Here is a 72089-nt window from a genome sequence, read left to right on the forward strand (position 1 = left end):
ATAACTGCATTTTTTTCCCCAGACTTGCTTGCCCATTTAAACATGAGAAGCTCTATAGGGCACCATATTGTGTGTGTAGTGATATCCAGGAATAGCAGTAACCACTTCAGGTCAAGTGTATGAAACCATATCCACAATTCACATCATGTTCTGCCCTAGCTAACTTACTATCTCACCCATTAGTGGAAATGATACTGTTTCTAAGCCCTGTGCTTGCTCTAGCAGTGCTAGTGCTAGCAAATCTACACTTTAATGATTCAAAATCTTTCCCAAAACAGTTTTTTCTTATACTCCCTGCTCTGCTGCCAACAGCCTGTATATTCTTCTTACTGGTTTTGTCTTGATTTCAGTAGCAGTGGGATGAGTCCAGAGGGATGTCACTAAGTTGATCAGAAGGCTGGAACATCTCTCCTGTGAAGGCAGAGAGGGCTGTGGCTGTTCAGCCTGCAGAAGAGAAGGCTTCAGAGAAGTTGTAGGTGCCCTATGCTTGGAAGTGTTCAAGGCCACGTTGGATGAGGCTCTGAGCAACCTGGTGTAGTGGAAGGTTCCATGCCTATGACAGAGCTCTTGGAATTAGATGATCCTAAAGGTCTGTTCAAGTCTCAATCACTTTATGATTCTACATCTATTTGACCAAACTATCTGCCCATCAGCTTTATTTAATTTCTTCTGTGTTTTTTAGCTTAGGCATCATTATGCATGTGGTGTTAATGTTTGTTGTGATATCCTGCCCTTTCCTGGTACTTCAGCTCCATTAGGAATTCCAAAGGGAAAGGATTGCCCTGACTGCACACAACCATGGCAGCAGAACAGCCCCACAGCTCCCAGTGCTCACAACGCCCACAGTGAATCTGTGCAGACCCAGGCTGGTGCTGCCTTGTAGGTAGAGTATATCTGGAAATCTATTTCCAAGACTATGTCTCCCCACTCCCTTTTTTGTAGGAAAATTTATGAAGAAACTAGAATCACATCTTCCACAAAGAAAAGCTGTTCTTAATTAGGGACTGGGGCAACGAAAGTGACATTTGGACTCAGTAGCTCTCAGTCAATGTAGGTTTTTTCCAATAATTTTTATTCATTATAATGGTTTATAACCATTCTTATGAAATCTTAGTGGATTCAGAAAAAAAAAAAAAAAAGCAAATATTTTCAACCAGAGGAAAGGAAAGGAAAAAAATAATAATGTTCATGTTTCTTACTTAATATTCTTGTTTCTAGGATGTCCATGCAGCATGATGTGCCCTTCACCAGTTACTGAAATCCCTGAATTTGTCTGAAATCATGCTCCCACTGCTAGGAAGCCTATTTTGAGGACGGTAATCTCCTTGTGATGCTCTACTTTGTTACAGGGCTTCAAATAATCACCGATTCTCTCCCCTGGCAGTGAGGATAGGCTTCATGGCATTATAGGATCTAGGCTCAAAACCCTGTCTGAATCAGAAGCAGATTGAATTGGAGTGCATATTTATTTGTTTTTTTTTTCTCTGAGAAGGCTGTTTTCAGCACCAGACTAGGGGTTCACGGTCTTTTGTAAATCCTAAGATTTGTTCCTTTCAATGACTGGAACTGCTTCTAATGAAGAAGACTGATAGCAAGCCTTTTCAACTCTGCTTAGCAGCAGAATAGAAGTGAGTTACACTTAAAATTTGCCAGAAACAAGGTGTCTAAATTCCCTTCCTCTCAATTGCTGACCAATTTGGGAACAGAAAGTTTGAAAATTTTGAAAGGTTGAAAATTTTCTCTAAAACTCTCACTGGTTTGGATCTTTTAAAAAGTTAATTATTTATGTGTTTACTTTTGTTTAGTGCAAGTTCTTTAACATTAAATTTAAAATATCACACATGAATATATTTTTCATTTTTATATGAAGAAGAAGACTAAAATAATTGATTTCTCCTCAAATAAATATAAATAATTTTACATTGGACTGACCATCAAATAAACAAACAATCAGAAAAGGAAATTATCTGTTCTCAAGCTGAAATTTCCATGCTTTCCTATTTTTCTCCATTGTTCTTTGTTTACATCTGCATTCTGTCTGGGATCAGTGTAGCATAATTAGTAGGTATTGAGGAACATTGAGAATTATTTCAGCTGCAGTATTATCCATGCTTCTGATTTTCCTCAAAACATTAAGATTTATGCCCGTATTTTCCTACTTTTGAAAACCCTGCACTACAGCACCCATTTTTTTTTTTATTCAGGAAAAAAGTTGCTCCCAGAGTTATTCAAGGCTTTCTGTGATGTCTGCTTTCCACATGTTTAGACATCCTCTGCTTACCTCCCAACACTCAGGTGGTTTTATTTCCTGCTGGTTTAATACTATCTCCATAGTGGGATTTTTCCCAGTGTTAGCACTGTAAGGCATGGAGGGGGATAAGTCCTGTTGCTGGTGGCTGCTTGTGGCCTGGGTCATCTGGCCTTGGGGAGGGAATTACAGCCAGGGTCTCTTATGTCTGAGGAGCTGAAGCAAATAACCAGCAGCTCAGCTCATGAAGGCGCTGAATTATGTGGTAGGAATCAATGCAAAAATGGGTTCAACAACTCATTGAAGTCTATTTCACCACAAACATACAGAGCAGAAAACAATCCAGAGTGATGAAGCAGTTGGAGCAAACTGTCAAACTTAAAAGTATTTGTACAGGTATTTGGAACCCTACCATGAAGATTGGGCAGTTTGCTGCTATGGCATAAACCCAGAGGGACTTCAGAGAGAAGAAACAGCGGAAAGCTGTGAATGCAGAAATGGAAACGCTTTTATCCCCTCTAACTGCCTCTTCTAATTGCACTGGCTGAATTAACACTCACAAAGTTTTCTAATAATGTGTAAGGATTTGTCTCTTGTTTACCTTCTCACAGGTAAACAGTAGGCTGTCAATAGGATTGGTTTGAAACATTTTTTTTTTCTATACTGATCACTGAGATTGGGTCTAAACAGTCATCAGGCAACATTTCTAGATCTTCAGAAACTGTTTAAAACATACCAGTTTAGGAAGAGCCCAGCAGTCATATGTATTGCTGAAAGCTCATGTAAACATTTAACTTGTTTAAAACAACCCAGGAAACTAAAAAGAGTGCCTCTCCTTTGAAAGCTGCTATTGTTTACAGAGAGAATATACTAAGTATTTCTACAGTTTGCATTAAGTTTTCATTATTTCAGAAACTATTTTCAGAGGAATTCATGTGCCTTATTTAAAAGAAAATAAACTTCGATCAAGCATATCTTGTCATTAGTGGACAATTTGAAATGTTTTAGATAAACTTTTCTGTGTTGATCTGCTAGAAGACACATTTTATATGGAATATTTGTGTCCCATTGAAGTGCAAACATTTAATATTTCTAAATTTTCCTCCTGTGTGTGTGTGTAGTGATATATATAAAAATTTTAAGATTCTTTTCAAATTTAACAAAATACCTGAGGTACTGGGAATTACTGGAGCTATTGACTCCAGTTAACTTCCTTGTTGGGAATATAAATTCCTATTCCTTCAAGACCCTTAGCCCTCAGACTGATAACTTTTGATATCTAACTTGTCTAAAGATGAGCTGAATATTCTGAAGCCTTGTCCCTTTTACAACTGAAATGCTGAAATTAAATTAGATAGTTTGTACAGCCCTGGACCAGGATTAGGTGAGACTTCCTCCTCTGCATCACAAAATCACAGAGTTATTTTGTCAGGTATAGAACCAGGAGGAGATAAAAACTGTGATGAAGAGGAAGTGATGTGAAACGAACAAATAAGAAATCAGTTAACAGATCACAGTCAAAATAGCTGCGAATGGCATTCTTTATTTAGAAATGTATATTAATGCCCTATAGGTGGCCTTTTTCCACTTGTAAAAAAGTGCCCTTTCACAGTATTGTAATTGTAGAAAAACTGCCTTTTTAGGGGGAAATCTTAGACATCTCAAATATATGTGCAAGAGCCTTAGTTGTTACCACTTTTACTCAGTACTTCCAGATATAGGAAAAGGCTCTTGTGGTCCATGTCTGAAAAAGTAACAAAACATCTTTATCCTTCATTTTTTATGTAACCAATATAACCACACCTTGATAAGGAAGAAGAAAAAAAGAAGTCAAATACTAGAAGAGAGAAAATAAAAGACATGAAAAGGATTACTAGGAAGGGAAGAGGAAAAACTTGTGATGAGAGGATAAAAGAGGAAGAAGCAAGGACATTTGGAAAAGAAGGAAGCTTGAGAGCATTACTGGGCATCCCTTTCCATGAGAGTAAAAGAATGGGCAAGCAGACACAGGATACTCATGTACTTTTAGGGAGAAAAACTGGGAGTTGGAAATCTTGGAAAACATCAGTCTACAAAGGTGTTTATTGTCTGAGATTTATAATCCTTCAGCCTGGTCTAGAGTTTGGGAACTGACATGACTGCAACAACTAAGAGTAAGCGCTCAATATTTGTAATGCTGACTAAAGCACTGATAAACACACGGTCCAAACACAAAGGAAGTGTGCAGATGTGTGAATAACGCCCATGAGCTTTCTTCAGATCATCCATTCCTGTATTCTGTGTATTTCATGCTCTTTTTCATGCCTTTTAGAATGAATTCCAAAAGGAATAAGGTAATAGGCCACAACCATCAATTTCATTAGTTGGAAACCACATGAAGAGGTAATATCAGTAATGACAGAGGCAAATTAGCTTTGGCAGCTTCTCAGGTTTAGTCTTCATCCTGTAAAACATATGCTTCTCCATTTTTTATCAGCTTATATACTTAGTTTTATCAGCTGACATATCAGACACTGGCAGATGTAAGATCCAAGGTCTATGAATTCTCAGAGGCATGTTTACTTGTTGGGCTTTACAGAAGTGCTATGGTCCCCTAAATACTTTCAGATGCTGAATCATAGCTCAGATGTAGTACAAGATCAAAAGCAAAGTTTTGCTTCTTGCTGGCCTCCATTTCACATCATGAAATGTCCTATTTTTGTCTAGGAATACTGGAAACAAATTGTCCATGCTGAAGCAGAAAAGTCAATATTTGATGGTTATAGAAAAAATGTTTAAAGAAATTCAAAGAACTGTCCAAACACTGCTTAATATAAAATCTTTGGTCATCTAAATGGGATGGCTTTGTAAAATCATCTTACTCCTGATGAGAAAACCACTAAATACTTAATGTTGATTGATATGGACCAAATTTAAATTTAAATTGATATTTCAGGATATCAGAAATCCAACTTGATTTTTTTTTTCACTGAAGAACTGGTTACCAGTCAAGATAAACACTTTTCAGTTGTTTTTTTTTTTAAAGGCAAATAAATGTCTGATCTTATGTCCTCTGGGGTCCAGGAATGCAAAAGTGAATTTCTTACAATACAGATAGATTGGGTTACATTGTTCCCAAATGGATTCTGGTTAACAATTTGACAGTGAGAACAGCAGCACTGTTTTGAAATAGCCACGACAGCAATAGCAACCAAATTCAGCTGTTCCTTCATTCGGGACAATTAAGTCAGTGCAGCAACCATTCCCAGACAGGGAGAGTGATCTTATGGGTTTTTATTAAAAAAAACTAAGGGAGACAGAAGGGCTAAAAGGTAAACTGCAAATTTCCCTAAGCTCTTTTTTACCTCAATCATATATAGGACATTAAAAAAAAGATATCAATTTTGAAAGTGAATTTCAAAGGAAAGGGAAAGCTGAGAAGAAAATACTCAACCACTCTCCTACCAAATCCCTGTACTCACAGAATTGCTTTTTTGGCTCAACCTTAACACAACATATTTTTATTTCAATACAAAATCTAATTAGGGAATAAAATGTTGGTTTGGATCATACATTCCCTCTCCACAGTGACTCATCCTCTTGCTAGAATTCCACAGTGGCAAGGTTGTTCTTTGTGTCAATAGCTCCCAATTGAGTGATACATATGCTCATTTCAGGATGATTTTTTCCAACTAAATATGTGCAGCACACAAAAGAAACATACTACAAGCACATAAAAGACACAGGATAGAGGAAGAGGCACAAGAGTGAATAAAAGATACCACGAAATGAAGACTTATATGCAACTGGTTTCAGTTAGAGGAAAATGAAGCTTTTAACCATAATCAATGCTTCAAGCTAGTCTGGAAATAATCCAAGAGAAATGAAATGAGAATGAGGTACATTAAAGCTTCTGGGTTTGCAAAAGTAACAGCTGTGTCTAGAGAAGCTGGACAAGAGGGCTTCTTATTAAAATATGTCTGTTTTAATAGTATTCCTAATTCAAGCATACATCTCAATCCATTAAAACAAAGAAAACAGGGTAGGGACACAGGACAAACACCATATGATCTTCAATAAACAGCCTTATAATCAAACAACGTGTAATTATTTCAGGAATTGAGTGCCAAAAATATGTTGCGATTCCATGAAATGTACCCTTAAGGATTTGTGAAAAAGAATAGATATTCTAGGATCTGTGCCCATTTATCCCTTTTTGTTCCACATGAAAGAAATTATATTAAATCAACTGAATATCTGGAAAGAATTAAATCATCATCTCTCATTGGCAAACCTAAAGGAAAAATTCAGAAGAAAGCACAGTTTTATATAATGAAAGTTCTCATGTTTCATGGAGTAAAAGGGAAAAAACTAACTGCCAAAGGGAAAGTTTTTGTTGCCTTTGGTTATTCTTCTCAGACTATATGTTATGGAATTCTCCTCTGCTCCCTTTATTATCTTTATTCAATGATATAAAATTCCAGACATAATGAAATGAAACCATTTCAAATGCTCTTGCATTAAGTCCTTCAGGAACAAAATTTCTCTGCAGCAGCCGATACAGTGACAGTCACTGGCACTACAGAGTAGCAACCAAAGCGGAGTGGTCCCCTCAGCAGGATTCTTTTTAATGATAGACATGTCTGACTTACTAAATCCCCTTGAATTCTATTTAAAGTAGCACATGGGCCAAAATCTGCCTTTGTTAATGGGGTTTCAGAGGTGTAAATGAAAGCAATGACTTCTGCCAGCAGACTAAGCTCGCCACAGGCTCCAAGTGATTTACCTCAGAGATGGCTTTACTTCAGTAATGTGTTTTACAAGTCACACTGCACTGTTCTTTAATTAGTTTTGGCCTATCATGCTTATGTATTAGCTATCATTAAACCACCATAAAATGTTCAGGCCTCAACTTTCATTAATCTGCACTCTGACAGGAAAATCTGATGTTTCTCACCAGCTGCAGCTGTGTCCCTAGGAATTTACTACGGCAAAGAAAGTCTATGAGTACTAGAAATTACAAATGAGATGAACACTTTCATCTTTGCATACATAAAATTTCCTTCCAGGAAATGATTATGTGAAAAGGTGATGGTTCTGCATTTTATTTATTGGTTTAAGAGCAGCATCAGTAACTGGGTATCCTTTTACTTCTCAGTTCATTCTTCAGTAACTCTTAGTCCTTCCCTCAATCTCTTCCACTCTTTGCTGGTCTCCCTTTGTTCATTTTCCTTGGACGAGTTTATTGATTCACACTACTTGATCTTTAACCTCTGTGGTAGAGATTCATTCCCCAGTGTCCCGCTGACAACTATATTAAAGAAACTGGAATTTTAGATGGGACAATTGGAGCTTACTCTTCTTCTTCACAATTTTCCACAATGTCTTCTATGTGTCTTCCTTACTGATACTAATATCACACCCACTCTTCTTTTGGATACCACAATTCTATGGTGTGAATATTTGCACTACATGCTATGCTGTTTCATAAACCCGTTGTTCCTCTGCATGATTCTTGTCAATGTTTTTATAAAGCTCCGTTATTAAAATACCTTCCTTCTGATCTCCAGTACAGCAATTCTTTTTTTCTTCCTTCTCTCTCCATACATGGCCATTTAGATACACTTCGTACATTGTGAACACCAAGTTTCAAATACTCCTCCATGCCTGCCATTTTGACTATGACAGGTTATGGCTGAATATTTCCACTTACTCCTTTTCCCCAAATGCTAAAAGAACCCCTTCTGATCTTCATGTACAACTTTTTCATTTGGAGCAAAAATCTCCATTACTTGTTATCACATAATCTAATTAACACATTTTTGCGATTTTACACTAAAATGACCAAAGGCTTTTAGCCATCATAGGACAATTGACCAAAGGCTTTTAGCCATCATAGGACAATTCCTCTACTGCTTTACAGTTAGGAAACTTTAAAGTTTCCACCTGAATTTTTATATGGCTGACAGAACGCCTTTTGCCATGGTGCCAGCAGATAATTTTTTCCCTAGTTACTTGCAGTGGACCAACTGACTACCAAAGAATCAGCAAAATAACTGCGGGCATCTGGGCAAGCAACACTATAATCACTGCACTGCTCATCAAAGGACAGAAACAAAAAGAAAGCACCATTTATACAATGAAATTTAACACTGTTTCCCATGTGCCTGGATGTAGAATTTTTCTCTGCACAGAGTTGGAGTTATTCCCTTAGTCTAGAACTGGATGAATCCGGATAACTCTGGGTTTACAGACTTCAGGAAACTTACACAAGCTGAAACTTCCCCATGAATGATTCCTTCACACACTCATCTGCCCAGCTTTGTGTGAAAAAAGGTATTGAGCGTGCTGGATAAAGGGCCTTTCATCACCCTGTTCTGGTCCTTTTCCTGTTAACAGCAACAGAGACATGACTGAGTTTGCAGAGCAGACACCACGTGGTAATGTCATGCAGATGGTGAGCTGACTAAATACTGATTTTAGGCAATGAGGGTCAATGACACATTGTGCAGGCAATGAAACACAACAAACAAACCTCCTAAAAGACAATGCCACTAATCAAAAGTTTAAAGAGCATTTGATCACACTATCTTGAGATCTTTTGAAGCTACCAGGATCCGTGTGTGTGTGTGTATGTGTATAAATTAGAAAAACACTTTTGGAAAATGCCACCTATATTCCAAATAGAGCTGAAATGCAATTTTTAATACTTCAGTTCAACCACAAACGGAGTATTAACTTCAGTATTTTTATTGGATATCTTCATTTTAAAAACATGACTGTCTGACCTGTAAAATAGCAGAGAAATTCACATGCTGCTCATTAACAAATTATAATTTCCTTCATTGTTATGCTCATAGCAACCTGCACTTTTGCTGGACTGCTATCTGCATTATTTTCTCCAAACTTTTTAAAGATGTTTTCCAAACATTTAATTTGTGTAAATGATGGTTTGATTAAAAACATCTTTAAGTCTCATTCATAGCCACATTATTTTATTGGTAATAAATAAGTCCGTTGTCATTCTAAGAACTAAAGTTAATTAATAGTTTTCCTTAAAGCTTATGAAAAAAACGAGATTTTCACATTCTTTGTACATTAGTGTCTCAAAGGACATGTTCCCACATCTACTCAGAAAAGAAACAGTTTAAAGCAGAAATTCAAACCAAATAAACAGAACTATTGGCTGAAGGGTGGTGTGTCTCTTATTTACAGTGCTGGAGGTCCTGCAGTCAGGCTGTGGTTAGCCCTGGCCCACACCAGCTGCGTCTTTCTCACTCTGTGCAACTGGCTCCTTCACTTCTTCCCCCTGTTTTCTGACCACAGCACCCACCTCCCATGCACCTACTGCGTGCCACCACTCCTTATGTGCCTCCAGCCTGAAATTCTGTGTTATAGTCACGGCTAGATCATGTAACAGGACCCACACTCAATCACTGATTCCATAACAGATTAAGAGAATTAACATATTTCAAATATACTAGATCAGACCAACATGAATTAGGGTCAGTAGAGCTTCCCCTGAGATCCAAGTCCCCAGAGCCACTACCTTGGGTCCTGCTAGAAGAAGCAATCAAAAGGAGATAATGCATATATGGCATTGAAGGGTGCAATGGATATTTTGAGAACCTGAAAACTGCATGTATGACACACTGGTGACTAAGCAAAGTTTTAACATGACTGGTTTATACACTGCACTAATAATTTCCAGATTGTATTCTACAGTCTGAAGGAATCATAACTTTTTGGGATCACTGTGTTGGAGAATTACTTGCTGGTAAGTTGTTCTAAGATTTAAGATGCTACAAGTTATTATTATGCATGCATATTGTAAGAAATTCAGTAACAGCAGAGAACTCCTTTATGTTACTAATGTTGAAGGCAGTCAAATGCAAATTATCATGCCAACTTCTTTATAAATATTTTTTAACATTTTGGAAACACACATAGAGGATATAAACCACTGCAATCTATGTAATATAAAATGCAAACCCATGAGTACACATAAAATTTCATAATCAAACTTCATAGGAAATTGGGAAATGTTTATGCTAATGAGAAAATCAACTTTAATTTATTACATCAATTTCAATTTTTCTCAGGATATTGAGGACACTATGCTACATAAAATCTTTTCTATTCTCTATCCATGAAATAAGTGAAGTACAGTAGTGTTCACAGTTTTGTTTGAATAAATGGCTGTGTGAACATATAACACAAAGCTTGTGCTCTATGAATTCCAAATTCTTGTCTTACTGAACTTTGTTTCGGGTTTATTTTTCAATCCCAAGTAAAATATCTTGGGATTGTCTTCTAGAGATAAATATGATAACCCAGCTCTGAACTGTACTTGTTTAGTTAAGCAAAAACACACTGAAATTTTCCATCTCTGGGGCCAGGAACTGCATTTTCCTGAAAGGGTCTAACACCACCAGTCCACAGGCTGGGCTGGAACAGCAGACAATAGCTCTGTAGGCTAATAAAAACCATTTTGCAACACCACATGCTTGCATACTCAGCATTACTATCTTATATTCAGCTATGATTAAAGAAAGAACAGCAATTTCTTTTCCTGCTCCTTCTCAAAACTGATGTAAATTATACCTCTTAAACAGCAAATTGTAAATTTGGTTTTAGAAGAATGACAGTCTGTCTAATGTGAGTGGAATAGAATCCAAATATGTGAGCCTGAAACTCTGACTCCTGCCTTTGGCCTCACTGGGAATTCCTGAAACTTCCTTCGTGAAGGAGCTCTGGTATAACCTGCAAAGATCTGCATGCATGCACGTACTCAACAGGCCAGCCCAGGTGTGTTGTAATCAAAGTCATTTCAAAAGTATGAAAGGAGTAGTAACAAGGTAGAAAAAATTGACGCATTTAGACTTTCCCAGCAAAATCCTCAGAAAAAAATCATCTTTCCTTCTCTCATATGCATATTTGCATGGAATGGGGAAAATTTTTAGCTTAGGCATCAACATCAATTTAGATTACATTTCAGTATTACCTCCCAGCTGTTTCAAAACTAAAATTACTAAATACCCTTCAAAAAATATATTCTCTTGATGCTTTTAAATCAAATAAAAAGAAGTGCAAGAACATAATTTATTATAAACTGTATTTCAGACCTGTTTTAGCAGAGTTTGAATAATTGGACCTCTCTGATTTCCAAGGTGCTTTTCCAGGTTAACAATATAGTTTATTCATATACAATATATACTGGCAATCTGACAAGTTTTTCATCTGCTTTAAAATTCATATCATCCAGAAAGAGTGAATAGCATGCTATGCTTGATTTAACTTGTGGGTTTATTATATAAACAAATGTTAGAGATGTAACATTAGCAATGTATTTAAGGAGGATCTCTGAATTTTATATCAAGCCTGGCTTAAGGCAATTGAAAGAAATAAGTTTTGGATCTTGCTCACAGTTTGCAACAAAGTTTAGTAATTTCAGAAGCAGATATTGAAGTTTCAAAACCACCCTTTATGAAAGTAAAGTAAGAGACATCCATTCCTGTTGTTATAACCATAGATTGTTTGATTCTACTGCAAATGTGCAAGGTGTCTGTTGAAAAAAATGCTTTTTGTTAACAACTAAGAAGTTCCAAGCATATTGAATGCAATGATATATCAGAGACTATATAGATATGGTCTTTCCATATGCAAGGAAATAATACTCTGAATGCTCATTTAGAAAGTAATTAGTCTGGTGTACCGGACTGCATGAAAATATTCTGAGATTTTATGGCTAGTAAGCAATATTAGATGGATCTAGCATACAGGTGACAAATTTAAAATTGTCACGTTATTTTTTTCTGAAAGATTTAAAAACCCTGACCAAACAAAAAAACCAACTGAAAAACCCCCAAATCCAAAACCAAACAGCTGGATGGGCAGTGCAAAAAAGCAGCAAAATATATTTGAAGGACAGGGAAAAAGTCATATGCTCTCTGCCTTCATCAGCCATGGAAGCAAGAGGTGACAATTAAAGTAAACACAGAGGAAGAGAATAACAGACTTTAAGAGTATGTGAATTGAAAAGGAATCTGCCATCAAGAACAAAAATCAGGCAAACATGAGAAATAAGACACTTGAGTAGATCTGTATGTAAAGGGTAGTTTTTTCTATGACTCATTAAAAAGCTTCTTTTTATTGCTTGCATTCACTGTTTATGCAGAAATAATTAAATCTAAACAAGACTTTGCTAGCAAAAACAGTTGTAGCTATCTCACATTTTCTGTTTAACTCTCTTTTCCCTGCTGTTTATGCTAATTTGCACAGGGGGTGGAACAGTTGGAGCACTCTAAATCCTTCTTTTGTACTTCTTTTAACTTTGATGAGCAAAATGGAAATGCTAATCCCTTCTGCAGACACATGATTTCCTTCCTTTCTCCTGCTCTCTGAGATATTTGTTTTTCTGTTATCCAGCCTTTGTTCCCTAGTCCCAGCGAGCTTCATAGGATGCTCTCCTTTTCCCAGGGCCCTAGGGTGAACGAAATTCCACAACCAGCAATTCATGAAATGCAACTGGTACTGAGACAGGCAAGGGATCTATCAAAGCAGATTCCTACCTCTCCATTCTCTTTCTATGCCTACAGAACAAACTAACAAACAAACAAGAGTCAAGAGTGTTCAGTACTGCAGAAGGAATCAGTCTAAAATACTGGCCTGAATTTTAGCCCTGGAAATGATCGTAGTGTCTTCAATGATTCCAGAATTTCACATCGTGCTTTTCCTTTGTTCAGTATAATTCTGACCACATATTTAAGATTGGAAAATGAATGATAGTGATGCAGGAAAAAATAAAGTCATTAAAAAAAGGTGAGAAAAGCTTTTATTTGGACATGAAGCAGGCACACTGGTACATCATGTAACGTCTGTGAAAATGTTGGAGGATTTTCATATTAAATGACTGGGAGAAGTAGGATGTCAAAGATGTTTGATCCAGTACTCTTTGATATGCACTGAAGTAAAATTCTTCATTCAGTGGGCCTAATCTGGAATACTAAATACTTTTATTTAGAAAGCCAAAACAAATCAATTTGAATTAGGTAAAGGTATATATATGTAGGTAAAAGGATATTGTTTGAAAAGTCATATTTTAAATCCTTTTTTTTTTTAATTCACAATAATACATGTCTTTCCAAATAATTTAAAGTGTCTAGATGGAGTTACACCTACTTTGCAGTTACTTGTCTACAGTAAACTCAAAGAAAACTGACATTCATTTGCTTCCTCATACTAACATTAGCAAGCTCATGAGTCATAGTATAGGTTGAGAAATGCACATTCATGGACCTTCCACTTCTGACCCAAACACAATTGTTTCTGTCACACAATACGAGTGACCCAATTTTGTTTGTCTGACAGATGCTTTTCTGGTCCCAGAATATGAAAAATTTGGAGGAAACTGAATGTGTTGTTTTAAGAGACTGCATAACCCAGCAGTTGAACTTACTGTCACCATTACAGGAACGCTCATGTATTACCTCCCCCCTTATGTAGGACTGGTCCCTGGCCCAGGAGAAGGTGATCCTCTATTTTGTTACTATTGGTCTAGATGAGAATACATCAACATGTTAGCATAGTTTGCTTTATTACTCTTACACTATAGCCTCGGACCAGGAGAATCTTTTAGCCAGGTGCCAAGGTGAAACAACAAAATGAATAAGTTATTTTGGGATTCTCCTGTCACTCTTTTAAATGCTAGACATACCTTTCTTCTTTTGGTAAAAATCAGTATTAAAATTTTCCAGAGCTGACACTGTAGATTGAAGACCTCTGCTTCTGTTCAGACTGGCAGGCCAAGAAGCTGACAAGAGGGAAATTTGCTACAATAATACCCAAGCTCCTTCTGAGATTCAGACAGGATTTTTCATTTTATGGCAAAGATAACATTTTTTCCACACATTTTTTCTTATCATAAGTTCCTGGGGATGAATCTGTCAGGACTGAAAGAAAAGAAAGCAAAGAAAAAATTATAACGAGTGAATGTTGACAGTCTGAATCAAAGGCTTAGTGCTTTATAATCAAAGCTTTGGAAAAACAAGAATAGGACGACCCTGAGGCTTTGGCACTGAGTTCAAGAACACCCTTAGGAGTCATTGCACCTCCAAGAACTGGGAGAACTGAAATGGAAACAAAGGCCTCTCAAAAAAGCAGGGGAATAAATAAATTCATTTCCTACTGCCAGAAATTATGCAGTGGGAATACATTCTTCCTAGGAATGTGTTAGGCAATGGTCACAGCTGGGTATGCTTCCAGTTTAAGCAGTGCCCCAAAAACCACTGAATGGGATGGAACTCTCTATTAACTTCAGTGAGTTTTTAATCAAGCCCAACTAAGTCAAAGAGCAAGATTTAAAGACAACCAAGGAAGTTCACAAGACAGTAACTTAGACTGTACAAGGCCAGAGGATCTGGAAAAAACCCAAACGTCAGTGAAGGGACTAATTAGAGGACATGAAAAGCTCACTCCCAAGTCTCGAGAATTTCATTATCTTCTGTGATAACAGGACTCAGAAAATGCAAGCAATGATCTGAATCAGTTTCTAACTCATGTGCAAATTTACTGTGAGCTTTATAAAAAGCTTGGGTTTTTGCTCAGTGATGCCACAAGACCTCTAAGTAGTCTTTTTTTTCTTTTATCTTTTTTTTTTGTTGGGTGTCTTGGCTTTCTAGCTGGACTAGAATTGCTGGCATCAGGACTTCTGTCATCCAAGCTCAAACAAATTGCCAAACATTAATTTTGGCATCAACTAAGGCATGTCCCCTACAGATACAGAACTCAATCTCCACATTCTTGTTCTTTAAAGCATAAACCAAAACAAACAAAACTGTTTTCTTATTTGTGTGCTTAGCAAACTATCATTCTCATAAGCTTGTAAAATTCTTTATATAAAATATACTCTTTTTCAGATAAGTTTCCCTAGCTCCAACAAAAACAGACATCCAATATTTGTAAGTTAACATTTTCAACTAATTTTACTTGCTTAGTGTTTCTGGAAAACAAGGTCAGCAAAGCATATTGTATTCTGACAAGAGTACAGTATACCATTAAAATCAAAGTTAAGATCCAGACACAAAGTGGTTTGAACTTCATTGGCATTATAAAACCAAAAAAGAAAACTTACAGATACAAAGGTTTCAGGCCCTGGGTCTCAGTATGCCTAAATCTACTTAGTTGTGTAAGAATGAAGATAAATATTAATAATTATATTAATAACTTTTTACAGATAAGAATTTTCCTTCAATAAAAAATAAAACATTGGGATCTTTTGCACAAGTGAAAGCAATGACTATTGGACCTGCCTAGAGAGAATATGTTTTGTAAATGAAAGAGACACATCGGAAATGAGGATTTAGCGGAACAAATCTTAAATTACCAAGCACAGCAGAAAATACTACACTGAAAAATGAAATAATGTTAACTACTTGCAAATGGAGCAGCATAAAAATTATCAGTAGCACTAAGAAGGTGAATGACGAATTTTTGCTGCAGCAGGTACAGATGTTTGCTTTGTTGTCAGGAAGGAGCAGACACAGGTATGTATTGCAAGCAACTAGATCACTAAATTAAGGAGTAAACTGAGGCTACTGATCTGAAGAAAGAGAAGAGCAGCAGGACACAATAGTGTGGTGTTTTCACTCTAGTTACTGCCCTCATTCTTCATGGAAGAAGATGGTTTTGCAATGGGAAAGACAGTGAAAAAGAAATTAAAAATACCTGATTTAATGATTCAAGACCTCTATTTTCATAGAAACTATGCTAAATTCATAGTTATTCATGCTAAACCTTCCTAAGAAAGAAGTCTGTCATCCAAGACTGGTCATATTCTAAAAGCCACTGCAGACTTGACTCAATTGCCAAAATAGCACATGATACCTTGAGCTATTTTGTCCCACAACACCCTAACCTCTACTATCTGCTAACAGAGCTATTGCTCTTCTACCCTTTGACCTATTGGCCAAACATTTTGGATTCTTGCCACAAGGCACGTGGCTTAAAATTCTTGATGTCCTGTCAGTGGATCATGCAAATTTTGTCCGCTAGGATGGCCTTAATGGAAAAAAAAAATGGCTGTGGAAGTTACATAAAGCAAAGGAAATAAATTTTCCTTAGCACATTGGAGCCTAATACATGAATCCTACATCCCTCCAGGGATACAGGAGAGGTTCTGTTGCTAATATTGGATGTTGACAGTAGTAGAAGGTATATTTCATTGAGGAGTTGGAAAAATTATGAAAATATTCAGAGGAATAGGTGGATGTTGTACAAATACTGATAATACAAAAGTAAAGAATTAAGCAGGAACTGATAATAGAGAAAGCACAATCAATTAAGGAAAGACACAGCTTGACATGCTAATATAGTAAAACATTTTTCCTGGTGTAAGAGAGCACATTATACTGGAGTATATGCCCATTATGTGCAGCCTATGATAGGGATTTATATCAATTAAGAAAGTGGCATTTCCTCTTGGAAGGAAAACACTTGAAGTAGTATATTTTATGAGCATTGCTCCATAAGTACTTACAGAAAAGTAAAGGAGGTGGGGGGAAAGTACCTCTGAATACATACCAGAAAATACCTGCAGTAGATGGAAATTTGTTAAATATTATCACATATAATAAGTCACAAAATAGAGATGTTACATATAGAGAAAATGTTAATATATAACTCAATTTGCTGAAGACTTGATTTTGGACAAAGACAAATTTGTATTTGTAGGTTATCAGGTAATACAAAAGAAGTTGTTTCCAGAACACAACTTATTACTATATTGGTAGGAGCACCAAGAAATTTGAGGGGAAGGGGTAAAAAAACTGTCATGTGAAATAAATGCCATTTCCTTACAACAAATCTTTGTTTGACCTTCCAAAAATTCAGTTCAGCAAAATCATATATTAAAGGTGTTTGAAGTCTGAGAAACTCCCTGGGCTGAGGTCTTCAGCTGAGGGTAGAAGCTGTACTACCTCCCACAGCTGCAGAATGCCACTGCCATTGGTCAGGGTCTAATAGCACTGGCTCTGCATTCTGAGTAGCTCCATCCTATTTGAGACAGTAGAAGCTAAAGGTAAGTTTTGGCACTTCTCTCTTAGTTGAATTTTTATCGCTGGAAATACTAGTATTTGTTTTATTTTATCATGCTTAATACTGATTCAAAGCTCGCAGATTGTGGAGACTATTTATTTTTCCCTGGATATGTCTTAGTTCCTTCCTGTGAGAGGTGTACATAATCTTCATCAAAATATTTGATCTTACAGCTACTGCAGATGCCAATATTTCTACAGTGCATTCCAATATATTACATGAAAGGGAAATAGAGACATGCAAACCCTGCAAATTAGTGCAGATACTATAGCCATAGGTAAACTTTTTTTTTCCCACAGATATTTGCTGGGTTTGTATATATGCAAAATTTAATACTTATCAAGCCTTATACTCTTTAAAAATCTTTTATTTTTAGGAGTTGTGGTATGCAAACAATTATGCATAGCGAACAATTTTTTATTTAAGAATTGTTTATTCAGAGGAAAAATTACACCGTATATGTTAGTACTACATTTTGGGTTGATAGATAACACCCTCTATAGCTGAATCATCTGAGATAAATGACATAAAAAAGAGAAGCAAGACCAAAACCAATTCTGCCAAAAATAAGCAGCAGAAAACAAAGACCGACAAAAACCCGCTAATTCTAGCATACTCACTTATTTAAGAGATTGATTGCATTTTTATTTTAGTTTACTTTAATTTTTTTGATAAAGCATAATACCTTTAGTAATATTGGAAGCTAATACTAAAGGTAAAATTAATCTAAGCTTTCTCAAAGAGAAGACCCAGTGACTCAGGCTTCTTCCAGCAGCAGCTTTCCGAATAAAGAAAATGAGAGAAAAATGAACGCCTTGTGTTACTGACCATCCCCAGAGGAATTTCATATCCTCATGCCTAAACTAACTTTATAAAGACCTCTTTTCATGAAGCTAAAATTCAGCTTGTTGCCCAGTACATACATTAAAAAAAGACATCTCATGTATTTCTTGTACTTTATTAGAAGTAGCTACAATTTTGAAATTAAATATTTAAGACTGCATATCACGGCATCACATAAGGAATACTGTTTATTAGACTTATGCATTGCTCATTATCACTGTGCTTTTGGTGAAATTAATGTGAGCTGTAGATAAACAAAGATGTAAGTAAAGAACGCTGAATAGAGCCTTGTATCAGGCATCTTATATGATAATAGTGAATGCATCATTTACAAGGAAAAGGGAATGCATAAACACTACTTCTTTAGCCTAGCATGAATTTTCTACCATTTTACTGAATTCTGGAACTTTAAATAGGTGATAATTCAATTTTATAGAACTTTAAATAGGTGATAATTCAGTTTTACAATTCTATTTTCCAAGGAGAACAGGTGAATACACCATATCACAATTTCTCACTACTTCAAAAATGGTTTTGATTGAATAACAAAGAAATTCAGAGTATTGGTGTTACTGTCCTTGGGGCAACATATTATTTTTTATTTTGCTCCCAAGACCTTTTCAAAAGTATGGTCCAGATGTGCCACACCAAGTAAAATTATGTTCTGACAAAACAACTAACAGGTGAAAAGTGTTTTGATTATGCTTATCCAGAAATGACCCATCCATGAGTCTTTTCTAACAGGTTGGTGGTTTTGTTTGTTTGTTTGATTCTGTTTAGTGTTTTTTTATGAAGGGAGATATAATATTACATTGTTATACATTCCAAAAGATTATTTATTGTGATAGAGACAAGTAATAGAATAATTTACCTTTTCTCTAGTTTCTCAAAAGTTCATATCTAATTGCAATGAAAATAGGTGAAGTTAGATGAAAGGGTAAAAATATCATGCAGATGTTTATTTTTACACCAATAAAATTCCATAGGTCTTTTCTAAATCATATGAATAAGAATATGGCCAGACCAGTACGAAGGATTCTCAGCTAAAGAGACTCTTCATGAAGAAAACCAGATTAAACTACTGAGTCACCATAAATAAATGTTAATTATTCATCAGAAATATTGTGGGGTTTATATATAAGTACTGTATTTGTGACATGGTACTCAACACCAGAGTACCTATCATCTGTCCAATTTCTTCTCTTTCAGAAAAGAAAACAAAATGCAGACCTTTGTAAATGTTTTTCTGGGACTTTTTATCTTTGAGTCTGTTGTAGCTGCCCCTATCAGTGATACCATAATTTATGATTCTGAGTTCTATGACATACCACTTGGAGAGCTGCCTCATCCATTTGCCTATGATGAAAACAAGCAGTCTGACCAAGTAGAGGTAATTAGAACTTAATTTATTCTGTCTTTCCAAAGTGCAGAAATGCAGTAGTTACTGATCAGTTTTTCTTTGCCATGAAAATACTTATCTGACAAATATACTCATGTGGTTTCTATTCACTTCTTCCCTAACCTACAAACACAGCCAAAATATATTCTAATTGTTCTGGGGTTTTTTTGTGGTAATCTTTAAGAGTAGGTGAAAGGTATCATGCTTTCCTCAGGTCTCCATGCAATTCCACAAATTCTGTTAGAGATCTTCATTGTAATTTAACTGTCTGGGTGATGCATGGAGGCAGTGGAGACAGGATTTCCAGCATTTCCCATTAAATGAGGTTGTAAAATGCTGTTTCCTTAGGTTTATGTTCACTACAAGTGTGTCAGGCTAAAAGTGTTAATGTTTTCTCTTGCTGCTAGGAAAGTGGCAGAAGGAAGAAAAAAGAAAGGAAAAGAATTTGAATTTAAACGCAGGAAAGTAAAATAAATTACTGAAAAAAACCTGTTGAAATTCTGATACAGTATGAGATGGTAAGATATGTCACCTGTAGAAGCAAGGGACTCCACTTCTTGATTTAAAAGTTTCCTTCCTCTTCTACAATCCTCTATTTCTTTACAATTACTAAAAGGCTACGTTAATTTTTTTTTTCTCACCCTGCTGATTAGACATTGGCACAACTTCCCTGAAAGTAATATAAGCACTCTGTGATTCAGGATTGTGTGTGATAGAAGTGAAGTAAAAAAAGGAACATTTAAATAGCATGGTATTTTTATTTTTATACATAATGTTTTAGTGCTTATTCACATAACAATATGCATAATTCATGAAAATACAATCCTTTGAAAGATTCATGATTACAGCAGGAGGAACAGGAGCTCTTCTTTCATCAATGTGAAATAGAAATTGGAAAAAAGCTTTGAAATCAAAAGACAGAGACAATTTAAGAATAACTACATTCCAAAACAGGAGAACTGAAGAGATAAAGTTAGCACTAAGATCAGAACCTTATAATTTTTAGGAAATAAATTTTCAGTCTAAGAGGAATTGAGAATAACATTGCTGCAATGAATTTACCTTACCTTTGGCCTGTTTCCTTTGTGCCACTCTTGTGCTCTACTTGATTTTGTTTGAGCTCACTTTCCTGATAAAGTCACTGTGCTGTCTTTCACATTGATTAATAAACCACACTTTATGACTCTCTTTGCTCTTAGAAATGAAACCTTTATCATTCCTACAGAAATTACTTCCTTCCCAGAAATGGGAGAAGTTATTTTGAACGTGCCTCATCATTGAGTTTCTCATTCAAACAACAGATTTCTTAGTAATGCATTTAATGTAGGTGGGGTTCTCCTGTGCTGTGCTCTCTCTGCAAGGTCCTATAGCACCAAAACATAGGGTGGCCCTTTCCAAGTTTCTGAGTGAAGGATAAAGCAAGGCTTTGCTGTTCTTTTCCAGCCAAAAGGAAATTCAGGATGACTGATGTTGCACCCAACATGAAAAGATATGAGATCCCAACATGGATTGCTTTTTTTTAAAAGGCATGGAATAGGCAGAGTCAGGGTAAACTAGTAAGCTTCTCTTCCAGAGCAGGATTATCTTCCATTACTGAGCTCTTCAGACAGTCTTTTTAAAATTCATCAGGTAAAGTTCATCCAACACAGCAGTTGAACAGAGTTTTGTTTTGCATATGGATGAACCTCACTGTGAGAGCCTTTTTTTCATAGATGTTTAGCCAAATTTATTTTTTTGGTTACATTCCTAACACCATGTACCACCCAAGAGAATCCTAAGCATTCATAGTTCCCCATATCCCAGGAGATACGAGTGGTCAGTGCTGTGGAAATCAAGCAAATTTTATAGACATGTCAGTGTCCTATTTGATAGGGCATGTCAGTCTTGCAAGTTATATTTTAATCACTGATATTACTGATGTCACCCAAGTTTTAAGCAGAATATGTTTGATTTCTTGATTGTGGTTATGACTTTACCGCTTAAAATCTTGTTATCATAATGATGTGAACAACACAAGTGGATCTATGTGTAAAATATTTATTCAAGGTCACAGGTTAGTTTTTATTATGCATAGTTTGCATGATGAGCAATACCACAGAGGCCCAGACAACCAGCAGGCCTTCAACAGATCTAGCCTGTGTGCAGTAACTCTTTAAGACTTGAATTTCCATTTAGAGTTCTGAATCATATATTCAGGCTATTGAAGCAGTGGAGAAAAAACTCAAATAGCATTTTCTGTTGTTGCTGTCTTCAATTTAAGATTTGAAAATTCAGTTATGTGCAGATAGAAGCCATTCTGTTTAATACATTTTTAGACTCATTGGCAAAATTGCAAACTTTAGTAAGGTTGTGTATCCAACTGATTAGTAGAAGATCCAGGAAACTGACAAATTCTAGTACCTCAGATGCATTCAGATGCTATTCCTGATAATTTCAATGTGAATTGAAGTAAAAATTAACCTGTGCACCTCAAGGAGTTAAGCTAAAGCACCTGTGTCAACATGTCCTTTTCCAGACCATTAGGTACTGTAATCACACATTCAATGTGTAATCACCAAAGTGTGGAAAGACCTGAAGAAAATTAGAAAGAGATTCTTTCCACTCATTCTCTCTTAAAAATTAGGCTTGGCATCCCAATACCATGCTCCAAGACAAGTATGAATCATTCTCTTTGGATATCTGTTGAGGTGGGTTGATCTTAGCTGGCTACCAAGGTGACCATCAAAATGCTTTCTCACTCTCCCTTCTCAGACAGACAGGGAAAGAAAGTAAGGTTAAAAACTTGGGAGTTGACATATATGCAGTTTAATGAAGAAAAACGTAGTTTGCATGCAGAAGCAAAGGGAAACAAAAGATTTATCCTCTACTTCCCGTCAGCAGGTGATGGCCAAACACTTCCAGGAAGTAGGACTTGAGTACGTGTAGCAGGTGCTCCTGATGACAAACACCTGAATAATAAAGCCCACCCCCCCCCCCCTACCCTCATTGCTTCCTTTCTCTCAGCTCTTATTGCTGACCAGATACCATATTGAATATTGCTTTGCTCAGCTTGGATCAGCTGTCCTGTTTCCATCCCCTCCTGAGATCTTGACCACCCCTGCCCTACTGGTGAGAGAGGAAAGTTGGAGAGACAGCCTTGGTGCTGTGCCAGCCCTGCTCATCAGTCACTGAGCACTGGTGCATTATCAACACCTTTTCAGCCGGAAACACAAAGCACAGCACTGAGGAATGCCATGGGGAAAGTTCATTCCACCCCATACACCTATCTTCCTCAAATAACTTTTGATGAACCCTGGACATGTGTTTCAGGCTTAGTATGAGAATTTATAATCTTAATACAGTTAAGTAAGGTGACTGAGTCCAAGTTCATGACTTTGCTAATTCTCATACCCTGGAAGTATGGGTTCTTGTGTAGAGTGTATGTATATACACATACACTTCATTGGATTGGAAACATTTTTCTGAAAACATTTCTAGATAATGGCCTTGATGTTCTTCACTTGAAGTCTATTTTTGTTATAGATTCTGGAATAATCTTAAGGCTGGGAAAAGTTAGTAATGTATACATGGAATACTTTTTTAAATGCAAATATTTGCATGGGGAAAGTAGTTGTAGCTGTGAATTACTTGCGAGTATTGTATTGAATCCTCAATCAAAGCTATGGATTGTCATGTGTTAGGTGACATTACAGATTATAAAATCTATGGTTTCCAAGATCCCAGGTTAGTGAGACACAGAAGACCTAGCTAATGCTTTGCATCCAAATGGAAATTAATACTGGAAAACCTTAAAGTAATATATCACTCAGAAATAAAATGTGCATAGAGACATTAAGATAGCAGTATCAACTTTTTCACAGATAATGGCTAAAAAAAGGCTGAGTAAAAGAAAAGCCTATTATCAAGGAAAGAATTCCAAGGTCCTCAAGGAGAAAGCTACAGCAAAGAAATGTCACTGGAAGTGTACAAGCTTTGTGTTGGATTTATCTTCTGAAACAGACAGTAACAGTATAAACATGAGCTGATGTATCTCCCCTTTTCTTTACAGTTCATTAGTATTTTGAATTAATATTTATATAATGATAGAGTCCAGAGGCCGCAGTCAAAACTATCTCTCCTAACTGCTCTGAAAGCATATACAAAGAGAGATTTCCTCCTTTAAAATGAATAGAATCAACCAGACTCTCAAAGGAATTATTGTATGAGCTTCTTACTTTTTCCCTCTTTGAAACTAAAACTTTGTTTGGAAAATGTGTGAGAGAAACAAATTGTGGAGAGAGATTCTTATGTACATCAGCTACTAATGCCTAATAAAATGAATTATTATTATTTTATTACAGCATCTGTTAAATATAACCAGTCAATTTTTCTTTAGGTAGGAAAAACTAAGAGAAATAAGAAGCAAAAATACAGGAGCATCAGAAAAATATTTTCATTGCTAAGATAGGCTATCAGTGAGGCTGAAAAGCAAAGGAGCACTTAATTAAGAATGGTTTGCCTAGCACTGAAGGAGCAGAAAAGTAAGACAGTTAAATACAGGTTGGTCTGGGTCTGTTTACACAAAATATGTGAGCTGTAAAATATGATCCACAAAATATTCAGAAAGAAATGCAGTGAAAGTCTAATATTTGATGCATTCTGATTAGCATTACTTGATAGTTGAATTTGAATCAACTAATAATAGGGCATTTTGGTGCCTGCACATAGTTCAGAACTTGAGTTCCACACACACATTTGCTCATGTCTGTGTGCATACACACAAACCATCTCTCCTGTTGGCATAACACACATGAAGAGGAGCCATGCTTGAGCAAGAACTCACTCTTGCCATTCTGCAGGGTTGACAGAGGCTTACACTGCTGTTCCTGTCTTTGTGGTTGGTATCTGATTAAATAGGAGACTTCAAAGTGCATATACAATGACTTTTCAGAATACCATGTAAATTTAAAAAAAAAACCCTATTAATTGGTACAAGTAATGTGCAAGTCAGATGGCCAAATAGCTGACCAGAAAATCGAACTTATTTGAAGCTTTATCCCCAAATTGAAATTTTTCTAGTTTTTCAGAAAGGTTTCAACTACAGATCTTGTTATTCAATTGTCTGCAGTGACTAACAATTCCATTTCTTTTTTAGAACAATAGGAGAAAAGAAGTCTTTTAATGTAAATTTCAAGAACAAGTTTAGGTCACTTTTGGATGGGAAAGCAAACCTCCCTGCCTGCGGCAAGGGGGTTGGAAATAGATGATTTTGATGGTCCATCCAACCAAAACCATTCTGTGATTCTATGAATAACTTCTACCATAATTAGACATTTTCTTGTAAGCCTTTGGTAGTTTCAAAACAGCTATGGGAGAAACCAGTTCCTTTTGATGGGTCAGAGTGTGGAACAACTGTCCCTTCAAGGTTAAAATGCCTTTTTTTAAGTTTTGCATTTTTATTTGTGTATTAAATCTATATTTTGCAGTAAAAGAAACACTGAAACACAACACACTTCAGAATTCTTCTGTGGATTTAAACTTATCACATGTAATACATCAGCTTTGATCCTAAAATATGTAGACATAAAATAGACACATAAAAAAGACACATAAAATAAACTCCTGAGCCCCTCCTAGCCTTTTGTTTGTCTCACCTTTTTACTGTCAGTGGTGAGATATAGACATCTAAAGAGCCCACCCTAAAAGGAATTTCTGTAGCCAATATCTGGAGCTGCTTTTCAGAAGTTTTGTCTCATTCACACTGACTGTGAAGTGATGCTAATATAACTAAATGCCCAGCCTATGGATGACAAGTAGCAGGTTGGATTTTACCAATTGCATTTTATCACTTACTGATATGTTCTAATTTCTGCATTCTTGACTTTTGTAACTTCCTGGTCTGAATGGGCCTCTGAATTGGCCAGGCTCACTAAGATCTTTCATTGGAAATTGGAGTCACACTGCATAAATATAGGATAGTGAAAAAAGTAGGTACTCCATGCAATCTTAGGAAAGGTATCACTGTCATTTGCCATGCTCTGGGACTAATCTGCACTGATATTCTCTAAATCTTTTGATTGATGCCGAAGACAGAGTAGGGTAACTATTAAACACATAGATGGCTAATGATAAGTGATGTGATGCCCCTTCAGTTTTTTCTTATGCTGTGCATAAAAACTGTCTTGGAAGGCAGATTATTATTTGAAGACTTGTAGATATTGACAAGGAGAAACATACTTTATTGTATTTCTCTACAATGTTCTTCCTGCTTTGTGATTTTTCACAAAGAATATTTCTTAAAGTACCAGATGAAATACAAGTCCACTCCCTGCCTAACTACAGGCTCCCACCTCCCTCCAAAAAACCCTATGGAAAATAATGACATTAAGTGATATACAATCATTTATGTTTCAATTTTTTTTTAATTAAGTCCAGTTGCCAAAAATAAACAAACATCTGGAAAATGAGGGATTATTCTGTACAGCATACAGTCCAAGAAACATCTTTGTCTTGTTAAAATCTCGCATGATTTATCAAACTTGTAAAAGATACAAAGCTGCATGGATCATATGACCAATAATGGGAAACAGACTTTTACCTTTAGGTCACTGGTTCAAGTCCAAGTTATGTACAGCAAGAAAATGCTGCTCATGCTCCGGGTCTGGTATGTAAAACACATATATCAATGAACTCCTACTCTGTTGCAAGTATAAAAATTGCAACATCATTAAGTTAACATCAATAATTTTTATTTTCTTATGACACTCACAACTGCAGAACACTGGACAGATAAAGCTAACTATTTGGAGCAGTTTCCCTAAACCCCAGACATAGTGCATTTGCAGGGAGACTTTCAACTGTGTATCTTCAAATCTAGGTAACATCCTACAGTAAGAAAGAGATAATAGTGTAGACATGGAAGTACTAGAGGTTAACACCTCCACTTTGCTACCCAACAGCTGCAGTGATTAATCAACTAAGAACCCTCAGAAAGCATAAAGTAAATAACAAATCCCAAGATAGTAAGCTCCATAAAGCATGTCCCATATATGCAGAGAGATGGCAGTCAGTGTAGATGACCCAAACCCCATAACGAGTGAAAGGAAAATTATCTTTGGTCTGAAGCCTATTTAAAAAGACTATCTTGAAAATACTCTTCTACAGAATATTACTTTCAGTAGAAGAAAAGTTGTATATAAAGACATTTACAGATCTTAAATCTCTGGATTTAATTCCGAAGTTCAGAAGAGGGATCCTTATCTGATTTCCACAAATCTGCTGAAGAAGTAGACAGCATGTGCAAGAACTTTAGTGCAGCACTAACCTGGGTCAATAAAAGTCTGGAATGTATCTCTCCCTCTAGGCTTCCTCCGTTCAGAGAACATCTGTCCCATTTCCTTTGTTCCCAAAATCTTCTTTTGATTTGTCCCCAAGTCCATTCCTGGTTAAGCTGTCTACTGTCAGTGCTGCAGATTGTGTATTTGTCTGCACAGAAGGACAAGGTACATCCTTACTCTTACTTACATCAACTCAAGTTACTCAGTTCAGCTGAAGGTCATCTTGATCATTTGATTACCTTGCATTTTGTGAAATTTGCAACTGTTTGGGGCATTTTTATCCATAAACTCTAATTAGTAATAGCATCTGTGGCTTAGTAGAATACAAAAAAAGAATATATAGAAAACCTAAAATATTCTTAGTCAAAATCTGAGCCTGTGTGGTTCAGAGTGCTTACTGGTTTTTTATTGCTTTCGTGTTCTCTGTCTTCAGTGAAACTAATTGATGTAAAATATTTGAACCTATTGCCATTATATAACCCAAATGAAATTATTTATGTCCAAAAATATAGATTTTAGGTAGTTATTTAGATGTTGTAAGGCAATCCAGGATCATATTGCTTAATACTGCCTGTAATTATATATATCCATGCTGCAAGACAGTCTATTATGAGATGTAAAGGTTTGGTTTTTTTTTATGAAATGTTCACAGTTCATAGAATCATAGAATTGTTTGTGTTGGAAGGGACCAAGATCTTCAACTTCCAACCTCCCTGCCATGGACAGGGACACTTTGAACTAGCCCAGGTTGCTCAAAGCCCCATCCAACCTTGCCTTGAGCAAGGGACTCCATAACTCCTCTGAGCAACCATTTCCAGTGCCTCACCACCCTCACAGTAAAGAATTTAATAATATATAAAAGTTTCAGCTTCAAGCCATTCCCCCTTGTCCTATCACTACATGTCCTTCTAAAAGGTCTCTCTCCAGCTTTCTTGTAGGTCCCCTTTAGGCACTGAAAAGCTACTTTTCTCTGGGCTGGACAACCTCAACTCTCTCAGTCTGTCTTCATCTTCTTGGCTCTCCTCTGGACTTGCTCCACACAAGCCCGTGTCCTCCTTGTGCTGGAGACTCCAGTGCCGGATCCAGTACAGCAGGTGGGGTCCCACAAGTACAGAGTAGAAGGGCAGAATCACATCCCCTGAGCTGCTGGTTACATATTATATATGTATACATACATATACACATATAAAGAGATTCAAATAGGGATCAAATACAGCAAAGATTTGCCTGTGCTTGGAATCCAGATGTTAGGTGTTTTAGTTCCTTTAACTTCTATAGTCTACATACAAAACCAAATTTTAAAAATTCTAACTATTTGGCCAGTCAATTAGTTTTTACCTGTGTTTTACAATTATAATTTATGAACACTACTGTGATGGATTTCAACAACTGGTTCTTCATGAAGACAGCAAAGAAAGCAGTAGCTGTGGGATGGTGTCAAAAAAGGAGATGCTTGGTCAGGTTAAAGACTCAGGACTCAGTGGTTTTGTGGTGGTGTTGTGCTAGAAAGCTGCAGTGGATGAAAACTGAAGGAGAATTTTGGGCTTTGGTGCCTTTGCACTTGGAATAATGATACTGTAACAAAATTTCTGTATTTGGCTGTGTCTTAGAAAAAGATAAGGAGTGCTAAATGCAGCACAGGGGTGCAGCACCTGCAGGGTTAAATGTATTACCTATTGCAGCCTGAATTACTGCTAATAAAGTCCAGGGCAAGGAAGCAAAAAGGGTCTTTGCATGGTATCCACAGATGCTTTATTCAGCCACCTGGTAAGATGTTCAGGTCCCAGGCACACACAGGGAGGGTCCAGGTTTCTCTCTATCCCAGGGGCAGGGGGTGAACCTGGTCTCTGGCAGTACAAAGAGGAGGGCAAATCAGGGAATAGGGAGGGAGTGGCTCAGGGACATAGAAACAGGGGTAGGAGCCAATGGGGTCTGAACAGCTTTTTTGGGGAAGATTCTTCTGAACCCCTAAACTAGGGGATGCCCCCCAGGGTCTCCACAATTACCTACATTTTTAACAGCACCTCTGATGTGCAAAACCCTATAATATACTAATTAATTGTTTTAGATTTAAAGAATAGAGTGCACTTTCAAAAGGGGCTCTGCCTCAGCTGAACAATATTATTACACATGGGGAAATGAAGATAAACTGGGAAGGTAACTTACAAAGATAATACAGCTGTCTGGGTGATTACAGAAAACAACTCTCCCTCTTTGATAACATAGACCCCCTCTGCAACAAGCCTGACAAGTCTGCAATACTCTTTTTATGAGAGGTGATGTGAAACAAGAAAATTGCTATATCTTAATTTTTATCCTGAATTGTCATATAAGAAAATCAACAGAATGCCTTTTTAGAAGTAGAGTTAACCTGACAGAATTAAATGCTTTGATTAGTTATGTTGATTGAAGGACAAAATAAGAGGTTTTCTAGTTCTATGCAAGGATCTTCCAAACTTTATAAGTGTTTTAAAACCAAGGATTTATCCCACATATCAAATTTTTCATACTACATAATACAAACTACTAATGAATGACGTTAACCAGAGTCTTTAACATATTAGAAAGTTATGTGAAGTTGAAGTTCATAATTATTTAGTAATATTTTTAAATCATGTTCAGAATTATTAAGTAATATTTTAAAACCATGTTAGTGTTCTAAGCAGAGCCTGCACACCTGTACTGGATTTCGATTTATGATGGTACAATTTACAATTTTATGGCAAATGACTTGCATCTTTTTGATATTTCATAGCAAATTTTCATTTTTTACATACATTTTATCAATTTTTATCACAAATCTAATTTATCTTTAAATAAATATGGAAAAATAATTTTTCTAGTATATATTCTTAGTAATGAAGTATATGCATGTGTGCATACAGTAAAAAACCCAAAACACAGACAAAAAGTGAACAAATATGTTGGATTTTCATGAATTGTTTATAAATTATCAGAATTCATTATAGCTCCGGATAAAATGCAGCTCCAGCACTAAATCTCAGAAAATTTGTGACCTCTAGTGGAAGAATATGAATAACTGCAAGACCAACAGCTTCCAAAGGAAGTAAACAGTAACAATTCCTTTTAATTTTTCCTAGACAGATATTGGGACAAAACTACTGTCTGCAATTCAAGAGAGTTATTCTTCTGCACCATTGACAGAAGAAACTGAGGATGAAGCATCTACACCAAAATTAATTGATGGGTCTTCAGCGCAGGGGTCAGGTGTTCTTGGACCCCAGACTCAAGATGGTTAGTAGGAAAGAGAAATGTTTTTGTGTATAGTGTTGATTTTGAGCAAGCCCATTTTATTTTCTTTTTTACTGAAAATGAAGTACATCATTTCTGTATGTCTCTTACTGAAGAAAGAATCTTATCTTGAATCCTCCTCCAAAGTCAGATAGGTGCCTAGTGTCTAAAAGGTCTCCATGCTACTTCACTATGAAAACAACTGTGCCACTTGTTCCAGAACATTTGCAACTTGAAAATTTGCTGATGGTTGGCAGTGCTACCAGTACTTGTCATTCTGTCTTAAATTTCAATATCATTATCAACTGTCTTTATTTATGGTGATTTGCTGCATGTTTTTTATAAATGTGTTAATACAAAGTACAATTAAATTGTTGAAGAATTTTTGACCATGAAAGTTATAAACTGAAAAACTTAAGGAAAGGGAGCTACTTAGAACTTTTTAGTGGAGACATTTTTCAGTTCTTCTGAATATCAATAGTGAAATAAGAACTTTATAAATCTTGCAGGGGAATTAAAATTGCAAAACGCAATCTGTCCCTCTCCCACACGAATTTTGCACTGCTAATTTTTGGCATTCGTCAGAAGCTCCTCTAAATTATAGTAGGCAAAGTCTACTAGAGTTATCAATTTCTGTGAGGGATCTTTGTGTTTTATGGTGATCAACATACAGTAACAGGAAAATCCTACTTTCTACTATACTCAACACTACAGCTGCGTTACATAGAAGAAAAACGAAATTTAAAAAAAAAAAACCCAAATATAAAACCCAGAGTTCCTGCTTCCAAAATTGTGTATTCAGTGAAGTTAATAATTCATAGTCTTATTTTGGTACATACTACAAGTGAGCTCGACCAGGCAAAAACAAACCAAAATGAAATGAGAACTTCCAAGGAGAGTCTAGGAAAAAAAAAAAGGCCCACACTTTTCTTTTTTCAAATTTGAAAATTAGAAGATTTTACATTACATCCTGATAATATTCTAAAAATTCTATATGATGAATTCTGTGTCTGTCAACATTTTTGAGTACTGAATGCAAATCAAGTAGTGCATCAATTAAAGAAATGCTCAACACAGTAATGTATCAAATCATATTTCTCTTTTGTCTTTATTTTAGCAACATATTTTCCTGTCAGATGTTGCTGCTATTGACCTGGTGCTGAATAAAAGACTACAAGGCTCAGTAACATTAAGCCAAACTCATTTTTTCTTGATATCTTTTTGTATTCTTCCCCTACCTCTGTTTTTTATTCAGTGTCCACCAGACATAGGTGAAAAATACCACTCCTCCAAGATCAAAAATAGGACAGGGTGAAACCCTTTACCCATACTATGGTACTATGTTGCAATATTATGAAAAAATGTCAGCCATCATTAACTCAATATTCATTTAGGGCCAGATTTGCCAGAATAGTCCAAGATGTGAATATTTTTTTCCCTGTATCAGACCTACTCTCTGCAGCCAATTTCATCTGTCCTGTGGAGAAAGCTAGGGAAAGCATGAAAAGATCCTTATCTCTAGGGAAATTGTATTCCTGGATGTCCAAGTAGCGATTATTACACAAAAATAAAAGAGTACTCTGCCTATTGATTCTTTAATCTTGCCTTAAAAGACACCTCAATAATCTACAGGTAATTGGGGCAGATTAAGAAGGCGCATCTCTCATGTAGCCACATCTGACCTGGAGAAGAAACTAATCTGCAAGGAAAACATTTTCATATTCCTGCATTATCCTACTATTCTATAAATAACAAGAGCAAACCACCCCATCTGCTACAAGGAGGAGGAAAACATGAAACAGAAAAGTATTTCTATGGGATTAAAAGTTGATAAACAGATATGCTGATTTATACTCATAATGTATACTCATACTCAAAAAAGATGTATCAAAAAGTCAGTGTCACAAGTGTTACAATCCAGTTATTAAAATTGTTAGAGGGATGCCTCTGCCTGAATAAAGGTGTAAATGAGACCATATGCCACAGTCAATAGGACGAATTTTATATATTAGTAAATGTAAGGGGGGGAGAGAGAGAGGTAGAAAGAAATATAAAAAGGGAGGGGGAGGAGAGAAAGAGAGTGTCAAAGAGACAGATTAGGTAGAAAAGATCATTCATCAGCTATTATTCCTCCATCTAGACAGAAGTATACACCTGCTAGCTTAAGGGGAAATCAACTTCCGGCTGGTTACTGTCACCAAATAGTCTATTATAGTCTGAGAAACAATTTATTAGAACAGGTTAATTGCTCTTCTAGGCACAGGGCAAAAAATAAATTAATTTTAAAAATAATTTAATCACTTTAGTGTTGCAATTATATGATTGCCTAATCAAAGCAGAATGGGAAGCAAACTTTACCATAGACAAAGACTGATGATTAGGTGCTTATGTGAGCATTTCATTGTAATAATTTATGTATGACTTTTATTCATGTCCTTTCTAACAAAGTGTTTTCTTTTAAATTCCTTGACAGGTCTTCCCACTTGCCTTTTGTGTACATGCCTAGGGACCACAGTCTACTGTGATGATCGTGAGCTTCATGCCGTTCCACCATTGCCTAAGAAAACCACCTATTTCTACTCACGCTATAACAGAATCAAGAAGATCAGCAGAAATGACTTTGCAAACTTAAGTATGGATAGAAGCATTATTGAAATTTTTATAAGGTTCCCAAAACACACAGAAATCTTTAAACTTTGAAGTCTTTCACTGAAAGATGTATAAAGAATGATATGGGCAGGGTTTTCTTTAAATTTCAGGAAATACATTCTTATAAATCTGTTGTATCCTCTTTCTCTGCCAGACCATTTGAAGAGGATTGATTTGACTGCAAACTTCATATCAGATATCCACAAAGATGCCTTCCGAAGATTGCCCCAACTTCAGGAGCTGGTGCTCCGTGACAATAGGATAAGGCAACTGCCTGAGTTACCATCTACCTTAACATTCATTGATGTTAGTAAGAACAGGCTTGGTCGCAGAGGGATACCAAATGAGGCATTTAAAGTAAGTTTGGGTGTGATGGGAAAATATTTTCTTCCTCTCTCCAGAGGATGTGGAGAGTGAAGTGCAGCCTATTTTTCACAAGAGAGATGCTCCAGTCTTCCAGTCATCTTTGTAGCCCTCAAATGGACCTGCTCAAGGAGCTCCGTGTTTCTTTCTTGTCCTGAGGAGCCCAGAAGGGGACACAGCACCCCAGATGTCCCTCACCAGGGCTGAGCAGAGGGGCAGGATCACCTCCCTTGCCCTGCTGGAATGCTCTTCCTAATGTACCCCAGGTCTCCATTGGCCTTCTTGGCCATAAGGGCACTGGTGGCTCATGGACAGCTTGTTGTCCACCAGGACCCCCAGGACCTTCTCTGTAGAGCTGCTTTCCAGCAGATCGCCCCCCAGTCTGTACTGCTGGTTATTATTTACCAGGTGCAGGACACCGCATTTGCCTTTGCTGAATTTCAGATGGTTCTTCTCATCTTATCTCTAGCCTATTTGGGTCCTTCTGGAGAGCTGAACATCCTTCTGAGGTATCAGCCACTGCTCCCAGCTTTGTGTCATCAGTGAACTTGCTGAGGAGGCATCTGTCCCTCCACCCAAGTCATTGATTAACATGTTAAACAATACTGGGCCCAGCACTGAACCTTGAGGGACAGCATTAGTGGCAGACATCCCACTGGACTGTGCCATTGATTATTATGTCCTCCTGAGATCTGCCATTCACTCAGTTCTCAATCCACCTCACTCTCTACTCTTCCAGTCCACACTTCCTGAGTTTGCTAAGAGTATAGTAGGAGACAAAGTGTTGAAAGCCTTGCTGAAGTCAGATAGAAAATATTCAGTGTTTACCCCTCATCCATTCTGGTAGTTTCATTTTAGAAAGCAATCAGGTTGGTCAAGCATGTTTTACCTTTAGTGAATCCATGCCGGCTACTCCTGATTACCTTCTTATCATCCCTGGGGATCAAGATGGATTCTGGAATGAGGCACTCCATAACCTTTCTAGGGATGGAGGTGAAGCTGACTGAATGGTTGTTCCCTAGATCCACCTTGCTCTTTTTAGGGGTAGATAGGGGTGACACAGGCTTACCTCCAGTCCTCAGGCACTTCTCCTGATCCCTGAGGCCTTTCAAAGACCACTGTGAGCAACCTCTATGGTGTCTGCCAGATTTCTCAGCACTCATTCCTCCAACAAGTCAAGGGAGAAAATTATTTACCTTTTGAAAAGAATGAGAAATGTATTTTTAATTCCAGCATTTATTATATAATTATAATTTGCTTCAAAACAATACACTTCTGCAAAATTGAGTAGTCTTGTCACAAAAGAAAGGTAACAACATCATCATTGAAATTATATCTTTAATAATTCTGTAGATTTTTGAAAAACATTTTCCCCTTCATTTTAATCTGAACACCTATCCCTTATCAGCAACATTCTCAGCCTATGCAAATCAGAGTCCATTACTGTCTTTGAATTTCTGTCTTTTCACCATATCATGCTGAAATTAAATGTTCTGCTATCTGGTGGCATTCATTGCACTGATAGATTTCCAACTTACTTGGCAGAGATTTTCAAATATATCTCTCATTTCCCCCGCTTTCTTCCATATTCCTCTAGAATCTGGATGAACTGCAGCATCTTTATATCACTGACAATAACTTGGATCACATTCCCTTGCCGCTCCCTGAAAGCCTCCAAGCTCTTCATCTTCAGGTAGGCTACAAAAGAAATGGCTCTTTATGTCATGCTCAAAGCACATGCACAACTCAGAAGGGCAAATATTTGTCTTGTAGTGTTTCTTCTTTTTATCAAAAAGTGTTCTTACTTGACTAAACAAGCTATGGGAAACATAAAATTAACTAGTGATTACAAGTCTTTTAGAGAAGTAAAATTTAGCTCTGCTAAGCCTTAATTTTCAGAATTTTTAATAAAATATTTTTTCAAAAATCAAATTCTAGAGTTACTATGACCTAAGAGTTTCTTTCTGAATACTTCCTTTTAACCGTTTCCAGCTCTGCTTCTTTCCCGTTATCTCATCTTGTATCAATTTACAGTTTTGTTTATCAGACATTTTTACTAATTACATCATACAGAAAAAATCTTTCAGTAAGCAATGTAATGTGCCTCACATCATTTAACCTCGATCTTTCAGTAAGTAAATTTATTAAAACTCTCTGCCTGCTAGCTGACTTCCTTTTCACCTGTTTGTGCCTGTAAATTAAATATTCAGTGCTATGTGCTACAGAAAAAAACTTAGTGAGCAGGACTTTGTCCACACCAACTTTTCACTAGCAAAGGAATGGAGAAGAGAACAATTTTCAGCCCTCCTTTTAGGTAATGAGCTTTTTAGTCCCAGTTTCCTGACAATGCTGCATTCCAGCAATTCATGGTTGAGAATGGTTCGCTTCAAGAATGGAAGCTCAGTGAATATAAGGCATGTAAGAGCAATTTAAATCAAAGGAATAAAACCAAATGCATTCAATTTTGCCAGTACATATACAGGTGTGAGTTAAACTAATGTGAGAGGGACGGGGGGAAAGAAATTGTCACAGGTCAAATTACAGAGTTGTACCTTTGCAGGTTAAGGCACATTAAGATGTCAGGATGATAATTATGTTTCTGTGATTTTTGAACTGGCCTATCGTGGATCAAATTTGTCTTAATACGGCTCTTCACTATAATCTGGAAATGAAAATGCTCTATAATTCTACCAGGCTCCTCCTTCAAAGCCTGTCTCTGCTACAAGGTTTGAGTTACTTAGTTCTGAAGTTTTGCACTGGCCAAGAAATTTTCCCCTGCTTGGGAGATTTCTCTGTTGATGACTTGCTGCCACAATCTGGGCCCTTGAGTTCAAGCAAGTATCTCTCTACACACTGAAAACACATCCATAAATGGTGTTTCAGAATAAAAAAATACTTTCAGGTAACTATTCTGATAGTTTCTTTGCTGTTTGCTTGTTTTCTTTTAGAACAACAACATTCAAGAGATGCATGAAGATACTTTCTGCAAAAGGAGCGATTTTACTTACGTGCGTAGGGCTCTTGAAGACATCAGGCTGGATGGCAATCCCATCAACCTGAGCAAAACACCTTATGCTTACATGTGTCTACCCCGCTTGCCAGTTGGTAACCTCATCTAAGCTACATCAACCTAGATGAATTTTTACAAACATCATTTATTTGGGAAATATTTCTGTTAATATTGGAATTTATTACTGAGATGCTGAGAAGATTATGAAATGCTAAAAGAAAAATCCATTATCTACCCAACTGCAAGTTATTTAGCAATATCAAGAAAAATACTTTACTACAAAAACAATGCAAATACAAAATTTTTTGCTGAATTGTTCAGATCCAATGTATGAATTCTAAATTTAAATAATTTTTACATATTAAAGTCTAACTATTATATGGTAAACAAAAATAAAATTGTGTACGCAATTGATTATTTACTGGGTTTTATTTTAATTAAATATTATTCTCTCAGAGACACATCTAATTTTCTACTTCTTTCATTAAAGATCCCTTTATTTTGGAAAAGTATTAGCCATATTCCAAAAAACATGTTTTCTTCAGAAAACAGAATCTTTCCTTCAGATTACCCTTCCATAATCTATCTATATTTTTGCAGCAATAATTTATCTTTGTAATGCTTTTGAGATTGTTGGTAAATCCTGTTAACTTAGGCTTCTTGGAGTGCCGCAGCTATTTCTGCTGCTGGCTTCTGGAGCTGGGAAACATACAGGCTTACCTCAGCAGCACAATCCACTGACCAGTACAAATACTCCTTCAGCCACAGACTCAGCCTGGGAGACCCACGAGAATCTCAACCATGTAATTACTTTAAGTTACAGGGAGTTGATGTTAAATGTCTATTTTCCAGTGAATATCTCACCTGAAAGTAAATACATGAAGATATGTTCTGCAGAAACGCTGAAGCTATCAGGGTTCAACAGGGAGGCATGTAACGGCATGAAATCAAACTCAGAACTGTGAGGATTAAGCCACATGTTTAAAAGACTTTCTCTTGATAGAATGAAACCAAAGTGGCAATGTAGTTCGAAGAAAGTTGTATATGCTTAGTCAATATGGCTCTCCAGTAAGCACCTTTGATAGCTCAGTCAAAATTGATCACAGATAAGGGAGTCTTATTAGCTAAATGGGCTGCTAGAGAAATCTTTGATTAGAGGAGATCCCCAAAATGACCAGGAGATAAAGAATGACTGTAGAACCTGCTATAATTAACATTATAAGCCAGTAAGCTTTCCAGAAAGTCATTGTGGTTAATGAAAGCACTAATCTGCCACTTCTTACATGGAGTTTGGGATCACAAACTGTACCTGGGATAATATCTGGGGTTGCCTTGATCAAGAAAAGACTGTGAACCTTCCTCTTTTATTCTTTTTCTTTTTTTTTTTTACTTCTCTGTGGAGCTGGCCTCAGAACTGTCAATATTCATAAGCAAAGACTATAGCTATCTCTAGAAAAAAAAGGCCTTAGGCAGATTTAGTTTCATTCATGTACAGCATCAGCTAATCATTTCATGGACTGCTACTGCCATCGTGTGTTGATGAATAGCGACACTGGAAATCACACCAAAGCCTGATACTAAGGGTAGATGAGACTTGTTTTTACTTGTTTGGTAAACTTGACCCTATGCACATTTTTTTCCCTTTCATCTTGAACCTTTGATGATAAAAAACAAAGGAAGATTATGTGAAATATTTTTGCTTTTGTTTTTGCTGAGGGGGTTGTTTGGTTGGCTTTGGTATTTTGTTTGTGGTTTTTAAATCAACCTAGAATATGGAAAAAAAAAGAAGAGGAAAATATTCTTAGCATATTGCAATATTCATAGCATATTGCAAATGATTATTTTATAATTTTTTTTTATTATATATTTTTTTGTATTTAAATTAGTAGACTATAAATGACATCCAAAGAATTTATGTTGCAGGGCGTGATACTATACAGATAATCTCTCTAATCAATATGTACAAAAATTCAGAGTGCTTGATGATATCTCTCAACAAATGACAAACACAGTTTCTGGTCTAAATAGTATAAATGCATCACTTACTATGAAACAATAAGCCTGGTCTGACAGTATCAGTGGAAGGACAGGGAGCCTAAAATAATAAATACCCACCTACTCCCAGCAACACAAATTGTGCAAACTTCCAAAGACAAACACAGCCCCAAAAACCCCATCCTTATCTTTGTGTGGTGAGAAGGAGGACACTCTTTTCTTCAACATAGCTGTCATCTTTACAGCTTTTTTCTAACCATAACAAACACACTAAAAAAAAAAAGTTTTAATTTTATTTAGTCCTATCCCTGGCAGTGTTCAAGGCCTGGCTGAGGTTTTTGAGAAGCCAGGTCTGGTGGGAGATGTATCTGCCCATGGCAGGGAGGTTGGAACTAGATGATATTTAAGATTCCTTCCAGGCCAACCATTCAGTACTTCTATGATTTATTAGGTTTTATTCTGTATCACAAAAAGCCAACAAGAAGGATGCTACAAATAGTACCTGGTGTTATGCCAATATGCTGTGTATAGAAAATTAATCTTGAGATAAGCCTGGTTTCTATCTTTCCACCTTCCACACTGAAAAAGTAGGAATTCATTCAACAGCTGACATAAGTGCTGGATACAGGGTTTTGAGTCAGGAGGGTGAGAAAGGCTTTTTGAAGGTGCTGACTTTCTGTGCCAACTCCTGACAGCTACTTAGTCCCTCCACACCCTTCTTCACCAGGTGCCCAGGACACCTTTCCCTCAGTCCCACGAGGTGCTTGGAGGGAATCACAGAGTAGGGCTGGTGATGGTATCAGGGCTAGTAATGTTATCAGGGCCAGAGATTGGATTTGTTCCAGTGAGGCCTGGCCTGGGCCTGTAGGGCCCACATGGGAGTGGCCCCTACTGACTGATGGACTGTGCCCTTGGCACCAGCTCCATGTCACCGCCAAGCACCTCTGGCTCCTCCAGGCAGGGTGGCATGGCTGTCTGTCACAGAGTGCCCACACAAAGAGCCTCTACAGGGCAGGATGTCAGCATGGACAGGCTCCCTCCGCGGCCTGCCAGGTAAGCACCCCCCATGGGGCCATGGCTGCCATGCCAGGCCGCAGCTGGAGTGAAAGCCAACCCCCGTACCGCTCCCCCAGCCGTGCCTTGCTGCTGGCTACTGTCACTGTTGGGCAGTGCTAGAAGGCACAGCAAAGTCAGGACAGGGACAAGAGACCAAGGCAGGGCCACCAAGTACAGGCAAAAGACATGCTCATTGTGCTCCTGTATAGCAACAGGGCTGGCAGGGGCAGGAGGCAACAGCAGGCATGGAAGCACAGGGTGAGAAGGCACGTTAACGGAGACGGTCAGCGAGGGCAACAGAAAAGAGAGAAGGACCTCATGGAGCAGAACCCCTGTGCATCGTCCTCAAATGGCTGCGAGAGACATGGTGGCCAGCACAATGATCCTGTGCATGGACTGCAGCAGAAGCAGTCTGGGAAGGCACAGTGGCAGGGTCACAAGTGCAGCAGGAATTGGAAGCAGCAACCACTACAATGCACTGAGTCCCTCCAGCAAGACCAGGCAGGTGAGCAGAGCGGCAGTGATGAAAAGAGCGAGCTGCTCTGGAACGCAAAGAAGGGCTGCTGGATCACAACCTCACATCTGCCAGCAGCAATTCGGCGAGAGGCAAGAGCGCGCCTGCGGCCCATGAACCTGGCAGGATACCGGCTGCCAGGGATGTGCACGCCCCACAACACCAACCAGTACTTCATGGGCCACCGCGAGTACAGAGAGGAAAGACAAGCGGCGGTGGAGATGTCTGGAGAAGTTAGTGACTGCAGCACTGAAGATGAGGATTTCCCTCTGATGGCTGCTTTCCCTTCCACAGATCAGTAGGCTGAAGGCACATCAGCAGAAGAGGAAGAGGAGAGCACACAGTCTGCCTGCCAAGACTGCAAGTGCCAAGACGATCTCGTGTGAAACCCAAACCAGAGTGACAGCACAAGGAAAGTGTCTGACTTGTAAAATCATCAGCTATTAAGAGCAGGGAACTGTTTGACATTCAGCTCCCTAAATAAATATATATATTTGTATACTTCTAACCCCACTGCCTACTGTCTAATGATTCACATACACTAAGAGAGGCTTGGCAGAATAAGAACCAGAAGAAGGTTAGCATTGCATATGCCAAAGAGGTCAAAACTGTTACCCTAGAGATTTAGAGAACCTTTGTTCCCCTCAGATATATATATCCCGTTCAGGAAGGTTTTTTTAAGTTATACTGAAGTATTAAATATTTTATTATTATATTATATATGTATTATTATTAACATAATATTTAAGTTATTATGTTATACTGAAAAGAGAAAGCCTAACTAGATGATGAAATTTCAAAAAATCCCGAAATGGTTTTCAGCAAATATTTGCAGGAGTCTTAGGATGAGGGAAGAGACGAGGATCTGACTCCATGTTTCAGAAGGCTTTCTTTATTATTTTATGATAAATATTATATTAAAACTATACTAAAAGAATAGAAGAAAGGATTTAATCAGAAGGCTAGCTAAGAATAGAAAAGGAAAGAATTAATAACAAAGGCTTGTGTCTTGGACAGAGTCCGAGCCAGCTGACTGTGATTGGCCATTAATTAGAAACAACCACACGAGACCAATCACAGATGAACCTGTTTCATTCCACAGCAGCAGATAATAATTGTTTACATTTTGTTCCTGAGGCCTCTCAGCTTCTCATAAGAAAAAATCCTAAGGAAAGGATTTTTCATAAAATGTGTCTGTGACAAGCAAACATCAGAACGGAGGCTTTTTGAGCATTAAAAGAAAAAACAAAAAAGAGAGTACTTGATAGATAAATATACTTTTTGCTATAAACAGACACTACAACTTGTTCATCGATGACTGAAGTGTGCATTTGCATATATACAAGCAAATTAAACGCATTGCAAAAAAATAAGAGAGAACAAAAAAAATCGTTTAGATCACAGACCATGCACCTTGACCTGTCATGAATGCTCATGTGGTTTTCCTTTTAGAAGATCTCAAATACAGAGGGTTGGTGATATGCCACAGCTTTGCTTTTTAAGGTGGCTGAAATTATAGCCATGGACACCATCACAAATATACTAGTATTCCCAAGAGTCAAATCTCTTGGCTTAAGAAGCTGCTTGAGAGAGAATGATGCTGATGTAGTCTGGGGATTTTAAATGGGGAGAAGGCAAAATGTTAGTGGGAAAGGCTATGGATCTGACCCTTGTATTTGTAGCTAAAGATAAAATGAGGTGCCCATAAGCCTTTTTTAACTTTGGTCTAAGTTGAGAGAAGATTTAAAACTCGGTTTGTTATACAAGTATTAAATTTTTCATGCTTCTAGTGAAAAAAATCGCTATAAAATAAAATTTTATAATTAAATAAATTAAAATCAATATTAAATACAATGTTGCTGTAGATGTTGATAGGCTTTATGTGCAAAGCAACTATATATATTTGTATATATAAATAGACATATTTAAATTTCTTGAATCCTTCATAAAAGTAAGTGCCTACCTAGACCTATGGATCTATTTTTCTTCTTTGGCCTTTTTTCTCCAAATAATTTTTAAAAGTCCTAAATTCTGCTCCTGAAGTTCACCTTTAATCTTATAATGCCTTAATACTTTTTGGTCTTCCTCCTTCACAGTCTTCTTCACTGCTAGCTAATAGAAACCATCTTAAACTATTAGAACTTGAACATTTAGCAGGATGCAAATCTCTTATTTGGCAGAAAGCCTCGTTTTTAGCTCCCATATCCTGTCATAGCCCTCAAGATGATATCCTGGACTGTAATAAGATAGGGTGGTGTTGAGAGTGAGAGGGAGTAGGAGAGAGGCAGTAAAGCAAGAAAAGCTTTGATATGCCATAAACTAATGAGCAGAAGTTTATGCTAGACTTATCAAACCCTTGCTTAATTGACAACCATGAAACTACATTTATTCCTCAATCAGTGTAATTTTCTATCTTTTTATTGTCTGCAAAAATGACTTCAAATTCACTAATTATGAATAAAAAAATTGTATAAATGCAAGGTTTATAGTCTCTATGGTACATTTTTGTCTTTGAAAGACAATAAAAACCTTCATAAAACTTTGGCCTGCAAAAGGGATCTTGATAGACTGCAGCACTGGGCAATCATTAATGAGATGAAATTTAACAAGTACAAATGCCAAATTCTGCTCCTAGGAAGAGTAATGCTGGGCACAAGTATAAACTGGAACAAGAGTGGCTGGAGAAGCAGCCCTGCAAGAAAGGATATGTGGGTGCTGCTGGGCAGCAGGCTTGACACAAGTCAGCAGTGAGTGAACCCTGTCAGCCTAGAGGGCAAAAGGCATGGGGTGCATCAAACACTGCATGACCAGCTGGGAAAAAGAGGGGATTGTCCCACTGTGCTCAGTGTGGGCTTACCTGGAGCACTGTGTGCAATCCTGGGCCCCACAATTTCAGAAGGTTGTGGAGATCCTTGAATACATCCAGAGGAGGGCAACAAAGTTGAGGAAAGGGCTGGAAGGCTGATGATTTTGGGCTTGTTTAATTCACAGAAGAGGAGGCTCAGATGCTGTCTCATTGCTTTCTACAGCTTCCCAAGGAGGGGAAGGTGCTGGTCTCTTTTCCAGGTATCCAGGTACAGGATAGGATGCATGGGAACCAGGATGCATGAAGTTTGAATATCTGCCAGGAGAGTTTAGCCTGGACGTTGAGAAGCATTTTTTTACTGAGAAGTCAGTCAAACACTGACAGAGGCTTTCTAGAGAGTCGGTTGAGGTTCCAGGCCTGTCAGTGCTTACGAGGCATTTGGACAATGGCCTTAACCACATGCCTTAACTTTTGGTCAGCCCTGGAATGGTCAGGCTGGTGGACTAGACGATCATTGCAGGTCCCTTCCAATTTAAAATATTCTATTCTATTCTATTCTATTCTATTCAGTTGTAAGGTTACCAAGAACTGCAGCATCACAAAAACAAAAAATGGAGCTTCCTTAAAGGAATTTCAAATGTAGTTCTCAAGTAGTTTGCATTCTAATTCAGACTGTTTCTATTCAAATTTTCTTACTTGTTTTTTTCAATTGAAAGACTGAATTTGTTTTTTCAATTGAAAGATTAAGATTAGCAATTTTCTTTTATGAAAAAGTAAGATTTGTCCAATTTATTTAATTTTATTTTGTAATGGCTGAATTTATATTTCAACATCAGTTAGCATGCAAAATTCAGGGGAAAAAAAAGGCTTCTTAACTCCAAAGTTCTTTGGTCAATGTAATACCAAAGCTGGAATTGCTGATTCCCTTTCTCTCTTTTGTTATTGCACTAGAAAAGATGACTGCACCACAGCTAGTACAAAATATTTTTCATTTTGATATACAGTCAAATGACTTCAAATTATTACAGAGTATTTTCTCCATTCACAGTGTACAAATTGTATGTCATCTTTTTCAGTTCAGTGGTGGACTACTGACACTGAACTGGTCACAAGAGACTTTTATTAAAGACTCTAAAACTGCATAAGACTCTTAAACTATATAACTTTAAAAGTTATGAGGTTGAAATGCCTTTCTTCAAAATTCTGCCATTATTTATGTATATATTAAAAAATTAGTCTTCTAGAAGTATGTGTAATCTGACAATAAAACTGTTTAAATCCCAAGATTTGAATATCTGAATTTTTCATCTCTTTCATCTACTTTTGTGATAGATTGGGAAAAACAGCTATGGGTACTGCTCAATAATATGGCAGAGAATGGTTTAAATATTGAATTTCTGTCTGAAATGATTCTAAGGAAAATCAGCTTATTGCACTTTTAAAATATTCATCTTCTGACAAAGAAGCTACAGTTGTAGGAGAAGAGCTGTTCAGGACTATTACTTTATCTCAACAGCATAAGGAAAAATTTGTGGGTTTTTAATTTACTGCTGTGAATAGGAGAAATAAAAAAGACAAAAAGTAGAAAATATTAATAGTAAAGAGTCTGGGTAAATTCTGTTAAAGGGATTGATTGATTATAATGGTACCTCTAGAGGGTATGAGTTACACATATGAATTTCTAGTGAAAAACAATAGCTGAGAGAAAATAACAGCGTCTTCCTCCCCTCCTCCTCTTTTTTTAGAGAAAGAGTTTGCTCTAAAGTGCTCTCGCAGCTAAGAGGATGAATCAACCCTAACTTTATGACAACATTTTGAATTTCTCCAATTTATCAAACTACAATTTAAGTTCCCCAGACAACCAGCAGCTAATAATTTCAAGTTGTCTAAATACTTTCAAATTTGTGGCACACACCAGAAGGCCTCCCAAATAAAACTTCTTAATATCTCCCACAATACACACTTCCTAAAACAGGAATTTATTGTGAATTGTGTTGTAACAGGTATTTCTGATGACATCTGATGGTACCTAAAGATCAGCTTGGTGTTTACAATAAACAAAGCTCATTACACAAAAATCTAAATCACTAATATTTTGACTGTACTTAATTAAATATATACTCAATTTAGTAAATGAGCCTGACAGAATATTGCTATGGAATGCCATTAATGGCAGTTCACAGACCTGGCACTATCTCTCTATTGCACACTAATGAAAGATACAAGACCACTTTTACTACTCCTTATATCCTAGCAGTGGTGCCTGACAAGAGAGACCCATTCTTCATTCACCAAACAGGATCTTGATAGAACAAGGACCTTTCTGCTCCTTCTCCTCGGGAGGAGATCATACACCACAAAGGTGGTGTCTCTTCCTTTCCATGGTATTATGTGCCAGAGGCCAGAGATCAGGGTGATCAGTGTTTCATTTTAGGTAGTGCATGCAAAGAGTGGCCAAATAAAAGCTGAGAAGAACCTTGCAGCCATTAATTTAGCATTTTGGTAAAGAGTAGAAAAGGCTGAGGCAGATCTTATAAATGTGTGTGAACATCCAAGGAAGACAGTACAGAAGACAGAGTTGGAGATTCTTCTTAGTGGTGCCCAAATGGTGGCCAGAAGTAAGGGGCACAAATTGAAATTTAAGCAATTTTGTGTAAATATGAGCAATACTTACCACCTCAGTGAGGGTGGTCAAACACTGACTCAGATTGCCCAGACAGGCTGCGGCATCTCCACCTCTGGATCTTTAAGACCTGTCTTGGGCAACCTGTTCCAGCAGACCTTGCTCTGAGCACTGAGGATCCACAATCTCCAAATGGATGTGAGGCTCAGCCATTGTGTGATTCTGTAAGCTCTTAACTTGGCTGTATTTTTGTCCTTTAGCAGCACAGATTAGTTGCTAAGCACTACTTTAGCAAATCTGTGATTCCACTAAAAAAACAGTGCCACACCATTAATTGAGAACATAGTAATTCTCCCTTGCATTTACCTTCCTACTGATCATGAATGAACTTTTCAAAAAGTAATAAAATTCCTGCAGGAATTACAGTTTAAATGAGAGGTATGTCTTGGAAGATACATCTGAAACGTGAACATTAAACAAATTATGTCACATAGATTTAAGAAATTGCACCATTAAGGATATGCTTAGAAGAAATCTCAACAATGAAAATGTGGTTTCGGTTAAGTTTTTTTTGTAAATGAGATATCTTCATGATTTATGCTTTATTATGTATTGATATCATTACAAAAACACAAGAATGCAACACCTTTCAAAATTCATGAAATCTAATCTGGGACTGCAAAGCCCCAGACTGATTATCACTCTGTCTGACTGCTGTTATTGCTATGTCAGAATAGAGATTTGGGCACCTTGCTTTGATAAATGTTTAGGAGATAAGTATCCAGTATTTGAAAATGATATAGTTGTTTACAAAGATTGCAATTAAATTACTTTCATATTCCAGCCTTCCCCATCCAGGAGTTTTACATCCATGGTAAGCACTTTCTCTAAAGCCATCTTTCTCCCAAACTTATGTTTTCTATTTAGACTCCTTACTCAGTCATCTTCTCTAATATTCCCAGACTGAGTTGTTCAGTGTTTTCTCTGTTCCCACCCCGAAATAAGGTATGCTGTGTCAGTAGGCCTCAAGTCCAAATGCAGCTTCAGAGACTTTGTTGCTATCTGTTTGTCTTTTCTTTCTGTGTTTGAGCCAACTTTTCTCCCCTCCTGGTTCGAACTTTCTTGTTGGTAGCAGCACAGCTGTGAGCTTCTTATTCTGAATTTAGTCCACACTCCCAAGTCAGCCCACAAGGGATCAGAGTTGCCCAAATCCTTTTGTAGCCCTTTCAACCCTGCCCTGGAATATGAGCTGGCACGTGTCCATGTGGATAGCACTCATGTACTCAGAGCAAGTGGGATCTTCAGCCAAACTGTAAAACCTTTGCAGACTTCCTATAGTCATAACTAAACTGCACTTCTTTTTTAAAGGTTCATAAATGTAAGAAAAAATATTGATGTATTTTTCATTCACAACAGAAGAGGTGTAAAAGGCAAAACTTCATACTTCAGTTCAACATCAAGTTCCTGCCCTTCAGAGGAAGTGCAGGAGGCTGAAAAAGAAAGAGCACAAGTATTTTTAACAGGTACATGACACTTTTTCATCTTCTCAGAAACAGCTAAAATAAATTTGATTATAAGTTTCCCAAAGGTTAAAACAGAAGAATATATCTAAGATGGAAAATTTCAGTCCAAGCTCAGTTACAAACATCTGAAGACAGGATGCTATAAGTGACAATTACAACTGATAATGGGTAATGCTTAAAATTAAAAATTAGTGAGCTACCAATGAAAACTGCACATATTTTAAATAATTGTTCTCCCATGAAATTACACCTGAATAAAAACAGATTTTGAGAACACAACAGGATACCATATGGAATAAAAACTTTGGTGTGTGTCAAGCTCTCCATACCTAAACCTGTGATGGGAATCATCCCACCTCTTTAAATATAAAAAAAAATCCATTTTCCCCTCCAGGACTTTAAGAACATGGTCCAGACACAAATGAAAACAAAAATGATCTTCAGCCCTGAAAGTGTAAGATAGGTTCTTCAGGTCATTGAGCAGAAATCCATGCCTCATCCACAGCATGGCTGGCTTTAGCTTCAGAAGTAAAAGGTGGTTTCTGAGGCATAATGGAGTTCGAATTACTGTAACATTTTGGCAGACTAACGCATTATGGAAATATTAGCAGGAGACAGTATTTACTTATCCACTTCAGATGCCCACAGAAAATTTTTGTAATCTAGGTAGGAACAAGCTGTACAGAGCCATGAGTTATGAGGTTTTCAGTCAGAGGATTGGACAGGTTGTGATAGCTACAACAAATTTGAGGTCCCAGTACTATACAGTTTCTTCAGAACAGTGGTTTAAATTAAATTTAAATTTAATTTCAATTAAATTAAATTGATTTTTTTTAAGTTCTTTTGAATGGGAAACATTTGGATGGAAATCCTAGAGTTATTACAGAGACAGCCTGACACAACAAGATTGAATGCATTAACCAAAGTAAGGTCGTGGGCTTGGGGAGAGAGTTCTTGTGGTGCTGTGTTGTTAGTTTTTGTTTATTTTCTTTTATCCCTTCTGTATGCGAGTAATTTCCAGCCCTTACATTTTGCTCTTTCATTTCAGAACACGTTGCTCCCGATTGTGGAGGAGGAACTGCTCCCGGCCGGCGGCGCTGCGAGCCCGGGATCCCGGGGAGGGAGGCGGGAGGCGGGGACGGAAGGGGCAGGCGGAGGGAGGCCGGGGCAGCCGGGGGAAGGCAGGGGCAGCCGGGGGCAGGCAGGGGCAGCTGGGGGAGGCCGGGGCAGCCGGGGGAAGGCCCGGGCAGGTGATGTGTCCCGGAGCTCCTGCCCGCTCCGCAGCAGCGCCTCGCTCGCAGGCCCCGCGCAGCGCCAGCCCGGGGCTGCCCGGCTGAGGCCGCGCTCAGCCGCGCCCAGGGAGCTGCCGAGCAGGGCGGCAGCGGCGTTTCGTCACTGTCGCTTGAACACGTATTTGTCACCACCAGAGTGGCAGGCCCTTTGCAGCATAAAAGGTTTTATTTGTGGTTGTCGCTTTTTGTCAGATCCGAGCTTTCATTCCTGGCATTGAAACCGGTCTCTGTTCAGCAGAGCTTTTAACACCAAGCCCCTGTAGCCTGAAAGGAACAGATTAAATCCTTTCAATTTCCCTAACAAATGGCACCTGGGCACTCAGGCATTACATTATTTGGGGAGGGAAGGGACAGTCATTTTTGGACAAGTCTTTAATAGCCTTAATGGTTAAGAAACAAAATAGTTCAAGAAAGCATGAATAATCTGCCCTCAGCCGCGTAAACCCTGAATTTCAATCTCCACTCCAGTCCTGGCATTCTGAATGGTGGTGAGTTGCCAAACAAATTTAAACTTTGATTTTTCTACAGGCAAAACAGCAGTCTTTTACCTGAGGCTGCTGGATATGCCAGCGTGTTTAATCCACTCATAAACTGTTTAGAAAACTCGGGATGCATACTGCAAAAGAAATAAAAATATCTGTGTATCCAGGAGTCATCCCAGCTCTTGTTTCAGGCAGGGAGTGATTTTAACTGTTAGTGTGAAGCAAGAACTAAAAATCAAGAGAAAAGGCTGGTTTCAGCCCCAAAGAGAATTGAGGGTTGAGAGTGGGAGGAGAAAAATTTGAAGCCAGTAAAATTTCCTGGGAAGTGAAAAGCATCAACCCCCTGTATTTCACTGCTGGTGGGAGTAGTACAGCCTTTCCATCTGCTCATCTCTGGTATGCAGAGCTAGTCAGAGAGCCCAACAGAACATTTTCCTGCTTCAAAACACAGTTTGTCAAAATTAAAGCATAGGTCTGGTTCACAATGAAAAATTGTCACTGTTTAGAAAACAACAATGGTGACAGAGGGGAGATTCCACTAAAAGCAAAATGGAACATGTTATGGTTTTGTTTCCAATTAATTTTTCATTTCTATTAGTATGAGTTTTAGGAAACTGAATTATCTATGAATTATAAGACTAGCACCAAGTTACATCATACACCCCAAAATATTGCTAAAAATGACTATTATATTCCACTGCCATGTCATCTGGATATGCCATAAAGGGTGCATAAGAGCTACTTTAAAAATGTTTTGAAGACTTAAAAAAAACCCTACGCATTGATTTTTTTAATGTCATTATCTCTATAGAATAGTGCTTGAGAGGATGAAACCATCCTGAATTCATTAAGTGCAGCGATTACTTTATGCCCACACCCCCAAAAAAAGAGAGTGATTTGTTTAGAAAGATACCAGTAGCTGGTGCAATACGCCACTGAATTTGGCAGTTGGATTTAAAAAAAACCCCAGTTTTACCATTCTAGAGCTGAATTTTCTCCTTTTTAGCCTCAGTAAAATAAGGGTTAGAGATACCTTGTGCTCAAATGTAAAAGCAAACCTACTTAAAATAGATTATCTGTGGGGACAGAGACAAATCAAAATATAACAGTAACTTTCAGAAAAAGGGGATGCTTGGCCAGAAAATGTCTGAGATCATGGAAGGTTCATGAGAGCTTCATGCACTGGAAGAGAAAAATAATAAACTGTTCTCAGAAGTCTTTGTCTTCAAAAGGTTGCCTCTTTCTTAGAAAGAACCAAGCTTACAAAGACTTTTTAAAGGCTAGCAAATTGTCCTGTTTGCTGTGGCAAATGTCATAATGGAAGGTGCAACAAAATTACTCTGCTATTCACGTGACTTTATGGGAAGGAAGACCTGCCAGGAGCTAAACTGCCTGGCTATATTTTATCTTTTCTCCCTGCCTTCAGCACCCAGCCCATGACAGAAGGCAGCTGAGTAGTTTTCTAGATGAATTACAAAACTCCAAAACACATCAAGCTTAATTTTCAGGCTATATTACTAAGAGTGGCATTTATACCAGTGGAACTTTATACAGATATACATCATCCATATTATTTAAAATGCATGCAGATTTGTCTTGATCTTTCCACCAGCTTTTTCTGCTGTCTTGCCTAATTATCAAAGTGATGTCTTGCCCCTAGAGAGAAAGTAATTTGATATGTTTTTCTAGTTGCTGCAGTAGCTGAGTCATAATACATGGTTTGTGAAATTACATCCTTTCTTTGGTGATGGCAATAAGATAGAGGGAGCTGCATGAATTAGTATATACGTAGGAGAGATTCAGAGAAGAGAAAGATTTTGGCAAGGCAAAGTCTACTTTTAATGCACAGAAGTGTCTCTATGGTAGAAAAGAAGACTAAAAAACCCACTGGCAAACTAATGGTTTTGGCAGAGCATTTCTCCTGGAACCATGCTTTGGTGTGATTTGTCTCTAAAAAAATCCCTTAGATAATATACTAAAGTAACTTGAAAGTACTTCTTGTACATTTTTACAGCCCTAAGCACGTAATTTCAGAGAATCATGTTTTAAAAACCTAGGACTATTTTAAGAAGAAGATGGCTAATTAGAACAGACATGTCCAGAAATTGCATAACTGCAGTAGCATACAGAAAAAAAAAACAACTTCAAGGCAAACTTTTTTTCCTGTTTTTCCAGCAATTAATCTTTTAAATAAATGCCTATACTGATTAAGATAGCTATCTTGGCCAAATAATTAATTAAGAAAGCAATCAAACAGAAGGCATAAGTGAGCAGAGTCCTATGACTGGAGGGCTTTTTAATGCTGCACATGTTCCTACCAGTCAGCATTTTCTTTGAAAGGCTGGAACAGCCTTGTTTGCTCTTCAGTGACAGATTAAGCACAGATGGCAATTCAACAGCCTTGTCTGCACATGTTGGCCCAGAGAACGTGACCTGCATCTGTTTTAAGCAAGAGACTAATGCGTTTGCTCAAGACACCAGCAGGCATTGCTGAGTAATCCTTGGATTCTCACAACAGCCTCTTTTCTTGCCTCCGAGACTTCTCCACTGTGGAAGAGCAGGTGCTCATACGTGCTTGCTCTCGGTTGAATGATGGCTTTCTGGAGCATAGTTGAAATTTCTGAGAGATTTTTTTGTGGAGAATATGGAAATGAGCATATTATATTTTAGAGAAAGGTTAGTGGATGCTATGCCACAAAAATCTTGTTTTTAATATGTAGTCATATTAATTATGAAAGCAGGCTATGATTCAAATGTGCTTTTTGAATAAAAATCAAAATATTTGTTGAAAGTCTAAGAAAATTTACTCTGTACATGTACAGCATTATTTGCAGACCAGTATTTTTGTGAAGTAAACACAAAATCTACATATAGCAAGTTTGCCATCAACTAAGCAAACAAAACCCCTTTAAAGTTTCCTTATTGTATAAATTTCTATGTAACACTGGATAAAACTTAGCACATATTCAGTCCTTTGTTCAGAAGGAACAAATTGGTAAGACATAATCAACATGGAAACTGAGGACTTTATGGATTTTCTGGAAAGAACTCTAAGGTACTATCCCAGAAATGTCAGATAAGGCTGAGATCCCAATGGCCAATGCTGGTGTCATTTGTTAGTTTTGGTGGGGTTTTTTTGGTTTTTTTTTTTCGAAATCTTAATGAAATCCTTACCTTAATTACTATTAAAAAAATAAAAGTTCAGTCACATTTTGAAGAATTGCTCAAGCTTCATGTTAGTGAAATGTCTATCTGGTTGTCACAGGTACTTTTTTACAAAATCAATCCTTTTTTCCACTCTGATAATATGGCATTACAACAGGATATGGTCACAAAATGTACATTTTGGGGGTTATGGCAGAACAGCTGAGGACTGCATCACAGCAATAAGGAGAAACTATTCATAATGTAGAGACAATTGTAAATTTTAGAAATTTTTGTTTTCAGATTATATGCATTGCTTTCAAGGAAAAGAAATGTCATAGTTTTCACACAATTCAGTTGGCACGACCTACAATTCAGCAGTTAATTTTAATACTGATATACTTAATATTTAAAATCCATTCATAAAACTCTTTAAACTCACAAATAGAGTTAACTTGAAGTTCAGTCTTAAGAAACTTAAAATGTAACAGGGTTTTGCAACCTATCCAGCTCTTTGCTATTTTTTTTCACTAGTTCACAAGGAGAACAGATATAAATTCTACAATTTTAAGGAACTAAGAACAGGAGATTTTGGAGTAAGAATATTAAATAATTTCTTGATACAAAATTCCTGAAATACATCCTTACACTCCAATGAATGTCTCAGGACACAGTATTCCTAAAACCAAGCTAAATGTTACTTGTTTTTGTCAATTTTCAGCATTAACACCTTGGACTTCATGAAAAATCAAACTCTTTTTCCTCTGGAGGTAATAATTGAACCTTGTAATATTTTTTCTTCTGAAATCAATCTCTGGAGCTATATGGCAAGACCTAATCAATAAAGATAATCTCTGATCAGTTTTTCTACTTTCCCTGGAAGGTATTTTTGGAGAAAAAAAATTATAAGAGTCTGTCATTCATTTTTACATGTAACTTGCTCTTCGATAAAATGTGTCAGGAGAACAGAAATAGACATTGCTGAGTATGTTATCCTTCCAACTAAGTACAACTTGAAAAATAAAGTATTAAACTTTTTAAAAGGTAATCCAAACCAATCCAATGAGGAGGCATATGAGGATTAAAAAAATAATCCATGTGAAAAATTTTATAGATTAAATTCCTGAAATTACTGGATATTTTAAAAGGCAGATTCAGTTTAAAGTTATGGACATATTAGACGTCTTTTGTTTCATATCAGTTTAGGGCTATGGAGAGAAGTGGATCATAACAGTTCTATCCTGACTTTGTTGAAATAACCTAAAATTGGATATTTTCCAAGATCTTTCCTTCAAAATTTAGTTCTCTCTCTGGTTTTGATCCTCAACTGTAGCATTCTTCTACAATATTTAATCCTGCACATCTAGATAAGGTGAAAATCTTACTAATTTTCTTTAAAAAGATATCTGAAACAGTTATTGGTGTGCTCATCTTAGTGCATCCAAATATACATCTTCAGCCACAGCATAGGAGCACTCAGCATTTTATGCATTTCTAGAAATACATTGCTAGAGAAACATATAACCTGTATCTCCAGTAATAAACTGAAGACTCCAAAGATCTATTTCCAGGCCTTGAAGCAATCAGCATAGAACTCTAAATAGGTGGAGTAGGTGCTGTGTTGATTTGGCCCAAGTCAGCTCTGCCTGCTCCAAGCACCTCCTGGGCAGCGCTCAGGGCTCCGCATGGGTTGGGTATTACTCTCATTAGGCAGCTACAAGGCTGTTCTGGTTAGAAGGCAAGAGTTTAATACCACAAATGAAGGTCCCCAATACATTCAGCTTGTTAGTCTAGATGGTTCCTAATGTCTATAGTCTTTTGAAAGCTTTAGTCTGAAAGCCTGAGACATAAGCCTGAAAGTCAATGCTCAAGCCCTTTGTCAATTACTTTCCCCTTCTCTTGATCGTGGAAAAAACTGAATTAGGCAAATCGCATGACAGCCAAAAATTACCAATTTCAGACTCAGAGAGATCATCACAAGGATCTCATGCAACCTTTTATTTACCCCTCCTTAAAGGAAGCACAGAGTTTTTGCATGACTGTCTCAAACAACCACTATTCCACTTCAAGATTAATAACCTTGTAAAACAACATAGCTAAAATATAGTTTAAAGATTGACACCTAAATTTTATGCTCACACTCTTATCTAAGATCACAATAGAATGTAGATTTCCCCAGTGTAAGGACAGCCTACACACCTTGCTCAGTGTAGGTCTGAAATTCTACTTGGAGATTGGTGCATTAGATGCCATAATCTACAAACTGAATCTGATTTTTTCCTCTATCACTACAAATCCAAACTAAATTCTAAAACTAATTTAGGGTTGATTTGTTGGGTTTTTTTTCCCTTTTAATACAATGGAGATATAACCATTTTTGTTTGTTGACTGAAATAGCTAAATTGCATCTGAGCAACCACTAAGAAGTGCATTTACGAATGAAAGCTCAAACTAAAGGAAGCTAAAAATAAAGGTCTTGACTTTAATATGGCAATCAGTGATGACTTTTTCTTCTTCCTATTTAAAATTCTAGTTACTTTAATGTTTTATTTTGGTTTTGTTTCTTTTCAAACATACTTCGTCAACATTTTGGAGCATCTCAATTGGTCTTGGTAATATAGATCATGTCTGACAGAAAACAATTGATTTTTGGTTTCATCATTGAAATACTTTCCTCCTTTTTCTAAAGTATTTGTCTGTGACATAGATAGGGCTTTAAACATATACCTTAGAAACAGTGAATATTAGTAATTCAATAGTTCCACTATATCTTCAGAGAGATTGGAAGTGTCTAGACAGATAATTCACATGATATTGTGCCATAGATTTTTCTTACTGCATCTCGCTACATGAAAGAATTCAAAGATTTATTAACTGCCACTGGAACTTAACCCAATGCAGCTTGTAAAACAGTAGCAAGGACAATGAACTGGACTAGATATGTAATTATAGAAAAATAGCTACTTTTTCTTTGACAAGATGCTTTCAAATTCTTGCAAAATACCAAATAAAAATGTGTATGCTAAGAAAGGAAAATGAGCAATGAAATGTCTGTAAAAGCATCCATCTCAATAGCTCTTCTTTTGCAATAAGATTCATAGGGGTTTTAAAAGAGAAATCCTGTCAAGCTGCCATATAAAAACATAAGTACTACAAAAGAGGTGTATCACATGTATAGATTTGATGGTTTGAAGAATTAATGTTAACACAAGAAAAGACAGCCTGCTATTTTTATTACCAAAATAAATTAATTACTATTGACAAGGTTTAATTTGATAATTATGTACAATTGACTATTTTAATGTCATTCCTTTTTCTTTAGAATCAAATTAATTCAGCTTTGATATGAAGAGTTTTCTAAAAACAAGTTTATTTTCCAGGCATGTCAATGAAATGCTTTTAAGACTGACAGGAGACAAATGAAGAGAAGACAGGCATCAACAGTACTTCACTGTAATTAAATGTAATGTAATTAAATCTATGATTGTAAATAGTAAAAGCATTTACATGAGTCCCTGGTGTTTCTTTTTAGGGTTCACAGCCTGTCAAGAAAGAGGTATTTTCTGTGAAGGCCCAGGAATCATAGAATGCGCTCTTAGTCAAGAGCATTGAAAATTTCCATGTACCATTTTTTAAATTGTGTCACCAGTGCAATCTCTTCCAGCCCTCAGTTGCAGAGCTGCCTCCTTCCCTGTCTCTGTACACACTGGAGTGGAATTCACTGTTGTAGCACATCTGCCACATACTCCTATTATAGTTAGAAGATGAGACTTCCCTGCTAAAAATTAAATAATTTTTAATATCACACTGTTGGGGTGAATAAGACTATAGCAAGTGCAGCCTCAAGCCTACAAATACAGAATCTAAATTCTGTATTTCATTACAGATTTCTCCAGAAGTTCTGTGAAAAGTGGAAAACAACATCGTCCTTAGGCTCTGCAAAAGTGGAACTCCCTTACGTGACGGTGTTCTGTGCCATTAAGGATTAAAATCAAAGAAAACCGGAAGAGTTCATAATTTTTCACCAGCACAGTATGTGACTGTCTGCAATTTAAGACACTTTTTGTGACCTATAGAGCATCCCTGCCCCATGCTTTATGAACTGTGATATCCTATGTTGCTTGACTGAGAGCAATCATGCCTCACCACATTCCCTGACTATATATAAGAATGGTGTTTAAATGTCACAAATGTCAAGCAGTTTTCTGCACAGGATAATGGATTTGGGCCCTGCTATTTTGAGAATACTTGTTGTCATCTTGATATGTATCATGATTAGAGAAGGGAAATTAAGTTAATGCAGAGCTGATAGTTTGCTTAATACATAGACTTGTACTTCCATAAACCAAACAAGAGGAGACACTTTCAGCTTAGATATAGAGGGAGAAAATGAATACCCTAAGAACTTTGGAAAACATCTCTTTTATGATCTCCCATATTTTTAAAAAAGCATGTACTTGCAGTAAACAGGAAGCAATTCTCCAGCAGCACTGAGAGACCTCTTTGACAGACTCAAATTCCAACTCAGACTTCCAATTCAGGGGCACTACCCTGACTGAATAATCCATACTTTTTCTTTTGCTGCACAAAAGGCTTTGAGAAGAGTTGGTACTCCTAGTTGGTGATTTTTAAATGTGGTGTAGCCAAACTAAAATGATTTCTTTTATTATCCAACGTGTTTGACACTTTCAAAACCTTTTTTCACCCTTTCACTCACATTTTCAATTGTAAATGAAAAACCTTCAGAACTGACTCATTCCAAAGATAGCAACAACAACAACAAAAAGGTTATAACATTTCCAAATTTTTCCATCATCCAATTCTTTTTTTAGCTGATCCTGAAATAGAGGGATGTTCACCATCTGAGGAGGCAACATTCTGCATGACATAGACCTTATAATTTTCACCCCTCTGATAGAGAGGATATAACTATCTCCTTTTCCAAACCGTTCCCCAAAATGAATGGAAATACGTAAAGAATTAAACTTTAGTGTCTGACAAATTTATTGTGGATTTTAAAAATATATTTTGTAGAAACATCACAGACAAATGAGTTCTTAGCCTTTTAATTTTTTCTAGTAATTGATTAAATAACACAGGGACATTTCAGTACACTTAGGGGCCCATTGTTTTTCAAAAATGCTCTAACTTGTCTGACTTTCTACTTTCAGCAGTAAGGGTTTTTGTTCTAGGCTTTTTTGTTGATAACTATGAAATACAGTAGCACATCTCCTGTCCAAATGCTGGTCTACTCTCTTGGAGATCCTAGTTGTCAAACACTATAAAATTCAGCCATAATAGAGATTTTGTATATCTGGGAGTTAATCTCATATTTCCAATAATTTTTGTATGATTAAAACTTCTCTAAAGCTTTTGATTTCTGCATGACTTTCTTGTAGCATACTAAACGAGGCTACCATGGTAGCTGTGGCTTCTAGCTAATAAGATGATTAATTTTATCATCTGTAGTAATTAATTGGTGTGGGTTCGGAACCTGAAGGCAATCAAAAAAATAAATCAAAATAACTGAGTTAATAAGGCTAAAATTTAAAATGTCTGCAGAGGATTTTTTTTTTCAATGTAGAGGCTAGCTTCTACAAGAAGAAGAAAGTGCCACAGAGTGGCATAGATGAACTAAATAAAACTTTTTGGAGAATTAGAAAAAGCAGTTTTCAGTCCAAAACCTGAAATTCAAAAGGAAAATCTTGTTGCAATAATAATTAAGACTTTTATTCATAAAGTTACATTTCCAGTTCAATTCCTTCCTCATTGTAAAGTGTTTTTCCTGATCAGTATATGCATCTGAAGTAAATGAGATCAATAGGAGACTTGCCAAGGCTTGGATTTCACTCCAAATGCTTTGCATGTAAGAAGGTGACCTTTTCAAAACAGCAGTCTTGGCTACTAGGTCTGATGATCCTTAGACTTGGATTTAAATTTTTGCTTGCATACTAGCTGAAAGAAAGATTCATAGGAAGAAAAGCTATGGAATTTTATTTTCAGTTTCTGCATTTGAGAAAGTACAAGGCGCTGACTCAGTATTGTTATGAAGCAGGAAATGACTTACCTTTTCAAAAAATATTTTTTTGGTACAGGAGCAGCTCTATATGTTATTTTACAGCAATTTGTTTATCAGAGCTCACTCTTCATAGCTGCTCAAAGTGGAACTGGACAATAGGTTCAGAAACACATTTTTTGGTCTGTTTTCTCTTCTTTCCTCCTGATTTTAAGGACTCGGGGTGCTCTATTTCTGTTCCAGCTTGGAAAGCCATAGGTAGTTTTATTATCAGTCCTGCATTAGAGGAGTTCCTTGTGCATCTTCCTTTCACACAGTCCTAATTTCCTTTCAACCAACATATAAATACTTCAGGTATTTTATACCTGATACTTCTAAGTATCTATATACTTCTATACCTAATGCTTCTCAGTATTTTAAACTATTGTAGAAATCGTGGAGGTGGAGGGGGGAAGGAGAGCTGCTGTGCTGAAAGACAGTAACTCCATAGCAGGAGAGCTTGTGATATGAGGTGCTTGACCACCAGCCACTGCTAATGTCCACACAAGACCCTTCTGACAGAGCAGGCATCCTGCCTGCTGTAATCTCTGCTAAATCATTGTCACTCAGGAATTTATAGCAGCAATATAGATGACAAGCAGTGATATAGTTCTGAGATTCTTCTCTACAAGGAGACCACATCTTTCCTAAAAGTCTGAATGTCCTCAACTGCATTTCTGATTTTATTGTGAAAACCCTGTTTTAAATATGAAGAAGCTTTGCTTTCCTTAGTTTGTTTTCTGCTTTCCACAACTGACAGTTGCTGTTTCTAAAGCTTTCCTTAATGTGTACCACAGAAATCACTTCTAGGAACCAGTGGTTGCTTTTTTTACCTGAAATAGGGCTATTTCTAATAATCTGCTTGCTTACAGCAGAGGTTAATTAAATCCTTCATTTATACTTTCTGGGTGGCTGCATAACTCAGGGATATTTATACTCTCTCACAAGTTCCATGTGTGCCTCATGAGTCTCTGTGATTTTCTAATTTCCAGTTAATAGACATTCCCACAAATGTCTTGCTCATTCCTTAAGACATTGTGTTGTTCAAAAATCGCTTCATGTACTTCAGTCAGAAAAGCTAACATTTGGTGAACAGGACCTTACTGTATTTTTGGATGTAGATGATTAGATGCACCAAGGTTGAAAGGATGAATAAAAGCCATGCTAAAGCACAAAGCACATGGAATTTTGCCCTGGTGTGTCACAGAGTCACACCTAGTCAGTGATGTTCTGTTGCTTGTGTACTGCTGTCACACATGGTTTAGAGCTACTGTTGCAAACCACTTGTGGGGCACTGTTAGGAGTGCTGAGCTAAGGGATGGACACTATGGCCTTGCTGTCATACTGCACTGTCTGCACATGGGGTTTCTGAGAGAGTGAAAATAGAACTCCACTAATTCATTGCTCTGGTTAATCCAGAAGGAAGGACTGACATAAATTAGTCTTTTGATTTTTATTTTTTTCCTCCATTGGAGAAAGAGCTCAGCTTGTCTTTCTATAGTCACACAAGTAAAATAGCTTCTAATTGATCCTCTGAGGCACTGACAGCACTTTCATCCAGTCAGAGAAATGGAAAGAAGAGTGTTGATTTTCTACAGAAAGACAAGATTCAGCTTTCAAAGGCATCACAGAGCAGTATCAAAAGATGCTTGGAGACAGGCAGAGGGAGCACAAAGTTTGTACCAGCTGCAATTAAAAGTCCACAGAAGGTTTGCTGGAACTAATACCTGAATACTGAACAGAAGTGAATCAGAGCTGCAAGGTGCTTGATATTTTTGTAGCATGTTTCATAGACCTTTAATGAGTATATAAAGCAACAGAACAAATGCTGGACTAATGAATGCCTAAAGCAACAAAGCAAATAACAGAATTTCACAGAAGAATAAAGCTACATAGCTGACAGGAGACAGCTGTGTATGGAAAGGTTAATTTTTTGCATTAGGCAGGAGGGAACATGGCTACTAGAGCACAGAGGTTACTCCGTGCCACCTCATGTCACTGCTGAGGGCCAGAAAAAGGAATTCTCTTCCAGGGAGAGCAGGTTCCTTTGGGTCGAGCAAGCATGGTGGGCACAGCAGTGGGGTGACACTTGTCCTGAGGAAGCAGCTGGGGTGAGTAACTGCAGTTGGACTGAGCTCTTCACTCCATTTTCTAGGATTTTGTTATTAATGTTATTGCTGTCACTGTTGGTTTTTGTATCATTGTTGTTTCCAGTAAATAGTTCTTATCTCAATCTGTGATCTTTGCATTTTGTGCCTCTGGTTCTCCTCTCCAGTCTGCTGCAGTGGGGATGGGAAGGGGAAAAGGGGGACTGAGAGTGAACAATGTGTGGTTTGGGGTTTCAGTGGGAACAGTACATTGGGGAGTACCATTCCTAAACCATGACAAAATCACAGTTACCATGATATATTTAAATATGGTACTTTCCTGTAGAGAGCAATCAATAACCTAATTTTGAAAAGCTCAAGAGAAAAAAGGCTTTACATTTTTTATATACAACCAGTAAGCTGTTGCCTTGGGAAGACATCTACATTTCCCTACCAGATTATCCTGTGGGAATACACACAAAAGGGTACCACTCCACATTCATGGGTGGTGAAGGAAGTCAGAGAAGAAATGGAAAGGAAGAGTAAAGGAGAAGATTGCAGTGAGCTGTCATTATCAACTGTTAACACAGCTTCCAGTTAATATAATGGTCTAAACAGATCAATAATGACATTTCCCACAGCTGTTGGAAGCAGCAGATTGGATAACACTGTCTGTCCATGGCTCAGAATTAAAGTGGAGGCCACGTGGGCACTCACAGCTTGTGCCATGCCATCACCAGCATTTTCCAGAGCTTCAGCTGAGGCTGAAGGCAAGATGGGCTAGCAAAGAGTAAAGTTCCTGCAAGTTCTGAGTTCTAAGATTTTAAGATCTTTCTCTCTGCCAAACATTTGTTCATCTCTTTAAAAAAAAGTTAGGAAAATAAAAAGGAATGAACATAGTGGTAAGGTTTTCATTCATATGCGCCCTTCTCCATCACTTCCCACCACCACTTCCCTGCAAAGATCACAAATTTTACAAAATGACAGTGGAAGTGGAACTCTGATATCAAAAAATATACAAAGCTACTGAATGCTAAAGCCATGTGACTGTCCTTTGCTGGCTTTTTATGTACTGAGGAGAATGAGAGAAATACAGTTGACCTTGCACTGATATAATTTTGTTAGTGGCACCCACCTGTGGCAGCATATATTCCAGGAAGAGGCTGGAGAGGTGGGAGTGTCATTCATCTAGAAGTAACATCTACATTCAGGACAAAATTCACCTCTTTGCCAAGAAATGCTAGAGTTATTTATAGAGAAATCTCATGTACTGGACCCCAATCAACTCCCTGAAAAGGGCCAGTGTGAGTTCTAGGCTTGCATGAAAAATGCTATCTATCTGCTATCCCAACCTGCATGTTGGAACAAATAAAACTTGCTCTGGTATATGTCATGCTGTGTAGCCAGTAAGGCCTTGAAGGTAGATTATTTTTTTCCTTTGTTGTGTTCTGAAAGGTTTCCATGTTAACAGAACAATCAGCTTTCTTTTTAATCACAAATTGGCATTTCTAAGCTGTTCAGTGTGGGTGAGCACTGTCACTACTGTAGATTTTTGCTGCAGGAGACTGTGGAATGAATAAATAAATGCTTATTTCTAACTTTCCCCTACTTCTTGAATGTAACATCTGTCACAGAATGAATCAGGAGAGTCAAGAACTGCTACCTTCCTTTGACACATCTATAGCTCACACATTCTCAGTCATCAGCTGAATTCATTAGATATTCTTGTAGAGACTTTTTGATCACAGAATTTCTGTACCAGAAGCTTGCTTTAGTAGCAATAATAACAACGACAAAAGTATGACCAATGTCTGCTGCACAAGCAACAAGATCTGAGAAATAAAAATACTAACTGATGATCCATCATGAGTGGTTTAAGTGTGAAGAATTATGAGACATCTAACTATCAGGCATATTCCATCAGTGGTTTAAAAATGGAACGAAGTCTTCACCAGCATCATTAAAATATAATTCAGTGAGTATGTTTTCAGTGTTCAGGTTTGCTATAAAGTCAATAATTCTGAGAGATCAGTGTTACAAATTAGTGAAAATCTTTTTTGGATAACAAGAGAAGAAAAATAGATTTGATGCCCTATTGCAGGCTAGCATTAAAGAAATGGAAGTATCAGGTAAAAGCACTGACTGGTCGTAAGTTGGAAGGAATGCATGGGAGATAAGGACACAAGGAGTAACAGGGAGCAGGGAGAGTTAGTGTGCTTTGAATGAGCAGAGCTGGTGTTACTTGGAGAGATGAGAGATCTGGCTGTGAGGATCCCATGAGGTGGGGACTGTAGGTCTTGGGATGTTGAAAATACATCAAAAAACAGAAAAGGCATATTCACTCACTGAGTAAAGCATTTTTACCAAAAGCCTAACCATGGAGGAGAAGGCCCCTGAGGAGTGGATGGAGAGAGTACAGAACTGGCTCAGTGTAGGAGATTTCCATAGTGGTGGTATCCTTTAATCAGGCATCTTTGGTCCCTGTCTCTCCTGCCCTTGCTGTTTCACTACCCTGAGCCAAGGGAACTACTTATAAAGCCATTTTCTGCCCTGCCTCCTTCCCTTCCCCTTGACTCCTGTCATCTCCAAGCAAAGCAGAAAACAAGCACTCTGGTGTAAGTGAAACCTCCAGTGATACAGTGTCAGGGAAGGCGTAATTTGAGCAGCAGTGGGCTGTGGATGGCATGTCGCTAGGGAGTGAGTGGGTGAAACAGGAAAGCGTTAGAGGATTCCGGAAGGTATGATGACACCGCAGATCCTTTGGGAGAAGGGAGTTAAATAGTTGATACCAAGATATATTATTAGCATTACCACTGGATTTTCTTCAGTTCAGAAAGACTTTCCATGTTATCACACCCCCATTCCACTGTGTGCATCCCTGGGTGCTCAGCTTGTTTACAGCCTTCATCAGGGAAGGAGGAGGCAATGTCTGACACACAAGTGCTGCTCTGGATGCCGCATCCCCTAGCAGAAGGCTGGGCATACATACTCCAAATACACTGGTTCTCATGGTCTAGGTAGAAAGGTGGACCTAGGTGGAAAAGTTATCTGAACACAAAGGTTGTTTTCTGAACAAAGGTTGCACAATGCACAGCCAAGAGCTAGGTTAACAACGAAATTTCCCAGCTCCATCCCTTTCCTTTGTAGCAGTGGTTAGCTTTCACATAGGAAATTGCTAAAATTTTTCTTGTAGTAGAAAATATTTTGTCTTAGAAGGGACAAGATACTCAATGGACTTTGGCCTAGTGTCTCAAATGTTCCAGTCCACAAAAGACAGGTTTCTTAAATTGACTGAAGCATATTTGCAGTGAGTTTCACAGGATGTTCTAAACAGTCTGTGGTATTTTTGGTTAGTTGATTGTTTTGGAATTGTTTCACAGAATGCACTGTGGCACATGTCCTTGTCATGGCAGAAGATCTAGTCATAACCACTCATCAAGTAGTTATTTCTGGGCTTCCTAAAATAAAATCAATCTTCTTTATCAAAGTTATTTAACTTTTTTCTTCTCAAAAACAAGTGTGATGGTTACAGCTAGGATAGAGTTAATTTCTTCTCTATAGTTGTTACATTACTGTGTTTTGTATTCAGAATGAGAATGGTGTTGATAACACACTGATTTTACTTTTTTTTTCCGCTAAGACTTGTTTATCCTAAGCCAAGGATTTTTCCTCTTTTCTCATGCTCTGCTAATGAAGAGGTACACAAAAGAAACTGGGAGGGAGCATAGCTGGGCAAAAGGGTATTCCACACAGAACATCATCAACTGAGAGGATTTAGCTGGAAGCATGGACCATCTGGGTTCAGAATGAGGGCCTGGCATTGGTCAGCCGTTGCATTGTGCATCACTTGTTTGCTTCCCTTTTATTGTAATTACTGTTTTTTACCATTATTTTGCTTGATTTTCAATTATTAACCTGTTCTTATCTAAACACACAAATTTTATTTTGATTCTTCTCTCTACCCCACTGGGGTCAGGGGGATGAGAGGGGAGGGTTGAGTGAGTGTCTGCATGATGCTTAATTTCCATCTGTGCTTAAAACACAACAACAAGACAATAAGAAACCTCTGCAAGTTATTTTTTTAAATTCAGCTTTGTCTTCTAAAATAATTCTTCCTCATGAAATATGTGCTTATCAGTCAAGATGTATAATAGCAAAAAAAAAAATCCTCCATATCTCCTCTGCCTTATTTTCATCACATTTAGGCTCTCTGCATATATTTTTACTTTTTATTCCTCAGTTATTTCAGAATCTACCCTCTCTTTTTGTACTGGCCATTACAATTCCATTCCACTCTCCTATGCTCTTTTTCATCTCTTTTTTCCTTCATTCCATATGCAGTTCAAATACCTCATCCTCAGCTCATAAGTGAATTCATGGTGCTATCCTTATCTAAATCTCTGCTTCCAGTTAACACAGTACATTTTTGTAGTCATTTTTTTCAACTTTGTGCCTTCATTCACTGTTAAGCACTTTCTTCCATTCTCCTCTTGGTATCTGAAACATCTTTTTACTTTTTAAGTAACGATCTCTTCTGCCTGCATCTAGTACAAGCTGTGAGATTCCCCAGCATGCATAAACTTATATTTTAATTTGAATTCATATATCTTCATTTGTGTAGTCATTTAAATCTTAACAAACTGAGTGGAAGTAGAGAGTACCTTCATCCCTCATTTCATCACCTTGCTGCCGGAAGAGGGAGGAGGCACTGCACTCTGCAAGAGCTGAGGGGTACAGATGGGGTGAGAACAGTGCTCTACTAAAAGGCATATATACTTTACAGCAGAGCGAGGCAGGGGTAGAGTAAGAAGTCTGACTGACAAAAAAGTGATTTGCTTTCTAGAGACATGACACTGAGATGAAGTTTTGTTCAAGAAACATGTATTAGTATAATTACATTCCCTTTCTGGTCAAACAAATTGAGGGTTTTTTGCTCTCCCTTTTCTCAAGTTAAAAACTGTGACCACTGTCGACTTCCTCGGCTTTACTGAAATGTTCTAAAAACATCTGCAGGGGGAAAATACAGCTTTAGATCAAATTGCTTTAAATACTACTTGCTAGTTAGTGGCACTTCAGGGGCTAAGCCAAATAATAAAGAAAATAACATGATGTGAATTTCCTGTTTCCTAAGAATGTGGCTTCTGAGCACAGACCTAGAACAACTCCATATGTGCTATTTTCAGTAATGTTTGCTGCTACTGGATTAACTCTTCTTTTATTATTTCTGAAAGAATTATTTCATAGCTGATACATAGATCCATTGACCTGCAGAAGAATATACAGGTCTTTGGCAAGATCTCATTTGGATAACTCCTGACCATAATTTTAACCCTCAGTACTTCTGGTTGCATTTCTGAAATGGACTGGGTTTTTTCAGACCAATCCCCTCATTTCAAACCTTCACAACGACCAATCTACTCTTACAGTTAGTCAGGCATCTTCTTTTCATGCAAGGTTGACCTGAATCCCCACGGCAATTCTGTCTTTCCCTTATTCTTCCATTGGGAATGACCTTTAACTCTTTTCCATTAGTTAATCAGTTATGTTAAGGAAAAAAAACAAAAACAAAAACAAAAACAAAAACATGCGCCTAAGAATTCTGAGCCATTTTGTGACGTGATTGTGGTAACATCTCAGATCTGTACAAGTTGTTGAAGGCACATCCAAAAACGGTACCAACAACTCACTAATGCACCATTCTGTGACTTACTATTATATCAGGTTTTTTCTAAGCAGGAAAAATAATATATATATATATATATATATATATATATATATATACACACACACAGAATCCCCTTCACCTTTGGGGAATTGTAACATATTTCATACTTGTTCTGAAATACTTCAGAAACCTGAAGATAACATAACTCAGAGAGTTTTACCCTTAAGCTGCATCTAAGGCTGCTTTAAAAAAGAAAAATGAATTCCTTGTCTGACTAGAGGATTAGGATAGGCTTATGGAATTGACATCTGCTTGACAATGCATCAGCTGTAGAACTCATTCTTTTGTGAAGCTGATGCATTGAAATATGTTAGCCTAGCTTAAAACATGTGTAAAAATAGGAGACTGAGTACAAATGACTATGAATGCTTGAGTTCTATTTTGAAGCTGAGGTACTAAATAATAGGTCAATATTCTCAGAAGTCTTCAATATATGCTTTAGAGAATATATATCTTTACCCTGACAGTGAACCATGATTTATGTCATGTATTTTGGAAATTTAAATTCTAGTTTGATTTAAACTCACACAAGAGTACCCATGAGACTTAAATGAATGTGTTGCTGTACTTAAAAGCATTTGCTGGGTGTTGGATCATAGTTATATAATCACAGCGTAGTTTGGGTGGGAAAAGATTTTTAAAGATCATTAGCCTAATCCCCCTGCAGTGAGCTGGGACATCTTCAACGAGGCCAGGTAGCTCAAAATGTTTCCTGGGACATCTGCCACCTGTCTAGTTAGCTTACTCCAGTGTTTCATGATCCTCATTGTAAAAATTTTCTTCCTTATATCAAATTTGAATTGTCCTTCTTTGAGTTCAAAGCCATTACCCCTTGTCCTGTTGCTAAAAATGTCTGTCCTCATCTTTCTGTCAAGCCCTCTTAAGCATTGAAACACTGCAAAATGTCTCCCCCAGAGCCTTCTCTTCTGCAGGATGTGCAACTCCAACTCTCTCAGCCTTTCTTCATAGAAGTGTTCCATCCCTTGATCAGTTTTTGTGGCTCTCCTCTGGCTCTGCTCCAACAGATCCATGTCTTTCCTGCGCTCAGGACCACAGAGCTGGATGCAGCACTTCAAGTGGGGCCTCTCAAGATCAAAACAGAGAAGGCTGGTGAAGTAGAGTGGAAGATGGATTGCTTTTTATTTTTATATTCTTTCATTTCTGCCTTTAGAATGGAGCTTGTTAGCTATCATATATCAGCTATCATGGGTATTTTTTCTTGCTTTCAATAGTGCTCTGGCTGGAAAGTCTGTATGTTTTTGTTTCAATTTTCAAGCTTGCATATAGCCATTCCTAACTTGTCAGCTACTTCTGAGTTCTCATCTTCACTGCTTTATATGCAAGTTATGTTAAGTGCCACAAGCACAATTTTTTGCAAGATTGACTATGGATGGATCTGGAAAGTAGTTGTATGTCTTAATAATTTTATTTTGCTGTTTTGTGGAGATAAATCAACCTAAATAATGTATACTTAGGATGTACACTATACTTCATATATGCAGCATATAAATGATGTGCAATTCTTATGTATTGCCATATATTGGCTCAACCTGACTAATAGAATGAGTGCTAATCCATGCTTGAATAAGGCAACAGGTTTGAAACTGATGCCTGCATTCACAAGTTAATAGGTGTAATTTAATTAAAGAAAGTAGGATGTACACAAAAAGAAGATATACATAACAAATGCACACAATCTTATAAACGTCAACATAGCAAACAGAACATTTTGAAGAGCATTCTCCCTACTTATATGCAAGAAAAAAAAATTGTGGTATTTTCTTCCACAGTATCAAAAATTTTGTTTTATGGTGAATTCATTGATCTTAAGAAGAAAAGTAAATCTTGTTACACAGGGAATTGTCACTAACATGTGAGGTAGGTTATGCTGCATGTTGCAAAATCCTTTGTCTATTTCCAATGTCCTGCTTTCTCATATCTGTCCTGACAAATTATTTACATGGTGATTTTATGATATTAAGATAGGTCTACTGAAAGTAATGGGATTCATATTTTGTTTTTTACACTGTTTTCATACAGAAGTGTAAAGCTGAGGAAAAGAGTTTTTAAGACACTAAACCATGGCAGTCTCCTATATTTCCTTTTTCAGAAGAAAAATGTTGCTCTCAGGTTTGATACACAGAGAAGATTCGAATACGTCTACTCAACCACATGGAATAAATTTCATGAAACCTGAATGTTGGTTTTTCTTAGTGTGATAATTCTAGTGTCAGTCTTAAGGTTTAACTTACTTACCATTAAAGCATATTTCTGGCATTTTGAAATAAATAGTTGAGCAGGGAGTATCAAAGATGAAGAGCAAATATCTAATAGTGCTTTGCATCAAATTATTTACATGTACTCTTTTTCATCCCATCTAATTTTACACACCTAATTACTCTGCCTGAGATAGTGGCATATCCATTATGAAGTGAATCGAGAGGGAATATCAGTTCATATAAAATTAAATACGTATCTTCTTAGAGTTGACAAAGACTTACAGAACTATTAAGTTTTAGGATTACCTGAAATGAGGTACCTACCTCATTTGGGTAGATGATGCCTGAGGTCAAACCTTTTTTTTTTTTTTTTGGAAGGTCTAACCAGAAATGGAAAAATATTTTTAATCAGTCCACGCAGGGACATAGCTACTAGTTGTGTATTTAATGTATTTACCTTTCTTTATAAACTTAATCTCTGATGAGATTAATCACAATTCATGTCTCCAGTCTTAGAGTGCAGATTAATTTATGTCATTCCATGTTACACCTTCACATAAACTGTCAAACCCCTGGCAAGGATAAAAGAGCCTAGGAGAGACAGAAATCCCACATCTTGGTACACATGAAAATTCTTTCTGAAAGGATTAATGCTGACCACTGGTACAGTCCTAAACAAAAACCCCCAGGTTTTGCAAGACAAGACCCATGGTAATACATACAAGCAGGCATTTTTCAAGTCACTTATCTGTTTCATTGTAAAGGGCAACACTTGCTAAATTAATGTTAAGATTGACCGATTTTGAGTTTCTGCTTCATTTTAACAAGATGTTAACTAGTGCATTTTCAAAACTGCAGTGAAATCAGCTACAAGAACCGAGGGGAGGGGACTTCAGAAGAAAATACTGCTCCAGCAGAAATGGAAATGGCATGGCTATGTGTGTTTCATAAAGTGTGGAATAAATACTTGTCTGATACTAATGCAGAAGAAAAAAAACTAAATTCCAGCTCTTCTCAAATACAATCCTTCCTACCTCTGCATGGCATTTGAGATAGATTTGGAAGACCTGAGTGGTGCCAGGCCCCCTGAGGAGCGATCAGTACTTGTAAATATTGAACAAAGGCACGCCTCAAGGCTCTGAAGCAATGAATAGCTACTTGTATGCTTACTCAACTCACATGGACAGTCAAAGTACTCCCACGGATCAGCAGGTAAGCAGGCACACAGATCTCTGCAGGTCTGGGTTTAGCTACATTCAGCTAAATGTAGCTTCCTTTCCCCTCCTCCCTTTTCCCTCCAACAGAATGCCATTCTTATTTGAACTTCACAATTCATTGTTAGCTAATTAACACCTTTTCACCTCTATTTCTTATGCAATTGTGTGAGTAACTGCTTTAAGAGGAAACAGAAAGATCTTGAAAATAACACGTTGGTTGAAGTGGAAAAGGAAAAAAATAAAGGCATTATGATAGCTTTCTTCCATTCATTTACTCAAAAGTTGTAGTGTTGCTTTCATGACTTCAAAACATTCAGTTGTTCAGAGATAAATAGCATCTCATTTCACACAGATGCATTGTTAGTTTTTTTTGTTCATGAGGACTAAGCTATATACCTCATCATCATTACTGCTTATTTATTAAGACATTCTTGTTAGTTTAGATGAGTTTCTTCTATTCAATAGCCTATCTAAGCAAAAATCTACCTCCATAGGCATGAAATACCTACAAGAATACTGTTTCCAGTGTATTTAAGAAAATGCCACAAATAAAAATGTGGTTTATGTGGATGTTACCGTGTGCACAAGTCTTTGAGAGGTCAAAGGATTTCTCTGCGCAAGTATGGTGATACCATTGTAAAGGCTAAATAGCAACCAAAGTAACGCCAAATTTGATGTCTGTGCATTTTGCCTAGGCTTAAAATTTAGCAATCTATTTTTAGGTGGTCATCTAGTTTTCTTCAACAGTAATTGCAGAGGAACAGATAGAAGATGTCATCCCATCTGAGACAATTATGTATGGGTGGACTGAAGTTTTCATCCCTTTCCATTCATAGAGGGATAATTTAGGTTCAGTAGATCACCAGCAATGCATATCAAAGATAAACTTTTTTCTTCTCTTCTTTTACCGAAAGTAAAGTATCTTTTACTGACTTCAAGAGTTACAAGAATCTTGTAGTGAATAAGTGTACAAGCTGAGTCTTTCTATTTCCACACAAATATAGACAAAATTGTAGTAATGATATACTGTGATGGTGTTCGCAGGGGTCCCAGGATGAGGGAAGAGACGAGAATGTTAACTCCGTGTTTCAGAAGGCTTGATTTATTGTTTTATTATATATATTATATTAAAACTATACTAAAAGAATAGAAGAAAGGATTTCATCAGAAGGCAAGTTAAGAATAGAAAAAGAATGATAACAAAGGCTTGTGGTTGAGACAGTCCAAGACAACTGGACTGTGATTGGCCATTAATTAGAAACAACCACATGAGACCAATCACAGATCCACCTGTTGCATTCCAAAGCAGCAGATAATTATTGTTTACATTTTGTTCTTGAGGCCTCTCAGCTTCTCAGGAGAAAAAATCCTAAGGAAAGGATTTTTCAGAAAATATCATGGCTGCAATATACAGGCATGGTTTTCTTTCAGTCGTGTTGAAAGATACTCTGAGCATTTTGCCTTCCTGGAATTTGCAGATTTCCGAGGAATATTCTGTGGTATTTCTTCTTATAACTGGTGACAAACTAAAAAACCTATTAATATGGCACTCACTGGTCAGCTGATGTACCTTGCTTACTTAGACTAAAACCCCTCCTTATTATCTTGCTTTATAGTGAATGCATGAAGTCAGTGGAATGCCTATGACCTGCTGTTTCCACACTGCAGACTCAGGACTGTTGGGGAACACTGTTCATGAATATGTTAATTTAAAGACTCAGTCAATCTCTTACAAATTTATTTGCAAAATCAACACAGAGACCTGCACTGAACATGGAAAAGTGCTGTGAATTTGAGCTGAGTTACTGTTGCTATGGCACCCTTCACTTACTCCATTCTCAGTGCTGCAGAAGATTTAATAAAATATCCTTAAGCATACAAGCAGGCGCTTTGACTTTGGAATTGTTCATAAGCTTTAAATTGGACATCTGCTGAAAAAGCTTGTTGAACAAGACCTGTTCTCTCATTTAACTTATCTTTTCAGTTTGTGAGAACTGTATAATAAATGTTTTTTGTACAAACAGTTTGCAAACTATAGTTTTGAGTTTATGGGATGGATATAGGCTGGATTTTGTTACTAACTATGCTGTTTTTAGAGTGAATAGCTCTATGTAAAACTTGTGCTAGCACAACGTGACGGCTCAGAATGCATTGTAGAAATTCAGAATGTCTATACTGTTATGAAATTATTATAGAAAATCACAGAAAAAATACAGAAAAAAGACAAAGTATTCAGTAACAGTTTCAATCTGAAGTGCACCTGCATTTAAAAATTAATTATTTTTTAAGACTTATTTTTGTTTCAAGTGTTTTTGTCTTTGTTCAAGAGTATGATCACACAAACACCTGTGAGACAGTGACTGGTCTAAGAAATGGAAATGAGAAAGGAAGGGCGAAGGCAAAGAAGCAGAAGAGAAAGGCATCAAGGTTGCAGCTAATATTGCAGCTGGTAATTTTGTGAAATCACAGACTAAAGCTACATTGGACTTCGAATGTTACTGAGTCTGTTCCTTTCTTCAAAACACAATCATATTTGTCAAGCTTCTTTTAAAAGAATTGAAATGGCAGAGATTCTAAGCAAACCTGTTCCTGTGATGGTCTTTCTCTTCATGTAAATATAAATAAAAACTAATATCCATCACATGCTAGTACTGCTAGTATTACTACTGCAAATAACAATCATCATTCCCTTTACTTTGACTGCAAGAGTCCTTATTTTTAAAATAAGCATGAGCATTGGAACAGGAAACTATGTTAATTTTTGATACACAATTAGTTATCTATAAAGTATAGTGGTCCATTTCAACTGCATGAGTAAATGCAATGTTTACCCTACAAAATACATATATAGTAATTAGTAAGTCTTCATTAAAAACATCTATATTTTCTAGATATTTCTCTTTTATTTGTTATAAAATTCAGAAATTAAATAATTAATCTAAAGCTCTATTAAAAGTATTGTGGAGTGTGAAATGATGTCATGTAACTCAGGACTTGCCATTTGTATCTCACCTATCAAGGATATATATTCTTACTGCATTGGAGACTGATGCCTTCCAACTCCAGCCTGTGCTCCCTGTGATGATTCTGCAGTAGTAAGTGCTATTTCTTAATCTTCTCACTGGCATTAGCTATAGCTACTGGGGCACCAGTATGAGCTGTGATCCTTCTTTTTCTGCTTCTTTATGTGAAGAGAAGC

At 37.2% G+C, this 72089-nt stretch overlaps 1 protein-coding gene across 1 annotated transcript; it reads left to right on the forward strand.

Moving 5' to 3' along the window:
- The first annotated feature begins 17290 nt into the window (after positions 1-17290).
- Positions 17291-36295, forward strand: EPYC (epiphycan). Its single transcript, XM_058805785.1, has 7 exons — positions 17291-17303; positions 19373-19553; positions 29980-30133; positions 32604-32762; positions 32934-33136; positions 34740-34835; positions 36091-36295. Exons 2-7 carry the CDS (start codon positions 19386-19388, stop codon positions 36259-36261), a joined length of 951 nt encoding a protein of 316 aa, XP_058661768.1. The 5' UTR covers positions 17291-17303; positions 19373-19385; the 3' UTR covers positions 36262-36295.
- The last annotated feature ends 35794 nt before the right edge of the window (positions 36296-72089 follow it).

This window comes from Ammospiza caudacuta, chromosome 5 (genome assembly GCF_027887145.1).
Source record: "Ammospiza caudacuta isolate bAmmCau1 chromosome 5, bAmmCau1.pri, whole genome shotgun sequence".
Lineage (NCBI taxonomy): Eukaryota > Metazoa > Chordata > Aves > Passeriformes > Passerellidae > Ammospiza > Ammospiza caudacuta.

Bases quoted from the DNA above. Each gene is read 5' to 3' on its own strand.
- EPYC (XM_058805785.1), top strand. From the start codon at position 19,386: ATGCAGACCTTTGTAAATGTTTTTCTGGGACTTTTTATCTTTGAGTCT. The intron at 30,134-32,603 runs GTTAGTAGGAAA...ATTCCTTGACAG, and splicing joins TGGACCCCAGACTCAAGATG to GTCTTCCCACTTGCCTTTTG. The intron at 32,763-32,933 runs GTATGGATAGAA...TTTCTCTGCCAG, and splicing joins AAATGACTTTGCAAACTTAA to ACCATTTGAAGAGGATTGAT.